Below are 71728 nucleotides of genomic sequence, written 5' to 3'. Positions count from 1 at the left end.
GACACCACAGACTTGAAATAAGTTGCAAGAAGTCACAGCTCAAGATTATCTTGTGAGACAAGAGTCACAGAAACTCACAGGACTTGAAGAATTGTCTGATAAAGAACATATTTTAGTGTGAAGCATGGCTCTGTTCATTTCCAGCCTGCGAACGATGGAGATGACAACAAAGTGGAATGAGAACATTTTACACCCACTTACAGATGTCAAACCTCCTGGTGCAGAGAAGCTGACTGTGCATTGACAAACCTTTGTTTATCGATGTTAACCTGCGTTATGTAGCATGAGATCAGGTTTCTGACGTGTCTTTGAAATTCATGGAAGTCTGGAGAAACACATTCATTCTACTCAGGAGGAGATGCACAGCATGAAATGTTGGTGCATTAATCACATAAAGATGTGATGATTCCATACCGACTGACAGAAAAGCAAATATAGTGGCAGCATGCAGCAGTCATTTCAGAACAGGTGAGGGTTGGTGTGGAAACTTTGAGCATTTCCTGTCCAATTTCTAAATTGGGAAGATTTTCTCACTGATTGCTTTGACTTGGAACTTGAACATGACAACTTGAAATCAAACTGAAATCAATTTTTGTTTCAGTATCAAGTCAGGAAGCTCACAGAACATGCAGCTGTTCAATGGACATCTGCAAACAAACATAAACAAAACAAACCAATGAAAAAATGTCTCATTTGTACTCATATAGAAAAGCCGATATGAGCACAAATGAGCAGAAATAACATTTATTCTACATCCTCCTCAAATTACGTCCTTTGAACCCAGTACCTTAAAGTCAGCTGTTCAGTCGACCCTCACAACAGGAATAATAGTTTTTATCAGCAGGATATATTTATAGCTCTGTGCTTGAAGTTAAGTTGTCTTTTGGTTTGTGTTACTTTGTGTTACTGTAGTCAGTATGGTAGCTCATACAACACTTAACAACCAAACTAAAGTTGCCAGGAACGACTTCAGGATTCTCTTATCCAGTACAAATCCTTATTTGCTCTAAAGCTGCTAAACGCACAAAGAAGCATTCATTATTCCCCAAAGACTTTCTGCATTTAAGTAATCCTTTAAATATTAATCCGGTACTGGTTTAGGTGACAGAGTGAGCTGTAAAACATTGGGCTGACCGGACAGACGACAACATTACACATCCCCTCTAATCTGTGGTGCGGTGAGTCTGCCTGAGGACAGGAGCTGTGTGATGTGTATCTGAACCAAATCTCCAGGCCACACCCCGCAGCTTTAACTCTGTGTGCCGTCTATTGTCATGCATCCACAGCTGTGGGTGGGGCAGCTCTTTACAATTACAGTCATCGACCTCGGTAAACATGAGGATCAAATCCACCGTTCAAGCAGACAGGGGAGCAGGGCAGGAACAGCAACCATTCCACTTCAGCGTCAGTTCAGTTCCCCGCATGAAAAGACATCAATGAGTTTCTTCTCAGCTGTATCAGTTCAGCTGCGCTGCACTTCAGATACAAGTTAAAAGAGTCGCAGAAGCAGATGGAAGTCTGGCTGTAGAACAACGAGCCTCACTCAGGCTGCAGGAGGCACCGAACCACCAGCATCTACCCTCAACTTAACTAAACTCCTGATCTTTGCAGTTCAGTTACTCATTATTTAAAATATACAGTAACGTAAATGTCCTGCAGAAATACTGAGACTGATGAACAGCCGTAATTTGCTGTTGTAAAAATAAGCTAGTGTAAATGTTCAGATGTTTGTAGTTGTTTTTTTTTTTTTTTTTTTTTCTAACAGTGTAGATTTATTTCTCGGTGCTCAGCAATGGGAAGGTCATTTTCGGCTCTGGAAAGGCCAGAGTCCAAAACAGCAGCTCTAACCCTGCAGCTCCTTGTTATGAACACAGAACATTGCCAAAGCAGACACACACAGACACGTCTGAGGTTGACTTCAGTTCCAAGAACACCACGTCAGGTAAGGTGTGTCGGTAATACCCACAGGTTTGATCGTTATCACTGCAGGCTGTGCTTTCAGTTTCAAGACTGATATTGTTTTTTGACACACTGCTGAGTCTGACTTAAAGAAAACAAATGAGAAGATTTGTAGTTTTCTATTTGTAAAGAACTACAAATAGTCTGAAGGACATCGATCCTCCTGGAACCTTGTAGCATCAGAGACCTTTTTGTTTCAATATTCAGATTTGTACACAAAGTAGGCCTAAAGACATACTGTTTGGTTCAACATTATTCATATGTCTGGTAGATTGAAGAAGAAAGCAATTTATACTTTTGCCAACATGTTTCCTCTGACTCAGAGTGATACCAGTGTTTTGGAGCCGTCCGACCAGAGTGACGAAAACGAAAGAAAGGATTATATGTGAATTACTGGAGGCAGTATCAAATTCAACCTGCAGCCAACTTAAGGAAGAAATGAGTGAAAAACTCCATCTACTCCAAACTTTAGCTTTAGCAGCAGAAACGTGCAGAAATCCTCGTCCCCATCAGTGTCTTTAATCGGTGTGAATTATACGGATGTGCTACTCAGGTTTGATCTGCTTGGAATCATTGTTTTGTTTCTGTCAACCATAACTCTTTTATCTTTGACCTCCAACAATCCCTAATCCTCAGTGCTGTGCAGCACAGACAGGCATCCGAAACTCACATGTCCTCAGTGAAAAAGGCAACTGTTGCAATGCGGCTTGTTTGATGTGTTTCTAATCAAGACATTAACCTGCCCAGGCCTGTAGAATATGAGACAGACTTCTCCAAAGTTTTTTACGTTTTTCGTTTTTTTTTTTTTTTTTTAGCATTTTATGGCTGATTTATTCATCAGACTCATGGCCCACATAGACATAAAAAGATCAGAGATAATGATACACAACAACAACACATGAAAACCCTTATGGTGTGGCCTTTAAGGTCCAACATTTGGACTGAAGTGCTTTGTGAAACTAAATTTCACAAAGCACATTATCTTAATGGATCACTTGAGGACTTGAAGACTGAATGTTTTGGTATTTGAACTTAAAGAAAAACGGTCAAGCTTGCTCATCATGACAGAGTCTGCATAATAGAAGAAAAATTAATCTGCGTTCAGCAAAAACTAACTAACTAATGAACAAACTAACTAATGAACACACATGATATGTTCATCATGTGCTTTACTCCAGGATTTTAGTGCTGTTGGTTTTTGTACAACAGTCAGTTTAAGAGTTGGTCCTGTAGATTCTTTGAGTCTGACTGCAGCGCTGCTGCAGGAGATTTAGCTTTGGATTTAACTCAAAGCAACAAAGCAGAACCCGGATAAACCAGGCAGGCAGGTCGCGACTCGCAGAAACACATTTTCGGGAAAACAACAGAGTCTGAGTCACCAGTTACTGGGTAACTTTGTGTGACCACGTGTGACTGGACATTCGCAAACCAGTAAAACCAGCTCCAACAAAAGGTCTGTTGAAGGTGTGTTGAAAACAGACTTTAGATCTGCAAATCAAGTACAGCAGGCTTCATCTCCATCTGCTGGACAAGCACAGATGTGACGATGTCAGGTCCTACGGTGAACCAGGTTCTTCCTCATGTGTGTCTTTGTCTGCCAACGACACCCAGAGGGTTTAGTAGACAAAAATAAAATTTTAGATGAATCTAATTAACCTTCGTGTGATCCTAACATCCTGTTTACTCCCCCAGTCCTATGGGTCAGAAATGGCCCGCCCTAACAAAAGCCCCAAAATAAAGCAAATTCAATAATAAGTTACAGTATTTTATTAGAATTACAATAAGTGAGTTTGACCTCATTTTATGAGTGTGCTAATATTTTTATTTTAAATTGTTTTTTTTCTATCCTATAGAGAGATAAGAGATTGCTAAAAATGTATTACTTCATCAAAAACATTTTTATATTAGTTAGATTTTTCCCCCCCAGGTGGACAGAGAAGTTCTCTAAATTTTCCATTGTGAGTTGTGGCTACAACAAACAATGAAACCATTTCAATCTTTACCCGACTTTCTAAGTGATATGCCCAGCAAGTTGTTTTAGCCCATTAACTCAAAATTTATTGCCGAATTTGATCAATCTTTTAAAACGTATTGAGACATGCGACACTTGTTCAGAATTAAGTTGAAACAAAACAGACCAAAATTTTATTTGCATTTAAAGACTCAAGTTTGAGTCATGAAACGGCCCCAGTAAACAATGACACATAGAAACAGCAAACAGACAGTTTATTTCCAAAGCAGGTTTTACAAAAGTATGAAGCATAAGATAAAACAAAAAAGAAAAACTTGCAAAGACAAACGACATATAGACATTTGAAAATACCTTTATCTCCCACAGCAATATTCAATAAATTAGAATATTGGTTCGTATGCGGCTTGTTTCTCAGATTAAAAGTGGATTTTAAAATTAACAACCGTTTTTTTTATACAACATTTTTATATTGAAAATATTTTTATTGGTCTGATGTTGGGTTATAATTTTAAATGTTATGTTTTCATCAGCTGGATGCAGAAAATGATCTAAATCAACAGAAATAAAGGCTTGAAAATGTCAGTCTGTGTGGAAATAATAATGTGTTTGACAAAATGAAATGCATAAACTTTTCAGTAATATTCTACTTTAGTGAACATGCCTGTGCTTATGTTGACCCCTCATGATGCTCAATGCTAATCACCAACACTTAAATCTGGAATATGGGAGAACATTAGAAATATTAGATGTCTAATAACAACATTCTAAATGTACATTTACAGAATGCTCCTTTAAAAGTTTTTGAAGAACAGTCAAAGGTTTATTAGAGACATAAATGGATCAGATTACATATCACACAGTATTATTCATGACAAATTAATGGAGGACCCTATAAGTCATACAGGTACATCACCATATGTTCCTCTATATAGACAATGTGGAGGAACAAATAGAAGCTATAAACCTTTACCTGATACCAACAGCTGCAGAAAAAAAATCACATTCTTGTTTCACTTTCAGGGAAATGAAAATCTGCAAAGATGCCTGAGAGATGGTTCAACTAAGAATAAATGGAGAGAAGCAAAGATTCCTCTTAAGCACACTTTTCACACAAACACACATTTTCATGTCAGGTCTCCTCCGCAGCAGAAAAGCTCCTCATATAGGAAGATCTCACTTCTGTTCAATGACTGAACTCAGAGCTGACTGGCAGCTGGAGCTTCATCTACAGAGACAAGAGAGACAAATTTACACAAGTGAAATGCAATGAAGTGAACAGAGGGCCCACATTACATCTCACAAGTCCTCCCACAGACCATCATCATAATGTAATCATCATAATGTATTCGCTGACAGACAGGGACTCTTGAACCTTTCAATGTATCCACGCCTTCATCCTCTGCGATGGTCAACCATGTCACAGGGACAGTGAGGATGTCGTAGCTGATCCAGCAATACAGAGATGGATCCAGGTTAAACTAATACAGCCATCAGGCCGTCAATGGCCTAATGCAAGTCCAACATATTCATGGATCCTTTTCTGATCCTTTTCTGTTGGTTGTTTGGACTCGACATATTCGATGTAGGTGTTCAAACCTACATCGAATATGTAGGTTTGAACATATGAAGTGTAAGGATATGAAATAGATCTTGACTCTGAAGCAGTCAACTCAATACAAGATGCTACAAAACAAGGACATGTCATCATGTCCTCCACCACCAGGCTTGACTTTCAGCTGCAGGTGTTTATGGGTCAGTATCAGGACCATTTCCCTCATCTCTATCTGGTCTCACTTGTCCAAAGAATATTGTTCCAGAAGTTCTGTGCTTAAATCAGACTCAGTTTTTGTCACGCTGCCGTTTTTTAGGAGAAGAGACTTTCTCAATCCAACACTGCATTTCAGCATCAAACTCTCAGACATGAAATACTGGACTTCCTTTTACCTGAGTGAGCTGTAATGGGTGAGCTCCTTTTCAGTTCTCCATGACAGAAAAACGCTTCTTCCTCCTCTTTGCTCCGCCAGCCTGAGTCATGGACGCCTATGGATTAGAAGGAGTGGATTGGATTGGATGATCCATTTGTGAATGTCATGTTTCCTGCTATCTGAGCTGCTCTTTCACAAAGCATGGGAATCAGGGAATATCTTCCCTGAATATCTTCCCTGATTCCCATGTCATCAGGGAAGATATTCTCAGGTTGTTGCTTTGGTAGTTTGATTTCATTCTAGTTTTGTTATTATTTTGTGTTACTTTCACATTTCAGTTAGATCTGTGTTGTTCTTGTTTCCCTTTACTTCAGTCCTTCTTAGTGTTTCTAGCTATGTTTATTCCTTATACTTTTTCTTTTCACTCTCATTTCTTCATGTCTCTTTAGTCAAGTTATCCTGTAGTGTTAGATTCATTTCCTATTTCCCTGTCTGCTCTCCCTCACCCCCAGTGTCACATCTCTCTCTCTCCCTCCTCAGCCTGCCTCCTTCTCCCTTCACTCACACCTGCAATCAACCTCGTGGTTCCTGTCTGAAATTTGCCTCTCAACCCAATTTAAGCCCATCACTGGTGATGGGCCATCTGAAGCCAGGCTTCAAGGAGTGTACCATGTCAGATGAAGCCCTGCTTCGACGCTTGTGTCAGGTAACGTGACTAGCAACAGGTGATGCCTCACATTGCATGGGTCACGTGACTGTTTCATTTTGTGTGTCGGTTTTCAAAAATAAAAGCGTGATGAGCCGTGATGGGCCAGAGGACTGAAATTGAGAAGCAGTGACGTAGCCAGAATAAAAAAAAGTCAGTCATGCAGTCAATAACTGGGTTGTACTCACAGAGTTTGCTGTCACGGTCAGAGTTACTTTAACTTGCGCAAATAAAGTGGCGCCAGCAGAGTTTTCCGCTTTGACCATCAGAGTGAACTGAGGGTGTTTCTGTTGGAGGAGACAGGAGTGAGGCCATCAGAGCAGCTGCAACACTGAGCACAGGCTGATCATTTCAGCTGGGAAGCTCGGTTTTTAAGGAGTACCTCTCTATTCAGTCCATCAGCACTCAGAGTGATGGCTCCAGAAACCGGGTTGATGGTAAACATGGAGGGTTCCGCTGGTTCCTGGCTCATGATGCTATAGCGAATCTCTGAGTTTTCAGTATTTGGCTCATCAGCATCTGTGGCCTCCACTTTAATCACCTCGAAACCTGAAGAAAGGAAACGAAGAGAAGGCATTGTGTTGCAGTGCTCAACGTTAGCAAATCAGAAATATATCTGCTCACAGTGCAGTGTCCATCAATCATAACATTTTCTTTTCTTTTGTGAGAATCATGACAAAGATGTTATGATGCATTGTGGGAGCAGAAATGCTTGAATTTTCTTCCAAAATAATAAATCCCAAAAAGGAATTATTCTTGCAATATTAGCATTGGTAGCTATAACCTGGTGCAGCACATCTCTCCTTCAGTGAGATGTGCTGTATTTTCCCATTTTAAATCAAAAATTAATTCAAAGTCACTGGCTATGATGTTGCTATCCCAACAGATAACAGCAGAAGACATTTCTCCTTTCCTACTTTCTCTTTGTTTCAGTCATTGAACCCTGCTGTCAGCGTACCTATGGGTGAGGCTTCAGGCACTTCTCCCTCGTAGGTGACTTTATTAAAAAACAGGTGAGTTGTCGTTCTGGTCGGCAACTTTGACCACAGCCTGCATCTGTCCGACTGTCGCCCCTCCATCCTCTGCCACAGCATTTACCTGCAACTGCACAAACCGACTGGAATGCAGTGTCTCATTTTCAGCGTCAAAGTAAACGCGATAAGAAACACTTCATGGCTGCACCAATCAAACTTTATTTAGAGAGCATTTTTCATACAGTCAGGCGTATTGCAGAGGTTGGAAAAACTAAATGAAAGGCATGGAAACACCAGAGATGCCATTTTTAATCACCTCATATTAAGGATTTTCATTTCACTCACATAGACTTGTGATGCAACATGCCTATTATCACAATCACAGAGGCCGGATCACGAACAGCCAATTGTTAAGCACTCTGTGCCTTTAAATGACTCTGAAACTGTTTGGATGCTTAAGATCGTACAGGGACGTCAAAGTCAAGTCAGTGATTTTGTTAAAAAAAAACAAAAAAAAAAAACATGCAGGGTAAAATCAGTCTGCATCATCCTGTTTTGAGACTTGGATGACATTTGCTGACTGATTACATTTTGTTTGTTAATTTAACATTTTAAAATAACTTTATAATTGTTCCTCCATATTAATATGTCCTCAGTTGTTTTATTGAAGAATTGACAGGGTTGAACACTGACCACCAAACACACACTGACCTACTGGTAGACAGCAGGGAGTTGAAAAATGTTACATGACAGCAGAATGAAGGTACAGAACATCTTACTGTGTACTTGTCCTGGTTCTCTCTGTCCAGTCCCTGTGTCACATACAGATTGCCAGTGTCTCTGTCCATGGTAAAGAGACCAACAGGAGGCTGATCTGCTCCCGGACCAGTGATGCTGTAAAGGATCTTCTGTGTTTCATCATCAATTAAAGCGTAGCTGGTGCAAATGATACAGGGACCAATAAGCTGACAGCAATGCTAGTTATTAGGCTATAATTATAAATATATTACAGAATATTAGTTTAAAACATCTAATGCGAGAACTGTGTGTTCACCTGACAACTGAGCTCTGTTCTTTATTGCAGGACGTTTTTCATCACAATGGTACAGACACGCATGCGCCTTTGCATGTTTTTCAAAACATATTTTCGATGACACAGATGCACAGTATAAAGGAGGTGTAGAGAAGTTACCTTAGCCACCCGTAAAGGGAAGGTCCGATTCTGTTTCTCAGGAACTGTAATGTCAGAAAACAGCCAGCCAGCCTGGAGCACAAAGCCTTCAGTGACAGCCACAGGTTCCATGTCCGTTCTTCAATGCTTGCTGCGTCGTACTCACAGGGAAGAAGAACCATCGGTTATAGTTAGGATGACTTTGGCTCTCCAGTCAGGCCAGGCCTCTCATGTCAGCACCCACTGTGAGTGTGTACTGCGGGTGTTTCTGTGACGACAGATGCAGCGACTTGTTTACAATCTCACTGGCACAAAAAGCTAACAGACTGCACAGAAATGCAGGATTGTGCAATTCTTACAATGAGCTTCCTAACAGATGCTTTCTAAACTGCATCAGAATGTAAAAAAACAATTACGGTTCTAATGGAAAAGTGCAACTAATCACAGAAGAAGTCACCGAGTGGGAAGAGTGGTTGGTGTGGGGGTCTATTTGATCAGTACCAATACGACAGATAAATGGAGCTAAACAGGAGAATCCTGTCAGAAAAAACCTGATGGATGCTGTGAAAGGCCTGAGCCAGCAGATTCCAGCCTGGTGTGATTCAGTCCACTAAGTATTGACTCAGCTGAAAATATGACACAGTTGTCAGTTTTGATGAAAACATGTGAAAACCATCTGATAAATGACGTCCACTTCCACTGTTGCCATGACTGTGTGCTGTGACTTCCACAGTGATGCACTGCGTTGTGTTAGTTCTGTCCCACAAAACCCAATTAAAAACACAAGTTTGAGGTTGTGATGCCACGAAATGTGAAAACATGAGTGCGAACATGGGGCATCTTATGGGTCTGATTGATTGACATTAATTCATACATCTATTTAATTCATACATTCATTCTTTACATTCATTGCATTCATTTTTTTTTTTTTTTTTTACAAATTCTTAGATTTATAAGCAGCAGGAATAAAGACAACAGCAGATGTATATGACATTGTGCATCTCCCTGTTGTACATTTTATATTCCTTAAAGTAGACTGCACAAGAGTTTTTATCAAGGAAAGCGATAGCTTGCTGGAGCTTTACATTACAAAAGTGGTTGTGTTGTTTTTGTTAGACGTCACCTCTCTGTCCAGACCCCGCAGCGTCGACTGTGATAAGCCCAGTAGTCGAGTTGATTGCGAACATGGAAGGATTTGGTTCTTCGGGTTCTTGTCTTATAATGCGATAGCAGACATCGGTTTGTCCGAATTGCCCTCATCAGCATCTGTGGCCTGAACCGTCATCACCTCAAAACCTGAAGGTAAGAGTCACAGAAAAGAAATGAAACACAAAACCCTCTGGAGGAGAAGAAAAAACACCAAATCTGAGATGAAGTGCAGAGACTTAAATATGTTGCAAATCTGGTTCACAGATTCAGATCCGTGAATCTGAACATTTCACAGATTCAGTACAACCTTCTGTGTCTGTTGTACCTGCTTTCCTGGTTATGAATGTGACAACAAATTGCCAGGAACACGGTGAGTTTGACTGTGACTTGCAGTCTATCAGACTCCATTTACCAGTTTCATCTGCAGCTGCAGTTACGACCAAATTGCTACTTGAGCCTGGCCATGCCACGTTACCAACAGGTTTGGTAGTTGTTCCAAACTTGGACTGGCGATCACCTCTCGCCTGAAACGTTTGCTGGAGACAGACACCAGCATGACCCACCAGGACAAGGGTGTTAGAAATGGATGGATGGATACTTTGATATATTTGCACAGGTGTATTTCTATGAAATTATTTGTGTATTCCAGCATCCAGGATTAGCTGAGATGTTGCTGCATTAGAGCCTCAGGTCACTGCAAACAACCTGCATGGAGATCAGGTCTGTCAGGGCATATACTGTCCCTGGTCAAATTTTGTTTGCAAGTTATTGCAATAAACAACAATATTGTTGTTTTGAGGCCAATTTTAAGTAACATAATGATAATGGAAGAACGCATTCTCAAAGATGAATAAACTTTCAATTGCAATGGACATTTAAACCCTGGAACTCAAAAACATTTTTGATATACAACATAAATAAAATAACAGAAACAACAATAAAATCAATTATATTTCCCTTCAAAATAAACGGCTAGTTTTAGACAAATTAGAAGATTTTTGTCGTCCAATTTTTGGTAGAAAAGAGAAAAACAGTAAATGATGCAAAAGGAAATTATTTATCTCTTTTAATTTATTATATGATTAATTGCTTATTGAGTATCGTGACAGGCTTAACAGAAAAGTGTCCAGTGTGCTTGTTCTTCAAGCTCACATCAGGTTGACAGGAGTACCTTTAGGTGAGGACTGAGGCACTTCTCCCTGGAAGGTGTCTCTGCTGAAAACTGGTTTGTTGTCATTCTGATCGATGACATTCACAATTATTTCAATGGTCTCAGATGCTTCAGCTTGTCCTTCTTCCACTGCAAGTGCTTCTAACTGCAGAGACACAATTACGTTTACAATATTTACCCCATTTCACCAGGAGACTGTTAGTAACTTTCATGCTGGGTGGTTTGAAATAATTGCATAAAACCTGTTCTGCAAAGAAATGTACAGTTAGTATTTTTTTCATCAACTTTTTGTCAAAATAGCTGGAAAGCTCCTGCTGGCTGGCAGCAGCGTTCCTGAGATTTATGTTGTGAAACTTTGATGAAACACTCAGAGATTTCTCTTGGAAGTGAGGTTGGACTGTGACGCTTCTTCGGCAGACAATGCAGCTCCAGACTCTAGAGCTGCTGCTGACAGCCACATGTTGTAGCGTTGCTTACACAGATGTGTTGGTGAGCAATTTGTACACTGTTTTCTCAAATAGTGTGACTCTTAATTCACTTCCTCCTTGTGGGGGTGGAACTAGCTCACCTCACGAGGGCCGTTGCTCAACATGGGAGTTTATGAAACGCTTCCATTTGCTTTTCCCTGCTTCATTTAACGCTTTCTATCCAAGGTATTTAATCAGTGTTCCTGCAAGACAATCATCTCCTTGGGCAAACCGAACATTTTTAATAACTTTATAATTGTTCCTCCATATTAATATGTCCTCAGATGTTTTATTGAAAAATTGACAGGGTTGAACACTGACCACTAAACACACACTGACCTCTGGTAGACAGCAGGGAGTTGAAAAATGTTACATGACAGCAGAATGAAGTATCAGAACATCTTACTCTGTACTTGTCCTGGTTCTCTCTGTCCAGTGCCTGTGTTACATACAGATTGCCAGTGTCTCTGTCCATGGTAAAGAGACCAACAGGAGGCTGATCTGCTCCCGGACCACGGAGGCTGTAAACGATTTTCGCCACTTTACTTTTGTCAGAGTAGACCTGCAAAGCACCATCAGTTAAAGCACTGTGTGTTTCTTGGCAAAGCTCTTTTAGTTCAGAAACATTTACGGTCATCTGCCTCTCACCTGGGCAAAGTACAGGGAAACGGCCTCTGCTATTCTCAGGAACACTGATGGGAGGAATAATCCAGCTTCTCTTCCGTCTCCTTTTTCCTTCTTCAGACTTTGAGAAAAACAGAACGGCATAGAAAGAAACAGAACTTAAAGAGCTGCCACATCTTTAGTCCGGTCTCCTCTGTTCCCACACTGTTGTCTCTCCATGTCAGTGTGTGTAAAGATGGAAAAGGTAAACACAGAGTTTTTATTTCTACTACTCAACCACCTCCATTTCTTCTCCAACGATGCAAATACTGTTTGCATGGCTGGAGTGTCTTTTTTGGTCAAACGTTCTTTTGAAACCTAAAACCATCTCCTGTCAATCTGTTTCCTTTCAATCTTGACTTTCAAATACTGTATTGATGGGACGTTCAGGACAAAACACACAAGTTGATGGTACAATCATAAAAGCACCACATAGACCTGAGTGCCACAAGCCACTTGTATGGGACTGTTATTATGCTAAGAAAATTACATTGTTGCAAGTTGTGAAAATTCAGAAAGTTGAACACAGCTACATGAAAACGAGACAGCTGGTCAGTAAAAAACCTTGTCCAACGACAAAGTTTTGATGAGCCACAGAAAAACAAGTTCAATTTAGTTCTTCTAGTTGAACTTACAGACAGAGGTAACAGATTTGGTACATTTTCTCTGAAGAAGAATGATGAATCTTTGGATCTGCATTCCTCCTGCTCCTCCCTCCTCCTTGGGCAGCCTAATAAAATACAAAGTGATGCTAATTACTGCTTTATCATATTTTGGTTATTTAAGCAGATTCCGCTTTTCTGTTTTTCTTTTTACAGCTTGCTGCAACTTTATCTCTCACTCGTAACGCCAACAATAAGACATTGACTGATATGTTTTGTCCTGTATGCATTTTGTAGAAGGTTTGCAGGTTGTACTTACAGGGAGCTCCGTGTCAGGAGTTACAGAGATCATTACTTTCATTAATGCAGAAAGTCCCTCCCCGTTCATGTCTGCTGCTTCCACCTCCAGGGTATACTCGGGGTATTTCTGTCGGGATATTCAGGCTCATATTTTAATTTATTTCAAATGAAATTACAGGAAAGAGCTCCTTTAAAAGAAATCCTAAAGATTTACGGCATCGTTTGATAAGTTTAAACCAAACTCAATTTTGTCAAATTTGAATTAGCTCTCAGCGATTACATGTAGGAGCTCAATAATAAAATGTCATGCTGTCATATATATCAAATATTATCTGTAGAAACCAATTTGTCACAATAAATTGGTCCATTACAAAGGCAAAAACAGTTTGTGTTTGTTCAATACATTAGCAGTTTATTTATCTCTCCTACTAAGCTACACAACTTATTTCAGAATTATGATAATATCAACATGTTTAACAGTTCACCTGTCTGTCCGGCCAGCAGCACTGACTGTGATGGCTCCAGTCTTTGGGTGTATGACAAACATGGATGGATTTGTTGCTGAGGTTCCTGGCTCACAATGCGATAACGGATGTCTGAGTTGGGACTGTGTGGCTCATCAGCATCTGTTGCCATAACCTTCACCACCTCAGAGCCTGAAGAGAAGCATCACATAGAAGGAAATGAAATGCATTCCTGGGAAGCTGGCTGCAATTTTTAACTTCTAGTAGGCCTGAAAGAACGACTCCCTCCATTTAATGAGGTCACAAACCTCTCATTCATTTAATCAGGGTTGGAGAGTAACTTCTAATGTTTCTTTACCCAGCGTCTCTCCAGCTCAATCTGGAGGAGCCGAGCTTTTTCTCAGATTAGACAGTCAGTCAAATGACATGTAATCACTACAGAGCAGATAAATCCTGAGTCTGTCTAGACTGAATATTTTATGAACAAGGAGACATGAACTATTTAAAGATCTAACTGCTGGTTGGGCAAATAGTAAAACTGGCAACTTTTGTTTATTGATTGCGACCAAATGGGCGCAAATGTTTGGGAAAATAATTCATCTTTTGGTCAAATTTGAAGCACAAAATAAGAACATTCTGAGAGACTATTTCTTATTTCCAATTTGATGTCTTCAGATTCGGAGTCGTGTCATCAAAGGGCCCACGTGAACCCTTTTTACTCTAGACAAAGTAAATAAAAAGCACATTTAATTTTTATTATACCCTTAATAGGAGGTGATCCATTTCATGTGAATGTTGGTTTATTTGCATCATGTTTAATGGGACTGAAGTTACATACAAAAGCAATACCTATTGATGAAGACTCGGCCACATTTCCCAAGAGGTTGAAAATAGGTTTGTTGTCATTCTGGTCAATTACTCTTATAATAATGTCCATAGGCTCCTCAGCAGAGGCTGAACCGTCCGCCGCAGCAGAAATACCTGTAACTGTAAACACGCCGATATTAATAAGTTGGTTCATTTGAATAAAAACACTAATTCTTCCATCGTTTGAAAAAGAGGAAAAAAGGGTCAAGTCCTACATCCCAATATTGCTCCTAAGATTCAGTAACATGAACTTATATATATATATATATATTTACAACATTAAAGGCTGTGAAAGTGCAGCAAAAAGACCTTTCTTCATATAACATGCTTACCAATGTCTGTCTTTTTTCTCTCTGTCCAGTGCCTGTGTTACATACAGATTGCCAGTGTCTCTGTCCATGGTAAAGAGACCAACAGGAGGCTGATCTGCTCCCGGACCACGGAGGCTGTAAATGGTTTTCGCCACTTTACTTTTGTCAGAGTAGACCTGCAAAGCACCATCAGTTAAAGCACTGTGTTTTCTTGGCAAAGCTCTTTTAGTTCAGAAACATTTACGGTACATCTGCCTCTCACCTGGCAAAGTACAGAGGAAACGGGCCTCTGCTATTCTCAGGAACACTGATGGGAGGAATAATCCAGCTTCTCTTCCGTCTCCTTTTTCCTTCTTCAAACTTTGAGGAAAACAGAACGGCATAGAAAGAAAACAGACTTAAAGAGCTGCCACATTTTTAGTCCGGTCTCCTCTGTTCCCACACTGTTATCTCTCCATGTCAGTGTGTTGTAAAGATGGAAAAGGTAAACACAGAGTTTTATTTCTACTACTCACCACCTCCATTTCTTCTCCAACGATGCAAATACTGTTTGCATGGCTGGAGTGTCTTTTTTGGTCAAACGTTCTTTTGAAACCTAAAACCATCTCCTGTCAATCTGTTTCCTTTCAATCTTGACTTTCAAATACTGTATTGATGGGACGTTCAGGACAAAACACACAAGTTGATGGTACAATCATAAAGCACCACATAGACCTGAGTGCCACAAGCCACTTGTATGGGACTGTTATTATGCTAAGAAAATTACATTGTTGCAAGTTGTGAAAATTCAGAAAGTTGAACACAGCTACATGAAAACGAGACAGCTGGTCAGTAAAAAACCTTATCCAACGACAAAGTTTTGATGAGCCACAGAAAAACAAGTTCAATTTAGTTCTTCTAGTTGAACTTACAGACAGAGGTAACAGATTTGGTAACATTTTCTCTGAAGAGAATGATGAATCTTTGGATCTGCATTCCTCCTGCTCCTCCCTCCTCCTTGGGCAGCCTAATAAAATACAAAGTGATGCTAATTACTGCTTTATCACATTTAGGTTATTTAAGCAGATTCCGCTTTTCTGTTTTTCTTTTTACAGCTTGCTGCAACTTTATCTCTCCACTCGTAACGCCAACAATAAGACATTGACTGATATGTTTTGTCCTGTATGCATTTTGTAGAAGGTTTGCAGGTTGTACTTACAGGGAGCTCCGTGTCAGGAGTTACAGAGATCATTACTTTCATTAATGCAGAAAGTCCCTCCCCGTTCATGTCTGCTGCTTCCACCTCCAGGGTATACTCGGGGTATTTCTGTCGGGATTCAGGCTCATATTTTAATTTATTTCAAATGAAATTACAGGAAAGAGCTCCTTTAAAAGAAATCCTAAAGATTTACGGCATCGTTTTGATAAGTTTAAACCAAACTCAATTTTGTCAAATTTGAATTAGAAAGCTCTCAGCGATTACATGTAGGAGCTCAATAATAATAATGTCATGCTGTCATATATATCAAATATTATCTGTAGAAACCAATTTGTCACAATAAATTGGTCCATTACAAAAGGCAAAAACAGTTTGTGTTTGTTCAATACATTAGCAGTTATTTATCTCTCCTACTAAGCTACACAACTTATTTCAGAATTATGATAATATCAACATGTTTAAAAGTTCACCTGTCTGTCCAGGCCAGCAGCACTGACTGTGATGGCTCCAGTCTTTGGGTGTATGACAAACATGGATGGATTTGGTTGCTGAGGTTCCTGGCTCACAATGCGATAACGGATGTCTGAGTTGGGACTGTGTGGCTCATCAGCATCTGTTGCCATAACCTTCACCACCTCAGAGCCTGAAGAGAAGCATCACATAGAAGGAAATGAAATGCATTCCTGGGAAGCTGGCTGCAATTTTTAACTTCTAGTAGGCCTGAAAGAACGACTCCCTCCATTTAATGAGGTCACAAACCTCTCATTCATTTAATCAGGGTTGGAGAGGTAACTTCTAATGTTTCTTTACCCAGCGTCTCTCTCCAGCTCAATCTGGAGGAGCCGAGCTTTTTCTCAGATTAGACAGTCAGTCAAATGACATGTAATCACTACAGAGCAGATAAATCCTGAGTCTGTCTAGTCTGAATATTTTATGAACAAGGAGACATGAACTATTTAAAGATCTAACTGCTGGTTGGGCAAATAGTAAAACTGGCAACTTTTGTTTATTGATTTGCGACCAAAATGGGCCTTTAGTCTGTTTGGGAAAATAATTCATCTATTGGTCAAATTTGAAGCACAAAATAAGAACATTCTGAGAGACTATTTCTTATTTCCCATTTGATGTCTTCAGATTCGGAGTCCTGTCATCAAAGGGCCCACATGGACCCTTTTTACTCTAGACAAAGTAAATAAAAAGCACATTTAATTTCTATTTCACCCTTAATAGGAAGTGATCCATTTGATGTGAATGTTGGTTTATTTGCATCATGTTTAATGGGACTGAAGTTACATACAAAAGCAATACCTATTGATGAAGACTCGGCCACATTTCCCAAGAGGTTGAAAATAGGTTTGTTGTCATTCTGGTCAATTACTCTTATAATAATGTCCATAGGCTCCTCAGCAGAGGCTGAACCGTCCGCCGCAGCAGAATATACCTGTAACTGTAAACACGCCGATATTAATAAGTTGGTTCATTTGAATAAAAACACAAATTCTTCCATCGTTTGAAAAAGAGAAAAAAAGGGTCAAGTCCTACATCCAATATTGCATCCTAAGATTCAGTACAACATGAACTTATATATAATATATATATATATATATATATATATATATATATAATATATATATATATATATATATATATATATGACTGGATAGCTCAATACATAAGGCATCAGTATATCACCCGAGAGGGCAGGGTTCGAATCCAGTCTGGGTCCTTAGGCAAGACCCTTCAAGCTACTGCCTACCTCATACCATGAGAGATACTAAGTTGCATAACATGCCGGCTCAGACGTCGCCCGGCCAAACAAGGTCTGCGTCAGGTGTTGGGGAACCAGAGCACCTTGATGACAAATGGCTACTGGAACAAGACGGAAATGGGCGAGAGATGAAAATGTGGATCTGTTGGAATGCTACTACTCAAGTAACCCTAGTGAGAGAGGTTACATGCAAAGACTAGGGAAGGAATGGTTACTTCGACATCCCCAGTCAACACTAAGCGCTAAACAACTAGTAGCTCAGTGTTCCAACATCCGCAAACGGCAACTGCTATCACAACTTGAGATTGACGAGATACAACACAAATGCTACGGCAAAAGGAGGAACCCGGATGTCAGGACTGTGGAGACTTAACTAAAAGTCCCCACCCAGTGAGGGGATACACGGCCCCAATGAGCGAAACAGAGCTGAACGAGACAGCTGCTGACCTGAGAGAGAGAATCATGACCCGAATGACAACCAGGCCTCCTCGGCGCCAATTACAACGGCTGAGTGAAGTACCATCTGAAAGTCTCATTGAGAATGTGAATGCAGCATTGAGAACGATCCCTACCAACACCATAACAGAAACCAATGAGCTGATCTACAACACAGCATCAGTGATCCTTGAGATACTTGGCTATAAGAGCAACCATGAGACCCAATACCCACCATGGAAAAGACGGTTAGAGGCTAAAATCAAGGTAACAAGGAGGGAAGTGAGCCAACTGTCAGAGCTCCACAAGGGTGCAATGAAAAGACCAGTACCCAGAAAGTACAGGCAGATGCCCATACCTGAAGCACTCGAGACTGCCAAACAGAGGCTCCAAGCCTTGTCCAGCCGCCTAAAGAGATACACAAGGGAGAATGAATCCAGAAGGATTAACCGGCTCTTCTCCACTCAACCAGCTAAGGTGTACTCTCAATGGCAGGGTAATAACAGAGCAGACCCACCAAGGCTGGAAACGGAACAATACTGGAAAGGCATATGGGAAAGGGAGGCGTCCCACAACAGCAATGCACAGTGGCTGATCTCTCTACGAGAGGACCACAGCAACCTCCCTGAGCAAGCCCCGGTAACCATCACTGTGACAGATGTCCAAGAAAGAGTCTCAGGTATGAAAAACTGGACAGCACCAGGGCCTGACATGATCCATGCCTACTGGCTAAAGAAACTCACTGCTCTCCATGAGCGAATGGCAGCCCAAATGAACCAGCTGCTACAAAGTGGGACTCACCCTGAATGGTTAACTGAAGGGCAGACAATCCTAATCCAGAAGGATCCATCAAAGGGTCCAGTCCCACCCAACTACTGACCAATAACCTGCCTCTCCACAACCTGGAAGCTCATGTCAGGCATCATAGCGGCCAGATAAGCAAACACATGGATAAACACATGAGCACGGCACAGAAGGGTATCGGTGTAAATAACAGAGGAGCCAAACACCAACTCCTCGTAGACCGCACAGTTGCCCGAGACTGCAAAACCCGACACACCAACCTGTGCATGGCTTGGATTGATTACAAGAAAGCCTATGACTCAATGCCGCATACTTGGATCATTGAATGCTTAGAGATGTATAACATCAACAGGACTCTGAGAGCCTTCATTGCAAACTCGATGAGGCTGTGGAAAACCACCCTTGAAGCCAACTGCAAACCACTTGCACAAGTGTCCATCAAATGTGGCATATACCAAGGAGATGCTCTGTCCCCGCTACTGTTCTGCATAGGCCTGAACCCCCTCAGCCAAGTTATCAACAAGACTGGCTACGGATACAGACTCAAAAATGGGGCCAATATCAGTCACCTACTCTACATGGATGACATCAAGCTGTACGCCAAGTGTGAGCGAGACATCGACTCACTGATCCACACCACCAGGATCTACAGCACTGACATTGGGATGTCATTGGGACTAGAGAAATGTGGTCGGCTGGTCACAAAGAGGGGGAAGGTGATCCACACAGAAGGGGTCTCACTCCCAGAAGGAACAATAGCAGACATAGAGGACAGTTACAAGTACCTAGGTATACCACAAGCAAATGGCAACCTCGATGAGGTCACAAGGAAAGGAGCCACAGCTAAATACCTCCAACGAATAAGGCAAGTCCTGAGAAGCCAGCTCAATGGCAAGAACAAAATCCGTGCGATAAACAGCTATGCCTTGCCAGTAATCAGATACCCTGCTGGAATAATTAGCTGGCCAAAGGAGGAGATAAAAGCCACAGATATTAAGACCAGAAAGCTACTAACCATGCATGGAGGGTTCCATCCCAAATCCAGCACCCTGAGACTGTACACGAGCCGCAAGGAAGGAGGCAGAGGACTAGTGAGTGTGAGAACCACTGTCCAGGACGAAACAACTAAGATCCATAAATACATCAGGGACAAAGCCTCAACAGACAATGTGCTCAGTGAATGTCTCAGACAACAGGGAACGGAGGTTGAGGTGCCAGAGATACCATCATGGGAGGACAAAACCCCTACATGGGATGTACCACCAGCAAATAACCCAAGTGGCTGATATCAGTAAATCCTACCAATGGCTGGAAAAAGCTGGACTCAAGGACAGCACAGAGGCCCTCATCCTGGCCGCCCAGGAACAGGCCCTAAACACCAGAGCAATAGAGGCCCAGATCTACCACACCAGACAAGACCCAAGGTGTAGGTTGTGCAAGGAGGCCCCTGAGACAGTCCAGCACATCACAGCAGGGTGCAAGATACTGGCAGGGAAAGCGTACATGGAGCGACATAACCAAGTGGCAGGCATAGTGTACAGAAACATCTGTGCAGAATATGGACTGGAAACCCCGAGATCAAAGTGGGAAACAACCCCAAAGGTGGTGGAGAACGCCAGAGCTAAGATCCTGTGGGACTTCCAGATCCAGACAGACAAAATGGTAATGGCGAACCAACCAGACATTGTCGTAGTGGATAAACATCAGAGGAAAGCCGTTGTGGTAGATGTTGCAATACCAAGTGATTGCAACATCAGAAAAAGGAGCACGAGAAACTAGAGAAATACCAGGGCCTCAGGGAAGAACTGGAGAGGGCCTGGAAGGTGAAGACCACAGTGGTGCCTGTGGTCATCGGGGCCCTCGGGGCAGTAACCCCCAAACTGGAGCAGTGGCTACAACAGATCCCAGGAACAACATCAGACATCTCAGTCCAGAAATGTGCAGTCCTTGGCACAGCCAAGATACTGCGCAGAACCCTCAAGCTCCCAGGCCTCTGGTAGAGGACCCGAGCTCAGAGGATAAGAACCACCCGCGGTGGGTGAGAAGGGAATTTTTATATATATATATATATATATATATATATATATATGTATATATGTATATATATATATATATATATATATATATATATATATATATATATATATATATACAGTTAGGGCCAGAAATATTTGGACAGTGACACAGGTTTTGTTATTTTAGCTGTTGACAAAAATATGTTCAGAAATACAATTTATATATAGTATGGGCTGAAAGTGCACACTCCCAGCTGCAATATGAGAGTTTCCACATCCAAATCAGAGAAAGGATTTAGGAATCATAGCTCTGTAATGCAGAGCCTCCTCTTTTTCAAGGGACCAAAAGTAATTGGACAATGGACTCTAAAGGCTGCAAGTAACTCAAAAGGCCTTTCCCTCGTTAACCTGTAATCAAGTAAGTAGTTAAAAGGTCTGGGGTTGTTTCCAGGTGTGTGGTTTTGCATTTGGAAGCTGTTGCTGTGACCAGACAACAAGCGGTCAAGGAGCTCTCAATTGACGTGAAGCAGAACATCCTGAGACTGAAAAAAAGAAAAAATCCATCACAGAGATAGCAGACATGCTTGGAGTAGCAAAATCAACAGTCGGGTACATTCTGAGGAAAAAGGAATTGACTGGTGAGCTTGGGAACTCAAAAAGGCCTGGGCGTCCACGGAAGACAACGTGGTGATGATCACTGCATACTTCCTTTGGTGAAGAAGAACCCGTTCACAACATCAACTGAGGTCCAGAACACTCTCGGGAAGTAGGTGTATCTGTCTCTAAGTCAACAGTAAAGAGAAGACTCCATGAAAGCAAATACAAAGGGTTCACATGTAGATGCAAACCATTCATCAATTCCAAAAATAGACAGGCCAGAGTTAAATTTGCCCAAAAACACCTCAAGAAGCCAGCCCAGTTCTGGAAAAGTATTCTATGGACAGATGAGACAAAGATCAACCTGTACCAGAATGATGGGAAGAAAAAAGTTTGGAGAAGAAAGGGAACGGCACATGATCCAAGGCACACCACATCCTCTGTAAAACATGGTGGAGGCAACGTGATGGCATGGGCATGCATGGCTTTCAATGGCACTGGGTCACTTGTGTTTATTGATGACATAACAGCAGACAAGAGTAGCCGGATGAATTCTGAAGTGTACCGGGATATACTGTCAGCCCAGATTCAGCCAAATGCTGCAAAGTTGATCGGACGGCGCTTCACAGTACAGATGGATAATGACCCCAAGCATACAGCCAAAGCTACCCAGGAGTTCATGAGAGCAAAAAGGTGTAATATTCTGCAATGGCCAAGTCAATCACCAGATCTTAACCCAATTGAGCATGCATTTCACTTGCTCAAATCCAGACTTCAGACGGAAAGACCCACTAACAAGCAAGACCTGAAGGCTGCGGCTGTAAAGGCCTGGGAAAGCATTAAGAAGGAGGAAACCCAGCGTTTGGTGATGTCCATGGTTCCAGACTTAAGGCAGTGATTGCCTCCAAAGGATTCGCAACAAAATATTGAGAAAAACTTTTTTGTTTGGGTTATGTTTATATGTCCAATTACTTTTGAGCTCCTAAAATGTGAGTGTTTGTAAACAAATGTGTACAATTCCTACATTTTCTATCAGATATTTTTGTTCAACCCTTTAAATTAAACGTTACAATCTGCACTTGAATTCTGTTGTAGAGGTTTCATTTCAAATCCAATGCGGTGGCATGCAGAGCCCAACTCACGAAAATTGTGTTACTGTCCAAATATTTCTGGCCCTAACTGTATATATATATATATATATATATATATATATATATATATATATATATATATATATATATATATATATATATATATAGATATATATATATATATACATATATATATTATGTATATATACATATATATATATATATGTATATATACATATATATATATATACATATATATATATGTATAATATATATATATATATATATATATATATATATATATATATATATATATATATATATATATATATATAATATATATATATATATATATATATATTTACAACATTAAAGGCTGTGAAAGTGCAGCAAAAAGACCTTTCTTCATATAACATGCTTACCAAATGTCTGTCTTTTTCTCTCTGTCCAGTGCCTGTGTTACATACAGATTGCCAGTGTCTCTGTCCATGGTAAAGAGACCAACAGGAGGCTGATCTGCTCCCGGACCACGGAGGCTGTAAATGGTTTTCGCCACTTTACTTTTGTCAGAGTAGACCTGCAAAGCACCATCAGTTAAAGCACTGTGTGTTTCTTGGCAAAGCTCTTTTAGTTCAGAAACATTTACGGTACATCTGCCTCTCACCTGGGCAAAGTACAGAGGAAACGGGCCTCTGCTATTCTCAGGAACACGGATGGGAGGAATAATCCAGCTTCTCTTCCGTCTCCTTTTTCCTTCTTCAAACTTTGAGGAAAACAGAACGGCATAGAAAGAAAACAGACTTAAAGAGCTGCCACATCTTTAGTCCGGTCTCCTCTGTTCCCACACTGTTGTCTCTCCATGTCAGTGTGTTGTAAAGATGGAAAAGGTAAACACAGAGTTTTATTTCTACTACTCAACCACCTCCATTTCTTCTCCAACGATGCAAATACTGTTTGCATGGCTGAGTGTCTTTTTGGTCAAACGTTCTTTTGAAACCTAAAACCATCTCCTGTCAATCTGTTTCCTTTCAATCTTGACTTTCAAATACTGTATTGATGGGACGTTCAGACAAAACACACAAGTTGATGGTACAATCATAAAAGCACCACATAGACCTGAGTGCCACAAGCCACTTGTATGGGACTGTTATTATGCTAAGAAAATTACATTGTTGCAAGTTGTGAAAATTCAGAAAGTTGAACACAGCTACATGAAAACGAGACAGCTGGTCAGTGAAACACCTCATCCAACGACAAAGTTTTGATGAGCCACAGAAAACAAGTTCAATTTAGTTCTTCTAGTTGAACTTACAGACAGAGGTAACAGATTTGGTAACATTTTCTCTGAAGGAGAATGATGAATCTTTGGATCTGCATTCCTCCTGCTCCTCCCTCCTCCTTGGGCAGCCTAATAAAATACAAAGTGATGCTAATTACTGCTTATCATATTTTGGTTATTTAAGCAGATTCCGCTTTTCTGTTTTCTTTTTACAGCTTGCTGCAACTTTATCTCTCCACTCGTAACGCCAACAATAAGACATTGACTGATATGTTTTGTCCTGTATGCATTTTGTAGAAGGTTTGCAGGTTGTACTTACAGGGAGCTCCGTGTCAGGAGTTACAGAGATCATTACTTTCATTAATGCAGAAAGTCCCTCCCCGTTCATGTCTGCTGCTTCCACCTCCAGGGTATACTCGGGTATTTCTGTCGGGATATTCAGGCTCATATTTAATTTATTTCAAATGAAATTACAGGAAAGAGCTCCTTTAAAAGAAATCCTAAAGATTTATGGCATCGTTTGATAAGTTTAAACCAAACTCAATTTTGTCAAATTTGAATTAGAAAGCTCTCAGCGATTACATGTAGGAGCTCAATAATAATAATGTCATGCTGTCATATATATCAAATATTATCTGTAGAAACCAATTTGTCACAATAAATTGGTCCATTACAAAAGGCAAAAACAGTTTGTGTTTGTTCAATACATTAGCAGTTATTTATCTCTCCTACTAAGCTACACAACTTATTTCAGAATTATGATAATATCAACATGTTTAAAAGTTCACCTGTCTGTCCAGGCCAGCAGCACTGACTGTGATGGCTCCAGTCTTTGGGTGTATGACAAACATGGATGGATTTGGTTGCTGAGGTTCCTGGCTCACAATGCGATAACGGATGTCTGAGTTGGGACTGTGTGGCTCATCAGCATCTGTTGCCATAACCTTCACCACCTCAGAGCCTGAAGAGAAGCATCACATAGAAGGAAATGAAATGCATTCCTGGGAAGCTGGCTGCAATTTTTAACTTCTAGTAGGCCTGAAAGAACGACTCCCTCCATTTAATGAGGTCACAAACCTCTCATTCATTTAATCAGGGTTGGAGAGGTAACTTCTAATGTTTCTTTACCCAGCGTCTCTCTCCAGCTCAATCTGGAGGAGCCGAGTTTTTTCTCAGATTAGACAGTCAGTCAAATGACATGTAATCACTACAGAGCAGATAAATCCTGAGTCTGTCTAGTCTGAATATTTTATGAACAAGGAGACATGAACTATTTAAAGATCTAACTGCTGGTTGGGCAAATAGTAAAACTGGCAACTTTTGTTTATTGATTTGCGACCAAAATGGGCCTTTAGTCTGTTTGGGAAAATAATTCATCTTTTGGTCAAATTTGAAGCACAAAATAAGAACATTCTGAGAGACTATTTCTTATTTCCCATTTGATGTCTTCAGATTCGGAGTCGTGTCATCAAAGGGCCCACATGAACCCTTTTTACTCTAGACAAAGTAAATAAAAAGCACATTTAATTTCTATTACACCCTTAATAGGAGGTGATCCATTTGATGTGAATGTTGGTTTGTTGGCATCATGTTTAATGGGACTGAAGTTACATACAAAAGCAATACCTATTGATGAAGACTCGGCCACATTTCCCAAGAGGTTGAAAATAGGTTTGTTGTCATTCTGGTCAATTACTCTTATAATAATGTCCATAAGCTCCTCAGCAGAGGCTGAACCGTCCGCCGCAGCAGAATATACCTGTAACTGTAAACACGCCAATATTAATAAGATGGTTCATTTGAATAAAAACACAAATTCTTCCATCGTTTGAAAAAGAGGAAAAAAGTGTCAAGTCCTACATCCCAATATTGCATCCTAAGATTCAGTACAACATGAACTTACATTTCATATACACATATATATATATATTTTCAACATTAAAGTCTGTGAAAGTGCAGCAAAAAGACCTTTCTTCATATAACATGCTTACCAAATATCTGTCTTTTTTCTCTCTGTCCACTGCCTGTGTTACATACAGATGACCAGTGTCTCTGTCGATGGTAAAGAGACCAACAGGAGGCTGATCAGCTCCCGGACCACGGAGGCTGTAAATGATCTTCTTCACTTTGTCTTCATCAGAGCGAATCTGCACAAAGCAAAGCCAGAATGTTAAAACCACAGGCGGAATATATTTACAATATTTAAGGACAGCCTCCATATGCGTCCAAACCATTACAGCCTACCTCGTCTCTAGCCTGAGCTGATGGAGATTTCTCATCCTCTCCATTTATTTCTCTAGAAATAAAAATCTCATACTGAGCTCTTCCACCTTTAGCTCCACGTTTCTTTTTGTTAATGCCACCATCTCCAAATTATGTTCCAGTTTTCATCTCCATTTTGTACACACACTGTTTTGCTCTTACACAAATCGCACCAACACTGTCCCTCTGCCCTTTTCTTCCCTTCCTGTCCTGTCTTCTCCTCTCTTCAGCCTGAGGTCAGTTATCCTTCTGCTTTGGATAACTGACCTCAGGCAGGAACTCAAATTCATTCATCTTCTCCTCACAGGCTTACTGTTCCATCTGCTTCCTTTTCTTTTATTCTCATACTTCCTGCCTCCATGCCTCTGGTGTTTATTCCTCTCTTACAAGGAGAACCTAATAAGACGGCCGTGAACATTTACTTCCTCTCACCTGGGCAATATATGAATGGAAAGGTCCTCTGGAATTCTCTGCAATATTAAGAGGAGGAATGGAAAATCTCTTTTTCCTCCTCAGTCCTTCAGTGGATGATGGGAAATGCAGGACTGGAACCTGTAAGTGAATCACACAGATATTGTATCTGTTGCAGACTAAACTGTACAGTATTGTTCCAACCCTTGTATGTTCGGGATTTGCCTTTCATTTACGACTGTGTGTTTATTATTTTCCTGTTGCTCCTTGTTTTTCGTTTATATTATATTAACGTCTTGAGTTCATTTCTCTGTGTTTACTATTAACAGAAAGGTCTTGTCATATTAGTTAATTTTTTTGTGTTTAGTTTCTTAGTCTGTCCTCATGTTGTGTTTTATTTTCGTGCAATTGGATTTATTTCTCTGCGATGGCTGTTCATCTTTCCCCCTTTGTAGTTTGTGGTTCCACTGAGTTCAGCTCCCCCTTGTGGTGGTTCGTCTGTTTGCCTGCGTGCCTCTTGCCACAGCTGTTCTAATCTGGTCTAATTAGTTCATCTGCTTCCTATCACACCCAGCAATCTGAGTGGAAAAAGAAATCCCAGTCAGATTTTTCAGACTTATTGCACTGAGCTGGTAGTGAGCATCCGATACCAGCTCAGTGCAATACTGTTAACACATTTCTTCTCCTCAACCAGTATCTGGTCTCTGCAGTCTGACCGTCACACCGACGTTACAATGAAATCATTTACAATTACAAAACACAATTTTGCTTTTTAACAATTTGGTAAAGAATAATAGAATGAAAAGGGAGTATAATATTATTATTAATAATAATAATAATAATAATAATAATAATATATTTTATATCAATAGGTGCTAGTGCATGTTCAATTTTTAGCAGTTTTTATTTAATCTTCATTTTACCAGGATAAAAATGCATTGAGTGTGAAAACCTCTTTTTCCAGGGAGTCCTGGCCAATAAACAGCAACACACAACTCAAGAGATCTGACAGTGAAAAGAAAGTGTCAAGCTATTTTTAACAGCTCAATGACTGAGACTGTGAGTCATTTAGTTTTATATACCTGCTGCGCCCCCCAGAGGGCTGGAGAGGAAGCAGGTGGCTGTAGGAACGTAAACTGACAGCTTAGTTCCTTTAAACTTGCCTCTAACTTATTTGTGACGTCACTGAGGGGAAAATCACTCTGGAGGCCGGGGGCTGCGTCCAGATCCCCTTGGTGCTGAACCACAGCAGAGATGGTCCACTTCCTGCCTTTTGAATCCCAGGAGTGGATGAAGAAACGTCGTCGTCCCTCCTGAAGAAACAACCATCTCGAAACCTGAAGAGCAAAAGAAATCATTGCCATAAATTAGTTTTTATAATTTGTCATTTGTTTTAACAAATAATTATTAAGACTCCTGACTGTTGAAACTCTGATTACCGTTACTGTCCCATCAGTCTCAAGATTGAAATGGGAATCGGAGGCGACGAAAATCGACCCCTTGACGTCTGTGCAGTCGGTGAAGTTCACTGAGGAAGGAAAATATTTGCTCTTCACTTCAAAGGCTTGGAGTTTCAGGATAAAATGGGCTTCATGGGCTTCCATAGAAGCTGAGTGAGCAAAATGGACTGAAACCATTTGCTTGTCATCTCATTTCAACCACTCGAAACATTGTGCATTAGAGACAGCCATGTTTTTGTGACCTTCGCTGTCATACACTGTGTCAGTGGTTAGAGTCAGATTTGAAAACACAGAAAGTCCAAACTGGGACCCATCTGTGAGCCCCTTGCTCTGTGAGATGTGTTAGGGGTTTTTTTGTCATATAAAGCACCTTGAACTGCCTTATTGCTGAAGTGTGCTGTATAAATAAACTTAACTTGACCAGAAAAGGACAAAAAAACACAATAACATGGAACTTGGATAACAGAAACAAAAGAATCCATTAATGAACAATGAAGCCAGGCTGAGTCAAATTTTGATGTAGGTTAGAAAACAGGTTAGTCCCAAAATCCTTAGGACTGTCCGTGGAACAGATTTAGGAAGGAACTGGCAGTATCAAAATATGCAGAGGGAAATCAGTAGGACACATAACATCTTACAAAACAAAAACTAAACAATAACACAAACAAAACAGTTTAGAAACTGCAAAGAAAACAGAAAGAATTAGAAAATTAAGAAACACATTGGCATCCCCAAAGTATCCCATCAAAACAAAACACCTATGCATCATGACATAACAGTATCTGTCCAAAAGGAGGCATGAACAAATAATGCAGGATCTCAAATGAATTTCAAATCTTTCCAATCAGAACGAAACTGCTATTCTCTGCGAATCAAAGCCGACCCACAGTGAGAGAACACAGCTGATCTCACCTTTTCCCAGGACGGTGGTCGGCCTCAGATGCTTCTTAGTCACCTTAAAAATGACTGATTCTGAGTCAAATCCTGGTTCACATATTTGGTCTTCTGTGTGCCCTGCTGGTGAAGCCTGGGAAAGAAAAAAATGCATCTCTAGCAAATGGGAGACAATCTGTTAATCTCGCAGGAACATGTCCACTGGCAGCCTAAACATAGTTCATGTTTAGTCTGTCAAGACTTTGCACTCTGTGCTTTTTTTTAATTTTATTTTTTTCCCAAAAAGCCTGTACTAATAGACCAGACAACCACAATTTGTTCAGAAGAGCAAATGTCACCTGATGTTTTGAAAAACCATGTTAAAATATTGGTAAATATCTTCTATAGGACATGTATTTTAATTTTAAAAAAACTATTAATTTTCTGTGGGTTTAAATGAAAGAAAAAAAATCTTTTGCCAAAAGAAGATGGATGTATATTTTGCGATGGGATTTTGATATGTGTGGAGAAACATGTTTTAAAATGTCCAGTTTCTGCCTGATGACAAAAAAATTTATTTAAGCACAAAGTTATTGTATGTATATTTAATGAAATTATTCCAAACTGAAAAACTAAAACTGCAATTTTTAATATTTTTTTAACTATATTTGAAAAGATTACTATTTCTGCTAACATTAGTGATCCAAGATCCAAAAGAATGGAGACAGCAGGCTGCTGGTTTAGACAAACACGTCTGAATGGACTCAAAACTAAGTGAGAGGAACACATGAGCTAACTTCATTTACTTATGAGTTATGTTTTTCCAGAAATATTTGTGAGCCAGAAGCAAAAAAAAAAAAAACCCACACACAATTTACAGTTTTAGGTATTACGTTTGAGGAAACAGATCCTGGATGATCCAGATCATGTTTGTAATAGAAAACACAAAAGCAGGTTGCAGAAGAAAATCTCACCTGAACATTAAAGAATAAAGCACACCAAACTGTGAACCAAACAGTTCCCATCTCTCCTCTGTTGGTGCCTTCCTTCTTATCTCTGAGTGAAAACAATCTGGGGGGCTGCTGCAGGAATATTAAGTGTGTGACATCAGCATGCATGTGTGCAGGATCCAGGTTCCTGATTTGGTCACACAGACTGAAGACAGGCGGAGACAGAAACTCAGAGCTTCTTTACTTGCCGTTAAATAAATTGCAAATCATCTCAGGCTGGTTTCTTGAACATGGCAATAAGTTCCCTGAACTTTCAGTCCAATAGAGAATCTTTGGGATGTGGCGGAACGGGAGGTCCGCATCATTGATGTGCAGCCGACAAATCTGCAGCAACAGCTGCAGTGATGCTGTCATGTCAATATGGAAACATGTCAATAAGATTCCAGTACCTTGTTGAATTTCTCCCATGAAGAATTAAGGCAGTTCTGTAAGCAAAAGGGGGTCCAACCCGGTACTCACAAGGTGTACCTAATAAGGTGGCCAGTGAGTGTATATTTCATATCAGAAGTTGTTAAACTGAACATGTTAAGTAGAACAGAATAAACTGCACAGCTCTGCGCTCTGTGAACACACACCTTCACAGCTGAAGGTGTGTGTTCTTGAGGAATGCTCCTGAAGACTTTCACTATGTGACCTGGTTTGTACAGAGTGCCGAGTCACAGACCCCAATCACTGGAGACATGGAAAAAGAGACAAGCAGCTGGATCACAGCCAAAATGTTACAGCTCTGTGTCAGCAAGGCCTAAATGATCAACAACTTCAAGCTGTTTCCAAAGAGATTGCACAAGTTAAACCATCTCAAACCAAAGCAGAGCTGATCTGAAATAATTCTTCCGAGTGTTTTTGATGTTGAACGAGTCTCGTCATGACTGACATGTCACGGAATGTGTTTTTCTCTGTGGTTTTATTTCAATCAGGACAAATGTTAGGATAACAACAAAAACACCATTACATTAATGAAGGCTGGAGTTTACGTGGACTGGTGGATCACATTCTTCCACGTCAAAACTCCAAAACTGCAAAATATGCAATGAAAAAAAAGCTTAAGGATGAAACAAACCACCAGTTTTCCATTTGCTTTGCGTTCTTACTGTAAGTACATTTTTGTGGCTGAAATGTTTGGATGTGAGTTAAATAGAAATCAATTATTCTGTAGCAATGCTGTAATCAAGCCACCATAGGCATAAATATTCTATATACAGAAGTATATGGATGCAAGGACTGAGGCCTTTCAGCATGGACAAGCATACAGAGGTACATTCCACATACACGTGTGCGTGGGTGTGTGTGTGTGTGGGTGTGTGTGTGTGTGTGTGTGTGTGTGTGTGTGTGTGTGTGTGTGGTGTGTGTGTGTGTGTGTGTGTGGTGTGTGTGTGTGTGTGTGTGTGTGTGTGTGTGTGTGTGTGGTGTGTGTGTGTGTGTGTATGTTTGAGCTTGTATAAAGAAATGACTTTGCAAAGATAAGAGAAAATGTATCAATTGTCAAAACATGCTTAACCTTGCAGGGTTGTGGGAGCTGGTCCAAGTCTCTGCTCTTTACTGGAAAAGAACCTGGCAACACCCACGACAGATCCCCAGTGTGTGTGCGTTTGATTGTATATATTATTGCAAATAGGACCACTTACCACTCTATCTTTCAAAAATGTCATTTGTGAAATGTGTGTGTGTGTGTGTGTGTGTGTGTGTGTGTGTGTGTGTGTGTGTGTGTGTGTGTGTGTGTGTGTGTGTGTGTGTGTGTGTAAAGAACTTTAGCATTTCCTTAGAAAGATCTATGTTGGGCTCCACAGAATCCTTGGTACATAAGAGTCAAGGATTCACACTTATAGTCTCTGACCAGAACATACAACAGGAAGCTAGAATCCACTGAATACACACACACACACACACACACACACACACACAGATCCAGAGTTTTCATGGACCAAAAGTTCTTGGTCCATGAAAAGTCCAAGAGCTTTTCATGGACCTCCATGAAAAGCTTGACACTTACCATTACTAGAGTATTCCTTCACTTAAACCTTAACCAAAATTTAATCCATACTTCTAAATCTAGGCGATGGAGCTCAGTGCAACTGCAAATGATGAGGATCAGAAATATGTCCCCGCTTTTCACAAATGACATTTTTGAAAAGAATAGAGTGTAAGTGGTCCTATTTGCAATAATACATCAATCAAACGCCACACACTGGGATCTGTCGTGGTGTTGCCAGGTTCTTTTCCAGTAAAGAGCAGAGACTTGGACCAGCTCCCACAACCCTGCAAGGTTAAGCATGTTTTGACAATTGATACATTTTCTCTTATCTTTGCAAAGTCATTTCTTTATACAAGCTCAAACATGCATGCACCCCTCATGATTTGATCATTATTACACACTTTTATATTTTCATTGTATATGTTTTACTTCTTATATCATCTTCCAATGTTTTCTCTTGACGGAAAGCATCACTCAGGCCAGTAGGGACATATTACTGGTGGAAGAGCTTCTGCTGTTTTGCAGATTGTCTTATATAACAGCTCCAAACATGATTGATGTTCACTCACTGTCAGTTCAGTTTGTGCTGTCAGGTTATTATGCATCCAAAGAACATGTCTGTTAGACCTTCAGGCGTTTGATTTCGGGATGAGCTCCAAAATGCTCATCATGCTCAACCAAATAAATTCATTCACCAACCACTTCATTAGGCAAACTGCTTGAAAAGAGTCAAGTAGAGTCCCAGCCAAACAGACGGTGCGTTTAGATGTAAATGCATTGAGGCATCTTAATGTGATGAAGCGGACATGCCTATGTGTGGAGCCCATCACATCATCTCCACATCACACAAGCTCACACACTGGTCGTCCAGTTCCCGGCGGCCAAACGTGGAATTCTGTCAGCGACGGCCAAATTGTTGTGGAAAAAATAACTTTAACAGAGTCTGGATGAGAGCAATAAGAAATTTATTGAGACCTTGCAAGGTGAGAACAGAAATACGGTCAACAGTGGATTCTAGCTTCCTGTTGTATGTTCTGGTCAGATATAAGTGTGAATCCTTGACTCTTATGTACCAAGGATTCTGTGGAGCCCAACATAGATGGTCTTGCTAAGGAAATGCTAAAGTTCTTTAATGCTAAAGAAGTCATTTGGTTTTGGGTTGGGTAATTAACAGTCTCCAGGATGAAGGACGTCTCCCTTGACACTGCAGAGGTCTGTGTGAGAGCGTCTTGACCAATCGCACTTTCATTTTGTGGATGACATGAAATACAGGAGAAAATTCACCTCCTTTCTCTGTCCAACAAGTTCAAACGAGTTGCAGGATAAAAAACAAAGTTTCCACACATTTTCCTCATCAGCCATCTGTTTATCTGACGGATACCGTTGGCTGTGGGGCGTATTGCAGAACACTGACTTGTTCGATCTTGCTGTTGAAAACATTCAGGTTTATCTTCGGTTGTCAATCCTAATCAGAAGAACAGGCTCAGTGAGAGGACAACTTTAAAGCTCCTACACCTTTTAACAATAAAGGCAGATTTGTTACATATTAGTGTTTGATCGTTTGTTGGTCAGGGTTGTTGTTTGTTGTCCACCCTGAGAAATCCATGTCCAAGTTGCTCTGCGATTCCCAAGACTTCTTCAGATTTCAAACAAATCATTCGGCCAATATTTTTGAATCACAGATCAATAAGTAAATCTTTCTCACTATAACAATAACCATGATCTTATCTTTTAGGTATGAATTTGGTCCTCCAGTGAAATGCCCAGAACAAAGAAGCTTCTGATCTGGAATTAATTAAGAAAAATGAAAATCCAGATGAGATCAAATGGAGTAGTTTTCTTGAAAGAGATCTTTCAGTTCCTTTCAGCGCTAAATGAGTTTGATCAAATACTAAAAGGAACAGAAACATAAATTAAGAAGGGAGAAAGATTTAGAAGTTATGGAAAGAAATGGAAAATGTTGGAAGTTTTGGGTAAATGAATGAAACAAATAGGACAAGACTGGTGGCAGAAGAGAAAACGCTTTTTGGCTTTCTGCACCTTCTCCTCTGTCCTGGTTCCTGCTACTGTCACCTGTTAAAGACCCAACTGACCGTCTTCTGTCCCCTGGACCATTGATTATAAATTAATAAAAAGATTTCCAGCTCTTTGAAGCAGATCACAGAGCTAGCCACCAGCTCTTAAAACCAGTTTGTCACCTTTTTTATATTTACATCTAAGCGTGAAACTGCAACACTTACATCAAAGTATGACTCAAAAACGACGATCTAATATGAAAGCAAAAAAATAAATCACATTTTTAGCCAATAAAAATTGTGCATGAATCCCTACATAAGCTTGGACTCACCTTTCTTTATGTAAGCGAGTGTTGATAACAGCTCACATTTTATAGATTTCGGCCCAAATGTTTTACAGTGTAAATTTATTGCTTTCTGATCACATTCCAATTTTTTCTAGTAAATGAAACGTGACATTTATGTTGAACCACATTTTAAAATCTACAGTCTAATTTGTATTGGTTAACTGTCAGTATACTTTCATTATTATTATTATTATTATTATTGCATTTGTCGATTTCAAATTATTACAAAGGTCTTTTCTACTCCTTTGTAGAGAGGCACCAACAAGTGTGTGTAAATAATTCAAGTGGTTCACAGGAGAAAAAACAACATTCTGATTGATGCAATATGTGTTGAAGTTTGTAAAGTTTATATTCGATTCAAAATTCAAATTCAAAAATACTGTATTGATCCCAAAGAGAAATTCCAGATAAAACAAAAATGCTTTCTATTTGTTCTCTATAAACATCCAGTACATCGGTTCAGTCGCTGTGCATGAAAATGTGTCTCCATCTAGTGGAAAGCCTTCGATGGAAACATGTTTATTACATACCGAACAGAGAAATGGAAACGTGAAACACAACATCATGGTCTGAAAATTAAAACATGTCTAGTTGTTTCTAACATAAACAGAAAATTAATAATTGTGCTGCTGTTGCTAAGCTAACATGATTTGATTAATCCAAATCCAAACATTAGGACAATGTTCATGATGACATTTACTGATACATCAGCTATGTGTGAGGATGGAGCTGACATTCACTGAATGATAGTCAGCAGATCAATATTCTCATGCCAATGATTTATCAATCAGGCTCTTTAAGCTCAAAATACAAACACAAGATAAATTCTACTTTAGTGGTCGGTCAGGCAGGTCTTTTCTCAAATACATCACTTTTGGTCAGTAATGCAGTCGTTTTTAAAGGATAACCTTGAACTTTTCTGTTTCATGAAGCTCTTTGTCCAAGCTTGTCCTCTTGCTGTCTGTCTCACCAGCTGACAGACAGAATGCACTTTTAACATTTAAGGTTGACTGATATTAATGTTTACTGCTGTCACTGCTTTTGTGCTTTTGCTTCCTCCTGGTGGGTATTCCTTGTTGGCACCATCAGCGTTCATCTGGATCTTCTTCCTGTCCTCTCAGATTTCAGCCAATTGAGACATATGGTTCATTTCATCGTAATTGCTGCTTTTCGTTTGAATTGTTGCAGTTTGTTCTTTTGTGTATCACAGTTTGGCTGGTGAACGTTGCCCTTAGAGCCATCCGTTAAGACCCCTGCAGGGTCACAGAGGTGCTTTTGTCTGTGTCCGGCGGTCAACAGGCGAGAGACGAGGTTCATCCTGAGCAGTCTACCCGGATATCGTAGGACAAGCAACCACTCAGGGACACACTCATAAGGATCATTTATAGAGTACCTGGAGAGAACCCACATTCACAGAGAGAACATGTATATTGTGTGAAGTAAGACCCCAGGCCAGGACTTGAACCCATGACTTTCTCGCAACGCCAGGTAACAGTGCTACTAACTTTTTCTTAAATGTGCTGTATAAATATGTTTGATTCGATTCAGAGCCTGGTTCCACTGGAAGATCTTCCTGTTGAAGGCAGCTTTTGTCTCCACTGTCACCCTGTGCTTATTCCAGTCACAACATCTCAGTGACTGATGTGACTGGAATGAAGTTGACAGGATGTAACTAGTGTAGAATTGGCTATGATACTACATTAAAAAAAAAAAAACTGAAAACATCTGTATGATAAATCCTTGTTTCCTACTAATGTGAGTTCTAGTGCTAGTTCATAAAACCTTTCCAGTTTTTGCACAAACTGTAACGTCCATTTAAATAATACATTCTAATGTTTAAAGCAACAGGACAAACCAAAAGACAAAACTTTTAATTGTTTTACATAGTTTATTTTGAAAGTTTTCAAACAATGTTAAATTTTTCTTCCCTTTTTCTCACTCAGCTTCTTCATGAGAACATTCAGGTTGCAGAAGGCATTAAAAAATGGCCTCTCCGAAGGGAGTCAGTAAACCAGAGAACCAGTGAAGTTCTGGAACAAAGAATGTCCATCCTTCACCCACGTTGGGTGTTAAATGTGTTCTTGATGCAAATGTTTGAGTTTCTCCTGCTTGTGTTATGGGAGATGTTTATTGTGTTACTGAATGGGATTCAGTCTTGAACACCAACTCTCCCAAAAACTCATCAGCTCAGAAATCATGAAAAGACAAAATACATTTGTGCTGCAAATGTTTCGCTGTGTTTGTCCTTTTGGATGAAGAAACGGGTCAGAAAATAATATATTGAAAGTAGAAAAAAAAAACATCTTTATTTCTGCTTTATCTTCCATAAGTCTTTGCTTCATGATGAGAGCAAAACATCAAGTCACTGCAGGAACACTCACCTTTTCAGAGAAAACTTTCTCCAGCTCACCGTGTCGAAAACTGTATCTGACTTCTACCTACAAATGTAGAAAATATTAGTAAACTGTCATTTTCATCTCAAAAATGATCATGTAGTATCTTGAAAAAAATACATTTGCAGATTAACAAAAATACAACATATGAGCGCAGAACAAAGTGAAGGGTTAGGGGTTCATATATAACTAAATGGGCACTATGTGGCTCAGGGGCCACAGTCCTCAACATGGTCATCTCTGGTTCAATTCTTAAGGTGACAAACAGCCATGCATGCACACACACACACACACACACGTCCTTCTCTGTAAAATACCTACCAAGAGACACCAATTCACGTAACTGTCATGTTTTGTGTTTTGGACTGTAGGATGAAGCCTCACATGCACAAGAACATACGAACTCCGGGCCGGGATTCAAATGCAGGACTTTCTTCCTGCAACGCAGTTGGACAACCAACTGTGGCGCTGCGCAGTCCAATTTGGTTTCAACAATCTTTATATTCATAGCCAAATTCAGTAAATAAAACAATTCCTCAGGCTGCACATGCCGTCATGACAATTGGGGAGAAAATGGGTTTTGTTTCAATAAATGATCAGTGTAAAGGTGTATAAATGTAGGTAACTGCTCTATGTATTTCACATTTATGCCCCAAGCAGATTCTCAAAAAAACTTTAATTATTGTGAGGAAGACAACAAAAGTATTGATCACCCTTGGTGACGTACTCATGCTTTACGCTCTATTTAGAGCTAGGTTTTCAAATGACTGATCTTGTCTGGTTTCATATCAAAACACTTGACATTCTCCATATGCGACAGTGGGAGTTACAGTGAGGAATGTTTATGTCCATCATACAAATGTGACAAGATTGAATCATCACTTTTCAGATTCAGTGAGTGTTTTGCGCTCTTCTGGGCCAGCGGTGCAGGTTGATTCGCAGAACCAGGCCCTAATACCAAAGATTACAAATCTGCAACTGTGCCTGTTACACCGACACGTCACGACGATCCAGGTTTCAGACAGGATAGAAATATGGTCTTTTTCCATTATTATGAAAAACCACTTCAACAATTACATCTGACTTTTCACACATTTTATTACAAAGGTTTGGGTTTTTTATTTACAATATCACAAGACAGACACGTGTCAGGTTGGGAGTTCTGATAAAAAATAGGAAAATAAACAAGAACTGAAAAATACTCTAATAAATGTGACGACAATTAGCCATTTGTGATGTAAATAAATGGAACCAGTAAAGATCGATGTGTTTACAAGGTGGACTCAGAACGCAAGGACAGTATGACATTTTGGAGACATTCCCACCGTCAGCCAACATCAGGTTCCATGTTAAAACTACAGACTGAGGAATAAAGATAAAAAGATGAACGTCTGAAAAGAAAGGGATTAAATGCATTTGCCTCAAAACTCCAATCCGGGTTGTGACTCCTACCACCATCCCTCTCTGTGACACACACAGACACTTCTATGTTTTTTCTCTGTGCAGGAGAACTTACCAATGCAGCAAAGTCAGTGTTGGATTTTTAGGGTGAACTTTCTTCGCAGGTCAGAACCAAAGAACAACAATACAGAAAGTGGCTTCTTAATGAAATTTAAGACCTGAAAGTTTTAACGTTGAGCTGCAGCGATGCGTCAGCATTTCCAGAAAGCCATACTCTACAAACACTAATCCTTACTCTTCTTCTTCTTCTTCTTTTTCTCCTTCTTCTTTTTCTTTTTAGGTTGTCTGACTTTAGGTGATTTCTCTTCTTCACTGCTGTCACAGCTCTCAGAAGTTTCCGTCTTGTGCTTCTCTCTGCTGGTTTTGGACGATTTCTCGCTGCCGACCGGTTTCTCTTTGCCTTTCCCGTGCTCCTTGTTCTCTTGTTTCAAGGTGACACTTTGAGGTGAAGGCGTTAGCCCTCTGTTGACGGTTATGAGCATCCTCTCCTTCTTCATCTCTTCCTGAAAGCAGATGTTTGCCTGCTCAGACCTGCTGTCTCGTTGGCTGCTCCGGAGCTCCTTCTCATCCTTCCAGTTCCGCTGCAGCTCTCTGTCACTCCAGGAGGCTGAATGGGAGGGCTGGCTGCTGGTGCTGCTGCTGCTGTGACCTTTGCTGTCTCTAGCATGCTTGTCCAACCGCTATAAAGTATAAAACAAATAAATAAATAAAAAAGTCAGCCCGAATTTAATAAAACAGGAGTGTCAAGATACCAACTTGTTGACATTCGGAACACATTAAAAGCGTAAAGCACCTTCCAATAGGACGACTCTTTACTGTAGCAACTAAATATTGTTTGTAAAACGCAGCCAGCAGGTGCCCCACAGCACTGTGGCAGAAAGATCAAGATCTCTGGAGAGATCTGAAAATGGCTGACAGAGCTGGAGAACTGCAGAGAGGAGAATGGACCATACTGTCTAAATACAGGTTCTGTTAAGCTGGTAGCATCATGTTGGAAACACGGGAGGCTGAAAAGTGGGTCAACAAAGTATTAAGCATAAACTGTGATTACTTGGTTTTCTATTTATTTGTAAATATTTTTTAAATCAATATTGTGATAATGGGATATTTGTGTGTTGAATCTTTAGGAAAGAGTTAATAGAATTTGGAATAGAATTATGTTAAGCACATTTTATGCGCTTCACATAAAATGTGAAGCGCAGTAAACACTTTCCAGATGAACTGTACTGACATTCCCTAGGCAGGCCAAACTGTCCACATTTTTGTCCTTTTATAGCAATTGTTTACATACAGGTTCAATATTTTTCTATGATTTCAGACATTTATACAGCAGACAGGTGACTGACAAGTAGACTGGATGGATAAAAGTCATTTACTACCTAATAAATCGGGCACAACATTCAGCACAGATACTCACACTTTGGTGGAAAGTTGCATGGTTTTCAGCAGAATTCAAATCTCCAATGAATTCCTGACATTTCTGGCAGTAGAACCCAACTACTGGAGAAATAAAACCCAGCCCTGGAAACAGAAAATAAATGCTGCAAAGTGTGGTGGAGACAGGTTTTACAAAAGGAAGAAAGCCTACAGGGAAAACTTGTTACCTTCATGTCTAAGCAACTCCTCCATTTCTGCCGCCAATAATTCAATTTGCTTCATTTTGACTCTTTTCTTGTCACTGTGGTCATCTGACTGTAAAACATGAGGTATGTTTTCAAGTACAAGTGTGAAAAGATGCGGATGTTTAATTTTATAATCACGGTTGCTTGAAAATCTCTTACCTTGTGTTTATCAGATGAGGTCAGGGACTGCTCAGTACTTTTAGTCCGTTTCTCCTTTGTTGCTTAAGGAAATCCGACAAAACAGATTTCAGTGTATTGAAGACGACAACAAAGAAGCTAACGCATGGGACAATTTTAATTATCATTATGAGCATTTCACTTTTTTATGTCCACTCTTTGCTTTGTCAGCAAAACTAGATAAATAACTGGAAGATGAGCTCAGAGGCTTCAGGGTCAAATATGCAGCTGTATGATAAGAAACAAACTCAAAAATCAGGATCTCCTCAAGATTCAACTCCAAATCAAGAGACAAACAGTGAGGAGCCACATGACAAAAGCTCTTGAGTTACTATCAGCAAGTGACATATTATGGTCCATTGGAAAATATTTTAAAGGGGCCAAAGGCAAATTAAATGTACATCAAATTCTCCAAGTTTTATCAATGAGGAGCTATAGGTAACAGTGGCTGTGAGCAGGAAGGACCTCCTGCAGTGATTTGTTCCAGCAGATCTGAGGAAGCCTCTGAGTGAAGACCCTCTGTTGTAGAAATGGTCACATGAAGAATCATTTTATTCTACATGCAATAACACTGATTTAAATTCACAAAGATAACCTCGTCTTTGACATTGGGCGACACGTTCAGCTGCATACTGGAGAAAAAAATGGCCCTGTTGTAACAAACAAAGACGAGAGAGAAGGCGCTAACCTTTAATCAGAGACTGCAGAGACTCCAGAGCTTTCCGAACATTTGGGTTACTCAGCGTCTCTGCTGTTGTGTCAGAACTGAACAGTGTACCAGGCATGTCACTGCCCTCCTTTTGGCCTTGAGTCTTCATCAGCATTTTGCCAATATCTGATTTTCCACCCAGGCTGTTTAATATATTCTTGATTTTCTCACATTCTATGCTATCAAGACTGACGGAGGAAAAAGTCGATACGGATATCTGTTGGGGGGATTTTGGATCAACCAATTTATTGAGCCCACTGAACAGGGACGTGTTCTGGTGACCTCCAACACCAGGAAAACTGTTTTTGTCCACTTTGACATGGCCTCCATTCTGAGGTGGTTCAGTCCCGTACAAGAAAGACTCCTCATCTTCCAGCTCACCGGCCTTCTGACCGGACAGGTTCTCCTGACCGTTATCATTGAGCCAAGAAAAGTCACTGCCAACTCTCTCATGAGGAAGCAACATGCTGTCGCTTTCCATCGATGTCATCATGTCCAGACTGTTCCGCTTCTCAATCCTGTACTTAGCAGCAGCACTTTCTAGCTTTTTGGTTTCATCAGAGACCTGTGCAGAACGAAAACAAAATTACTTATAGCGAATAACGAGAAATATTAAATTGGTCTGGTAATAAATGCATTCTCCATGGTCAAATTTTGATTCATTTCTGTCATATCTAGAGTGTAATACATACCCTTCAAACACATAAAATTTCATATTTTATGGCTTTACCATTACATTCTTTTTACAATACATCTATTTTTGCACTTGAAATCAAGATTGTATTTTGTAAAGTTGGGTTCTGTGAGACTTTATGACCAGATGGCATTTAAGATGAAGAGCATTATATAAACTCATTTTGCTCCACTGGCTTCACAAACATATGAAGTTGAGTGACAGTAATACATACCCATTGATGCTGGTAGCGCTTTGCATGAATGTGATCAAATTAATTTGTTCATGAGCGAAGCTTGAAACGGAACAATGCCACTTTTTCAGTGGAGAGAACTGAGCGCGTCTTGACACTCGCCATGTTTCCATAAAGGTTTAAGTATTGTGTTGGAAAAAGTTGATTGGAACAGTAAAATTTGAAGAAACATCCTGAATTTTGCATAAAAGTTTTCACACTCGCTTTAAGAGGCTTTTGCTAAAAAAGACTAAATGTGAAAGAAGTGAAATGGAAACACATTTTCTGAGCAAATTTGTAGCAAATGTTCCCATCCATTATAGTAATAATAATTTTAAAAAATCCCATCAGGGTATCATCTCTGACCTGAATTCTGAACTCTCGCTATCCAGGACCTGACTGATCGCTGAAGAGCTATAACGTCTTTGGATTGAGTCTGATGCAAAATGAGCCCATCCTCTCAAGATCAGAGAATTTTGCCAATTTCTGATCACTTCAATTTGAGAAATGTTTCCCCGATTTCAAAACTTGCACTGCTGTAATTCCAGTCTCCAGTGCAGCTGCAGAGTATGAATTCAGCTTCCAGATTAATATGAAAACTCTGAGACATTTGATTGCACAAATCAATTTCTGTGTTCATAATTTAAATGCAAGTTACATGCATCTGTTTGACGTGTGGTTGCACGATGTGGATTTTCTGTTTGACTCATTGAATATTAACCAAACTGAATGAAAGTGAAATGCAGATGAATTGCATTATTTTCATTTTTTAAAAGTCATGGGTGACAATATTTCAAGATGACTCAGTGAAATCCTAATGGCTGAAGACTTACCTGAATACCAAGGATTGCATCTTTGAGTGCTGGTAACCGTTCTTCCAAATCTTTGCTCTTCATGACCATCTTCAGTCCTTCTAACAAACTATTTCCTGTCAAATTGTTACTGCTGCTGTTGCTGCTATGCACAGGGCTCCTCTTCCTCTTTTTTTCAATACTGGCACTACGGGACTTAGACCTGACTTTGCTCTTACTTCGTTTGTGACTCTTTTTGCTCTGACTTCGGCTCCGACTGCGAGCCCTACTTTTGCTTCTAGCTCGACTCTTTCCACGCACACAGCTTTTGCTTCTTCCTTTACTTCTGCTTCTTCCTCTGCTTTTGCTTCTTGGTCGGCTTTTGGCCCGAGACCTCCCTCGACTTCTGCCCCGACTTCTGCTTCTGCTTCGACTCTTGTTCCTGCCAACATGCTTCTGGAACTGTGGATCTGCTTTGACTGCTTCTTTCAGGTCTTTCGCAGACTTCAATGCATCAAACAAATTGTATGTCATATTCCCTTTGAGATAGTCAGGTAGAGGTTTGTTGGCCGCAAGGCATCTCAGAAATTCCTCTCCAGCCCGATCACTAAAAACGAATAAGAATGCATTTCACATTTTTAAAGAAATAAAAGTACAACAGAGTTCCAGTGGCAGCTTCAAAAAAATATTCACACATATACCTGTTGTCTTGAGGGTGGCGTTTCACAATTAAAGGATTCCACGGTGGGGCCTGATGACGTTGCAGTTCTGCCGAAGGAACAAGCTGCTGGTTGCCTCCCACTATACTATGGTCTATAGGGAAGTTGCTACAATGGGGCTGAGAGTATTCAGAATTCATGTTTTAGTGACATACAAAATAAAACTTTAACAACCATCAGTATAGGTGAAAGTGGTGGGGTCGGAAGGGGGTCTCATTGTTTGCTGGTTTTCCCCATTTCTTTGTAAATAGTTATGATTACATAAACTTGTAAAAATGGTCATCTTAAATATTCAAAATATTTGAATACTTTAAACTTTACCCATAAACGAAAACGTATTTTAGTCTTATTCTTAGAATGCTCACACAAGAAGCTAAAGAAAATATAAATGTATTTTCCATACATGTGTAGCATCTTTCTGTATTGATTATTATAATTATTTATAACCAAACTTGTCTCCAATAAAAGCATGTCTTCCAACATATAAAAGGTAAAAAATTTTCCATTTAATTGATTTTAAATGAATACAGTCTGACTTGGCTCTCACTGATGCAAGCTTTCAGATGTGTGTGGTGGTGAACTAGCTAGGATGTTTGGCAATAAAGACATGGTCAAGACAAAACCGTAGACTTAGCTTGAAAAGTTAACATTCAGGCCTCTGCTATCTCTACTGCACCACAGCCCTCCTCCCTCCAAAGCGGAGCCTGCCAACTACTCGAGAAATGGAGGAGAAGCAATGACAGATTGCTTCTCTGTCATTGCTTTAAACGGGAGAAGGGCGTGAGCAACACCTACACATGCAAAACTGACATTGCTAAGACCTTCCTCCCGGCTTTAATTGGTTGTTTCTGACCATCTGTGTATTTCTGTAAATGGCTGTAGGGTGACGAGGAGGAGCCTGGGTTTTTTTCCACATATTATTATCTGTCTCATATTTATGTCAGACCAGTAACAGTTTTGAACAAATATGTCAAAAATAATTATTTTTATAAAACTTGCCAGCCGCAACTTTAAAGTTGTTACAAAAGCTCACCCCAAAACAAAGTGAATTACAAAAGCAAGTTTATAAAATAACTACAAAAGGTCACAACAAAGAATGAAACCATTGGCATTATTACATTAAACAAATGTAGCATCAATTGTTTGAAATGAAATAAAACTTAATGAAGTAGATTAAACAAAAACATTGCGATTCAAATTTATAGTTTAGGAAAATGATTTTTGGAAATTGAAGAAAGTTTTAAAATAACTCAAATGGTATCCTACTGAACATCAAAACTGCAAAAGAGTGGTAAATACATATTCAAAATTGCTGAAACCACAGATAAACACAATTAAATCAAACATTTCAGCTTTTAGTAGAACCACCTGCTTTACTCCTCCATGTGCAGATTGACAACACTGAAGTGTCGGAGATTGATCCGGGTCCTGATCTCCACATTTGATTGTGCTTTTGCTCAACGACAAAGTTCTAAACAAGCTTGAAATAAAAGGGTAAACTTAACAAACGATCACTTCCAAAGTTAGAATCAACGTTTGCTACAGAATTTTATCTTAAACTGCTTAGCTGTTAAATAAAGTTTACAATGTCACACAAATGCACAGAATGCAGTCATAAACTGTACAAAAATTATTATAGAACAATATGCATGACATAGCCTTCATATCAGTAAATTGATTTTTTTTTTTTTTTTTTTTTTTTTAGCAGTACAACAACAAAACGTGAACCGGAGATACTTAAAAAACATCTAGAAACACATGAATAATACTAATATTGACCAAATGAAAGACAAAATTAGAATGCAAATTTTATCCAAGTTAGAACTATGCAATGTTAGGTAAGTTTACAAATTTCTCAACAGTTCAGATTTTTACACATCTCCAGTTAAATGCATTAGTTTCTCTGAGCCTGTCAGCCGGTGCTGAATAAGCCACAGCAGAAACAGCTGAGAGCAAAAGTCATCGACAGAACCGAAGCATCTCTTCAGGGGTTCTGTTCACTTTTAATTTTACCCTGCAAAATATGAGAAACACGCATCATGTCATTTAACACTTCACTTTGGCATAATAAAAGAAGAATGTAAAAAGAATAATACAAAAACTTAAGAGAACAAAAGTGTGGAATAAGCTAATCTTGCAAAGTAGGCAGCTAAAGTTTACCACTGAAAACATGTGAACTGAATATCAATGAGTATACAAGATATGTGGTGGAGAACAGTATTTAAACAACTAATGTTCATGTCAACTTACTCTTTCTGGCACAAGTTGTCCATCTTCAGGAAAAAAATAACCGTTTGTCGCAACGGAAGAAAAACCAAAATACGTAAATGGACTGCAGAAAATCTTGCTGTCGGCTGAGAAAGGTACAAAACAACAATATGCCATAGATTTTAAGAAAACGTGTCATTTTAATTGGCTTTTTTATACATCTTTAATAATTTTATGACTCCTACAGGTTGGTATGAAAACCAAAAGAGTTCTTCGACAACATTTATAGGCACCTCGAAATGTGTGAAATTTATTCGCCTCACTTTGCATCGACTGGCTGGATTCAACGAATTTTACTGTTATTATACAAAGAACAACACTAACCACGCTTTTCTACCCTGCTCATGGCCTGGCACTCTGCCATTTCCAAAAGGGTTGGATATACTTCATTAGTGTGCATTTCATCTTTTAATTAGGTGTAGTTCTAATTGGCAAAACAAACCAAATTTGTTTCTCATCAGCATTCTGCTCTTACAGTCATTTCAGTTACTTAAACGTCACATTTAGCTCTGGATGAAGGATTTTCCACAACCAGAGACGACTGCAGGTGTCTTAATATTGCCAGCCACGGCCATGTAAGCTGCATTTTGCCATTTTAATAAAGTTCACATAAAATGAACATTAGAAAACTAAAGATGTTTAATCATGTTTCAAAGCTGTTGGTTATAAAATATCATAAAAGCATCTGTGTGTGTAACGATATCACCCAAGTGTGTGGAATCATTTTATTCCATGAGCTCAGATTGCACAGATTTAAAATTCTGTCTCAGTGAAGTTTCACTTTATAAGATGCTCACCCCATCAGAGCTGACGGTGCCCATGGGGGTTAACATCCCAGAGTTTTTGAGGCAGAGAAGAAAAGAAAATATGGATTCTTTGCTTAAATGCTATATTACCATCCCATGATTTTCTAACATTTTCTAACTACTGCACTACCATAGTGTAGCAAAGTGCATCCAATCTTTGGGACATACGTTTACTGTCAATATTGTGTGAATTATGTTTTGTGCCTATTATTAACTAGATAAGATCAAAGAAGCTGGTTGCAAAAACACACCATGGTTTTGAGGATCAACATAAGCTGTGATTTCATGCAGAATCCATGGCTATTCAGTCCAATTCATCTTATAAAGCACACTTGAACACAACAAATGTTTGATCAAAGTATTGTACACTCAGGGGATAAGTAAAGATATAACAATATCAAGTTAAATAAAAGACAGAACATGAAAGAACAAACAATATATGCTGCGTCGATTGCTGGGAAAATAGATGGATTTCAGAGGAGCCAGTGAAGGAGCTGCTTAGCATGTAGAGGCCACCTGGTTCATAACCGAGGGGCCGCTACAGCAAGAGCCCCATCATCTCTGAGCTTCTGCTCTCACATAAACTAGTGATTTACCTTTCAAAGACTGTTTTCGTTCACTTGAAAATCTTGTTTCACTGAAAACATTTATGCATTTGCAGTTTTATCTCTTTTTTTCCTCCTTTTTTTAACATATTGTAAATACTCTTTTGATCCAAAAATACATATGCACATTTTTATACATTAAAAGCTGTACTCAGGTAAGCATTTCTTGAGTAGGCGTATGCTCTTTATGATATCCACTACACAATTACTGTGCAAAAGATTTTAAAAAAGAAAAAACACTAAATGACAGTCAATTTCCTTCAAACTCTCAGGCTATGGCTCTAGTTTACATGTCCTCCATTATGGAGGATACCAGGAACATTTAAAAACTGTCATAATATACAAGCACTGCAAACAGCTCATGGTTGGTATATTTAGCAAACAGCTATAGTTTAAATAAATCTGATCAAAGTAAACAACAGGGGTGTTGACTGATTTCATATTCTGATATATACTCCAGTAATAGAAGCTGTAGCACAACAAAGACTGAATCAACCTGCTGCCTGTGTGAAGCTAACAGCGCTATTAGCCATAGAGCTATTAGCCATAGAGCTAGCTCTGGAACAAGTCGGTACGTACACTGAGGAAGTGGCTTGCTGGCGGCCTGCTGAACAGAAAACGGTTATCCGAAAACGGTCCACCGTGTCCAGGATGAGGCGGGGGACAGGCCACCGGGGGTCTGACATGCAGACCGAGGGGCGGTGGAGAACCAAACGGCACCCGTGGCCTCTGAGCGGGTTGGTCCGGCCGGTACATGCAAAAGCGCAGAACCTCCCAGAGGTCACTCTGGGCTCACGTTTAAAGGAAACGATAAATGTCAAGTCTCCGTAGAAATTGGCCAGGTGTGATACCTTCTACAGTACAAACAGGCTGCAGAAGCCACCGGAACTACAAGTGACGAAACTTCTTATTTTTTATGGCGGTTGGCAAGCGACATTCTGATGTGCATTACCGCCATCTACTGGAATGGAGTGTAGAGGATGCTACTACATATTCTTCCAAATAAATAAATACATAAATAAACAAAAACTTGTGTCCTTTCCATCAATTTAATTCTCTTAAGACAATTCATAAAAGAACAAAAATATTCAGAAGTAAAATTTTTGTCATAAATATATATATTTAACTGTAATTTATTTTTCTTGTAATCTACATACTAATTCCCTTCTATCAACAGAATATTTAGAACAAAACAACAAAACATGTTTCACTGTTTCTTCTTGAAAACAGAAATCAGTTTCCTGTTGGATGTTTTCCCATTTTAAATAATGTACTATTTAACAATGTGTGACCAAAACGCAATCTGGATATAAGTTTCCTCTTTTCTACTTCGTCCTGTTCTCCTCATTGCATAAACTTTCCTTTGGATACTATACAGACACCTAACAGTTCCATCTTCTTCCCACTGCTTCTGCCATCTTTTCTTAAAGATGGCAGAAGCCATCTTATTTACTGAATGGTACCAATTAATAAATTTTTTGTCAATTATTTTGCATATTTATCTGCCAACTCATTTCCTTTTATTCCTCCAGGTGATGGTATCCATATAAAAATAACTCATAAACCCATTGCCTGAATTCTATAAATTAATAACTGAATCTCTAATAAAAGGCCTGGTCTACGAATAGAATTTTTTTTTTTTAATGAATATGATGATTAACTCGAATCACAACATATTATACTTCTTAATGGACAAACTTCCTCAATCCGTTAGTTTGCATGAATACATGTTAATTCTGATTTACGAATGATTTTCCAATTGATCCGTAACAAGGCATCAAATGGATGCATCTTTTCCCAGGATTTTGTTTTTATTTTGGTTGATGTTCCCTGTTGGGCCATCAGTGGGAACCAACACTAAATACTGCAAACTGTGCAGATGAAATCATCACACTGCTCGATGCAAAAAAGGGATTTTTATTCCTTTTATTCCTCATTCACACATCCATACAAACCTTCCAACATTTAGAACTGTATCCACACAGCTGTGCAAGTTGGCATCTTTTAAATAAGTAACTCAGAAATTTCCAGTCAAATATACTGAAATGAAATGTGGACTGGAAAATTGACACCGCTTTCAAGTAATGTTTGATTTCAGTGACCCTCCTGTGTGTGGTACACATGTGCACTGCACACAAAAGGTGCACAAACACTGACGCGTGAGGAACACTTTCTGCGTTAAGGAAGAACGTTCAGTAAGGCCGATTGAACTACCAGGATGAAATCAGCACAGCAGAGTCCAGCTACTCAAGCTATTTCAAATAGAGCTGGAGGGCAGCTTCAAAAACGTATTAATAAGGCAAAACTGAAAACATACCAGGACGCAAAAGATTATATCTTCAATTACTTAACAGTCGACAGAGAACGTGACCCAAATAAAAATATGTAGAGGACATATTTCTTGCTTCCGTTTGCTGAACCTGCTCAGATAAGGCTTTTCTCTGAAGTTCCTGAATTCAGTGTTCTGATCTTCAGCTGGTGTAGTGTCTGCCTTGATTGAAGCCAGCCTGGTTGTACTGCTGCCCTCCATGTTGGAAAAACTGTTCAAACTGTCCTCCTTGGTTGAAGTTCTGACCGCCTCTACCCCCCCAGCCTCCACCTTGACCTCCTCTGCTGCCTCTGCCCCTGCCCCCTCGACCTCCACGGCCACCGCCTCTTTCCTGGTGCCAGCCCCCGTCCTGGCTGTAACTGTTGTTGTAGTTCCCACCTCCCCCATGAAAGCCCTGATCCTGGAATCCTCCTTGGTTGGCTCCCCCTCCCATATAACCTCCTCTCCCTCCTCCTCCATGATAATTTCCTGCGTCTTGGTAGTGACCCTGGCTGTACCCACCTCTCCCCCCTCCAGCTCCCTCTCCCCAGTTTCCCTGCACCTTCCCTCCTCTCCCACCGGCTCCTCTGCCCCCCCTGTCTTCATGTCCGCCTCCACCACCTCTTTCATAGCCTCCACGGCCACCGTATGAAAAGTTATCATAGCCCCCTCTGCTGCCCCCATGGGACCCACTGTAGTGCCCTCCACCTTGAGGGGCATCCTGACGTTTCTGCCAGGACGGCATCTCTGGAGGCGGAGGCTCGATCTCGCATGGTCTTCCACCTCTGTCCGGCACTCGGCCCATCAGAACCTGAGGAGCAGAGTCAGATGTTGTTGAAGTTGTTGAAAGCTAAAGGGTTTTTAAGTCAGTGAGATAACAAAAGGAAAAACAAAACAGTCAGCGTTAGATGTCTGCAGACTGTAATTTGTGTTATTTATAAATGCGTGTTGCGCAAATCCAACTTCTATTAGTTTTATATCGTATTATAATGTTATATCCTCAGAAACATATCTGGAGTGTTCCTGTGATGCATTCACGCATTTTTTACGAAATTGCCCTCTCGTGGCGACCGATCAGGAGGGCCTGCTCATTCACCAAAGGCTCTGCCTCGGATCTGCAGTCCTGCCCCACAGAGCGCCTCTCCTTCAGAGAATTTGACTGTGACCAACTTCTTGCTGGCAGTTACATCTGTGCTGTTGTTCTCATTTTAAAGAGTAGCTGATGCACATACATTTGCCTGTGTTCAACAACTGGTAACAGAAAAATTGTTTTCCGAGATAATCCTTAATTAGACGCTGAAAAAAATTTTTGGCCTCATTACTGGAAATTTTTTGTCCATTTTTACTTGTCCATCAAACATTTAGCTCTACTCATTTTCCCTGGTTTGATATGCAAGTCTGCATATGGTTGGAAAAACAGAAGAGCATTAGCTGTTGCTGCTCTTCCTGCTGTGAAGACGTGTGTGATTAGTAATTAGAGATGTGATTGGGTCAGCTCAACATAAAGTGATCCAATGAGACATTTTTGGGTTTGTAGGTGATCATAAAAAAAAGGCCCAAAAATATCTAATTACCTGTCCAGCCCAATGAGTTTCACATATATATTTAAATATGAATTGGTTGTTATATTTATAGTGAAAATATGATCCACAAAATGTTTTGTTTGTAGTTTGTGGGTCAGAGGTTGTGCTGGCATTAAAAATATTCTGTTATAATCTATTTTATCAGATAATTTTTATGATGCTAATTACATAAGCTATTCAGTCGAATGTCATTTTCATTCTATCTATTTAATATTCAACAAGTTGAGCAGATTATCGAGATTCTATTACACAGAGTAAGCAAACTCATTTTTTCCTCTGAATTAATCTAACATGCCATTTTAATTCAGATTTTACTGCTTTTACTTTGAGACCAAACGTAAGCAAATCTCCAGGATGAGTGATTGAGTGGAGCAGGGTGGGGTTGCATATGTATTTATTGTCCACTGTGCTGTGGTTATTGAGGCCTAATTAACTTTTACACTTTAGTTTCTTTCCTCCAAAGGGAAAACTGCCTTCTCTTTTACCTAGACTATAAATAGACCAACAGAGCACAGCATTCTCATTTAGTTTTCTGTTCTGCATGTATTGTTCACTTGTTCAATGTGTCTCTTCCGCCAAAGTTTGGAATGTGGTTCTGAACCAGACGAGCTGCAAAGTTTCCATAGCTCTCAGCGATGTCAGCATCTGATCAGCAAGATTAATTTAGTTTAGTATACAGGTAGTACACAAAATGAAGATGGGAGTTTTAACATTTTTATTGGTTGATTTAGTTCCCTCCACCATGTACTCTATGCATAAAGTTGAAAGTGTCTCTCACGTTTGCACCAAGTACTCGGAAGTGTGAAGTGTAAATGTACAAGACAACTTCTGGTGTGGTTATTTTCCACATGGCAGAAATGATGATTACAATCAAGGAAATAATGAATCCCTGATTTAATAGGAGGAAAACAGTGTGACGCTGTTGGAACACACCCACCTTATTAATGGCACAGGCTGTCTTCTCTCTTATCTTGCCACTGCTTGTACGAAGGATCTTGGAGAAGTCTTGTCGTGCAGCAAGAAGGTGAGCGACAGAAATGTTGCTTTTGGTGAGGAGGGCAGAACGCAGTGGCTGGTACACTTTACTCAACTTCTCAGCTTTGATCTTTAATAAAACATGGGAAAAAGGGGGAAAAAAAAGTCTTCATGCAGGCCTGATTTTGAGGTGTTCCCTTTTATTGCTGCTGAGATTTTGTGCGTCTAAACTGAGATGTTTGACCATTAATCTTTTGTGTTGAGGTTGAAAGCCCTCATCTCTGGATAGCTTCACAGATTTTCTATCAGATTCAACCCAGTGCTTCTTCAACACAGTGAGATTTGGAGAAATCAGCAGAACTTTGTTTAAAAAAAAAAAAAAACCTTCAAAGACCTTCAGGATGACGTATTAAAATCATATTCATACTTTCAATCCAAAATTCACACAGAAAATTAGAAGACTAGTTCTGACCATTATAGTCCATAATGAGTTCACTGCATCCCGTCTCATACATTACACACTTATCTTCATATAATCTACAATTGAAAGAGGAAGTAGAAAGTGGGATATTTTGAACTCACAAAATGTGACAATTCCAGAATGTATGCAGCTAGTTTTTTTACAGTGTTCATTTCCATTTTGTTATTAAGTTAGACAAAATGTATCCTTAGAAGTCATAAATAGTAAAAACTACAGCAAAATGATATTACTTAAAAATATGTATTTTTTTTCATACAAAATTTGATTTTAATCCATTTTTATATCATTCACATTTCCTTTCTTAAAACAAAATTACAAATGACAGGAAATATTTGTCAAGAAGTTCCTCCTATGAAACATTCTTGTAAAACAAGGTGGTCAGCTCTGAATTGGCTTCCAAAACCCTGAGAGAGCATTGAGTTACATTTTCCAAAAATGTGTAACTCTTTAATAACAGCACAGTCAAAATCAATTCATCAGTCAGCACTATTAAAAAGAACCAAATACATTTTGTGCATGTTGATGCCTGGATAAGCAACGTACCTTGGCTCTTTCAGACCAGCCGAAGGACTGCACGGTTACATCAAGACGTTTCAACAACATCTTTCTTCTCACTTCATACTCATTTACAAGAGCTTGGTTTATGGCCTCAATCTTTTCCTGGATTGAAAAAGGGAGCAAGGAGACATCCACTCACTTTCTGCCAACTGAGAATTATTTGTTTCATTCAGCAGAATTTACCATATGGACAGGTCCAAGGGGCTTGTTCAGCAGAGGTTCTCCGACATGATTTGGTGGAACTCGACTTATGGCTTCTTTTAACTGAGATGGAGAAAAATAAGAATTTTTAAAAAGCAAAATAATGTATGCTTGCATAAAAATGATCAACAGGTAAAATCTCCTTCTTGGAGCATATTCACAGGCTGATCCTGCTGACAGAACAGAGTAAAATCCACTAAACTGATATTTATTTATTGTGAACTTGTACATACCATTTTATTCCATCTTATGTAAAGATTTACAGTTAGTAATAATTAAAAAGTGGAGCTGCCAGGTAGACGGACCTTCTTCTCGATTCCAGAAAAGAACTGGAACATGGTGATGTTGGATGGAGGTTTGGACATGCCCAGCGCCATGCAGATCCCCTTCAGCTCCTGGAAGACAGGGCTGCCGGATTCCTGGGCTTTCTTCTGAGGCCTGTTGACCAGGATCATTCTTGATGCCTCCAACTCGGACACTAAAAAGGCTGAAGAAAAAATAGAAACAGCCTTTGTCGTCCAGCAAATAAGAAATTCAGGTGTTACACGGTTGGAAGCCCTCGCAGCTCAGCGGTGCTCCGGCCACACCACCAATTTACCTACCAATTTGCGTATTTGTGTATAAATGTGTGCATGCTTGTGAGTGGGTGGAAAAAGTGCTTCGAAAATGACTGGAAATATTTGAATTCCTAACATGTACGTCAACGTAGCACAACGAAGTTAAGTTTGAACAAAAACATGTTAGTGTCGTGTAATAAACATACTGATTAGGAGCAGACAGTCAGTTCTGCTCAGAAACCTCTGGTTGATGTCTCCAGTGGTCAGAGTGCTGTAAGGGCAGGCGAGCTCTGACAGAAGACCACTCATCTCCAGCTGGAACCCCTCTGCCTCACTGGGACCTGAGATTTGGAGCAGAAACACACACCCGTCACAGGTTTGGTCTCGTATATGAGCAAAAAAATAAGTGACTGTTGCTTTGTCTGGAGATGATAGGATATGACTAACATCGTGGAGGTAAGAGAGCCATTAAAACGCTATGGCAGCGCATGGCTTCGTGAAAAAGTCAGGAACACCGGTGCAAGCAGTGCCAAAGGTTAGAGTGCGGCTGCTAAACTTACAGTTAGTAGCATGGACATTTTCCTCCAGCTTGTGATACAGTCTGAGCTCGGAGATGATCCAAGCACAGAGCTTGGTGAACTCCGGGGAAGCTGCTCCTTTCATGACAGCAGACTCCAGAGCGCCATCCTCCAGCAGAGGGCCCTGGTAGCTGGAAGAACAGGACACATAAGCAGCTAAACCACAAGAAGCCCTGATCAGTTCAAAATCACAACTCTTATTCCCTCACAGCAGTGTCCCTACACATGTGTGTAAGATAATTCCATACAAGCATCACAAGAACTCCCAGTCCTTCACAGCCCATTTCACTGGATGAGTGGTTGATAATCAAATAGATGGATAGGGATGGAGAACAGGTGAAGATTGATGAATGATACGACGAGTCGATGACAGATAAAATGATAGATGGACAGATGGAGAAGAGACACAGAGGACAAGAACATGGATGACTGATAACATATTTAATAACAGATCGAGAGTTAAGAAATAAAAGAAAAGATTGATACTACTAAATCAAAAACATGAAAGGCTTGATAGATCAAAAATTTAACCAGACATAGAAAAAAATGCTGATTTCTCTGCGCTGTAGAGGATCACTGTCCAGTGGTTCTCAATGTGGTAACAGTGATTCTGGACAGGCACCAGCAGAAATAACCCACCTGAACCTTTCATTGGACATTCTGCCATGTTGCCAAGCAATCAGGACTTGAACCAACTTCTAAACTCTGATGACTTCCAGAAATATATCACATATTTCTATGCACACATTATATTTATAATGTTAGCATAAATCCTGCTTTCTAGAAATCTGAGCCCTTAACATAAAGAGCAGGCAGTCAGCGGGGCAGCCCATTCTCGCCAAGTTCTGCTGACGCAGCTTCATGCGAAACACCTATACCAATTTGGAGCTCAGCTTACACCGCAATGGAAACGTTGACTTCTCACTTGAAGCAACAGAATAGCAACATCGCTTCTCAGCGGATGTTTTTGTCTTCTCAGATTAGCATTCAGAGCTACACACTGCAGCGGCTAGCAACCACAGGACAGAGAGCAGAAGCTCTTTATGGGTTTATGCGCTCAGCTCTACGCCCACCGCGGGACTGAAGCTTTGTTCACTTACCCTAAATCTTCCAGCGAGACGAGAATATCATTCTCCATCTCAAAGTTCTGTGATGGAAGCCGAGGTACCACAGGGAAGGTTTCTCACAGGCACTCAGCTGTTACACGTTGAAGTCCGCCTTCTTCGTTTTTGTTTAATAACAGTTGGAAAGCGCCCTAATTACCGCCCCCTTGTGCTTTATCTTAGGCACTGCATGTTTCCCAAGACAATCTCCTTCTATAAGGTGTTTCCAGAGTATCATGAATCATAACATCTATAAAATTTGGAAGGCAAACGTTATAGACTTAAGAAAAGTCACTAGAAGTCAAAGTTATGAGTATAAGCACTGGAAGAGTTTGGTTCTGTTGGCAGAAAATGTAATGTCCACAATGACACAAGAGATGTATGACGACTGCCCACTAAATGTGAGGCAGTCAGATACACATATGGACAAAACAGGTACAGTTTGTTCATGAGTAGAGGGCCAAAATACCTGCTGAAGGCTGCAGTAGTCTCACTGACAGTTATAGAAATTGTTTGATTGCAGCGATTGCCTCAAAAGGTTGTGCAACAAAATATTAAGTTAAGGGAATCATTTTTGTCCACGTCTGTTTCATGAGTTTACTTTTTTGAATAAGTCTATTGAAGCATGTTTGAAAAGCAATGTCTAACTTTCACTTGTTCAGTTTTATAGAATTTTTATTCATGGCACCCTTTGTCAGATTCAAGTTGTTTCTGTGACCATTGTGGGTTTTTCTGTCATTGAACGAGGCATACCAACAATCCTGTCCAAGTGTGTAAATAGGCGAGATTTTTCAGTACTGCTTTCTTGCAGCAACTTCATGCTCTTTGAATAAAGCTACACTAAAATTCAATCCCAGTATAGGACTATTGGCTGACTAAAGATATACAAATCATAATTTCCTTTTAAAATAATGCAAATAATTTTAATACATGACAAAAAAAAGGTTTGAACAAGTTTCTTACTGAATTTTGATTTTGTAGGTTTATGTCAATAGATATGGATGAGTATATAATGAAAAGCCAATTAAAACGAAATTGTCCATTCGTTATCTAGGACACTGTTCTTTGCAGGGTCAGATGAGGAACTCATGCTCATCTCAAGCATTCAAAAGTAGGGAGGTAGGATACATGTAACACAAAAATGGGCAAACAGTACAAACAAGAATTCAAAAACATATTCGTAACTAAAGATCATTTAGATTAAAAAGTGCTTCTCTTTTGGGTTAACTTAATTTGTAACTTTCTCATCATCTAAAAACAATTCGAAACATTCATTAGAAGACCTTTAGGAAATGTTTTTCTACACAATTACAGCTATGTAATTACATTCACCAGAAATCACTAAGCCATCTATCTCCCAAGTCTTGTTTGTGCCAACATGTGGTACTTGTGCATTCAAATCATTCTTTTTAAAAAGATCCACCTTTAAAACAAATGCATAATTCTGTACTTGCTACATGAAATAGTGATTGCCATACTGTTGATAATTATTATGCACATTTAACCTGGTACAGTCAAAAGACTGGCTTTTAAAAATATATTTTAAATCCTGTATATTTTTTCTCTTTTAGAAAAGAAGATGCAGTTGCAGAAACAACTTCCACCAAGTATTCACATTAAAGTTGATTAACCATTCAACGATCCTTAATGGCCCGCATTGATAGCATCAGGGCTGATCCTGTCTCCTGACTGAAGAGTCCTTGGAAGAGCATTGTCTACTCCTCTGAAAAAAAGGTGGAGTTTCAGTCAAATGGCTGCATTCAGGATATAAGATGCAACAATCCCAGCAGATGCTCATACATGCAGGTCACCTGGAATGGAATCACTGATGCCATTGCAGGCATCAGTCCAACACCAGGTCATTTCCACAGCACATTGAAAGATGAACTTGTGCTTCACTTTAGGAAGTTTTCTTCTTCAGTTTGCAGACCTTATACCAAGGACCAAGTTTATCTGAGGAATGACACTGACAAGATTTCTGCAAAGAGTAAGTACCATTTTCTTGTTTCATTTCACTCCACTTGAGGAATCCTTGCTCAATGTTTTCCTGAGTTGGAAGACACATTAAGATGTCAGTTGTAACTTGAGCATAATCTTGACTTTCTTGCTGAAAGTGATATGTACTGTGAAACCCACTTTGTGAAATATGACAAAATCTGCTCTGTCTAAGGAAGTGCTGCATTTGACCAAGTCACTCTTAGACCACATCAAAGAAGACACTCCTGGTTTGTGCATTACCAAGTGCTCCTCTTTGATGTAGTTTTGGTTGTGAGTTTATCTTCAACAAGAAGAAACTGCAAACAAACACTGGAAGGCAAAAAGATTACCTTAATACAGGCACTGACTTGATTTATGAATACAGTAAGTGCTAATTGTTAAGGTGATCTTGTTGTTTCTTACTGCAAATATCATTTCCTGTCAGCCATGTTTCCAGACTTGAAGAAGCCATTGCATTATCACTTCTATTACCCTGACTTGAGCACAGTCTTGAATGTAATCAGAAAGTGCTACATGTTGAGGTAGTACAAATGTGACAAATTCATCTGTGGCTATGAAAAAATGTTATTTTGAAAGTTCTTCATTGGGGCAATTTCAATATTTGAACAAATCTGCTGTGAACATTCAAGTTGTGTTTTTGATCCAGTCACTTTTTGGTGAACCTCAAATGATGCATTCATGGCTTCTTGATGTCCAAGTGCTTCTTTTGGGGTTATCTTAATCTGTGACTTTAACGTCATCAAGAAACAACAGAAAACATCCATTCTGTACTTGCTACATGAAATAGTGATTGCCATGCTGTTGATGATTATTATGCACATTTAACCTGGTACAGTCCAAATACTGGCTTTTAAAAATATATTTTAAATCCTGTATATTTTTTTCTCTTTTAGAAAAGAAGATGCAGTTGCAGACACAACTTTCACCAAGTATTCGCATTTAAATTTGATTAACCACTCAACGATCCTTAATGGCCCGCATTGATAGCATCAGGGCTGATCCTGTCTCCTGACTGAAGAGTCCTTGGAAGAGCATTGTCTACTCCTCTGAAAAAAAGGTGGAGTTTCAGTCAAATGGCTGCATTCAGGATATAAGATGCAACAATCCCAGCAGATGCTCATACATGCAGGTCACCTGGAATGGAATCACTGATGCCATTGCAGGCATCAGTCCAACACCAGGTCATTTCCACAGCACATTGAAAGATGAACTTGTGCTTCACTTTAGGAAGTTTTCTTCTTCAGTTTGCAGACCTTATACCAAGGACCAAGTTTATCTGAGGAATGACACTGACAAGATTTCTGCAAAGAGTAAGTACCATTTTCTTGTTTCATTTCACTCCACTTGAGGAATCCTTGCTCAATGTTTTCCCGAGTTGGAAGACACATTAAGATGTCAGTTGTAACTTCAGCATAATCTTGACTTTCTTGCTGAAAGTGATATGTACTGTGAAAAACACTTTGTGAAAAATGACAAAATCTGCTCTTTCTATGGAAGTGCTGCATTTGACCAAGTCACTCTTAGACCACATCAAAGAAGACACTCCTGGTTTGTGCATTACCAAGTGCTCCTCTTTGATGTAGTTTTGGTTGTGAGTTTATCTTCAACAAGAAGAAACTACAAACAAACACTGGAAGGCAAAAAGATTACCTTAACACAGACACTGACTTGATTTATGAATACAGTAAGTGCTAATTGTTAAGGTGATCTTGTTGTTTCTTACTGCAAATATCATTTCCTGTCAGCCATGTTTCCAAACCTGAAGAAGCCATTGCATTATCACTTCTATTACCTTGACATGAGCACAGTCTTGAATATAATCAGAAAGTGCTACATGTTGAGGTAGTACAAATGTGACAAATTCATCTGTGGCTATGAACATGGTGACCTTGATACATGGTCATGTTTCTGGGAGTCTTCACGTCTGTTCAAAACTTTGACAAAGCCACTTTGTCAAAGTATATATGACAAAATCTGCTCTTTCTATGGAAGTGCTGCATTTTGACCGAGTCACTCTTAGACCACATCAAAGAAGACACTCCTGGTTTGTGCATTACCAAGTGCTCCTCTTTGATGTAGTTTTGGTTGTGAGTTTATCTTCAACAGCAAACGACTGAACACAGCCAACAGAAGCAAGAAAGATTGCCCTAAATGCCACTGACTTGGTTTCTCCACATAGCAAGTGTATTTTGTTCTGCTCCTCTTGCTTCACATTAGAAGACGTCTTTGAGATGCTCAAACAAGGCACCACAAGTCCACATCAGGGTTACCTTAATACAGGCACTTACTTGATTTATCAATACAGTAAGTGCTAACTGTTAAGGTGATCTTGTTGTTTCTTACTGCAAATATCATTTCCTGTCAGCCATGTTTCCAGACTTGAAGAAGCCATTGCATTATCACTTCTATTACCCTGACTTGAGCACAGTCTTTAATGTAATCAGAAAGTGCTACATGTTGAGGTAGTACAAATTTGACAAATTCATCTGTGGCTATGAAAAAATGTTATTTTGAATGTTCTTCATTGGGGCAATTTCAATATTTGAACAAATCTGCTGTGAACATTCAAGTTGTGTTTTTGATCCAGTCACTTTTTGGTGAACCTCAAATGATGCATTCATGGCTTCTTGATGTCCAAGTGCTTCTTTTGGGGTTATCTTAATCTGTGACTTTAATGTCATCAAGAAACAACAGAAAACATCCATTCTGTACTTGCTACATAAAATAGTGATTGCCATACTGTTGATGATTATTATGCACATTTAACCTGGTACAGTCCAAATACTGGCTTTTAAAAATATATTTTAAATCCTGTATATTTTTTCTTATTCAGAAAAGAAGATGCAGTTGCAGAAACAACTTCAACCAAGTATTTGCATTTAAATTTGATTAACCATTCAACGATCCTTAATGGCCCGCATTGATAGCATCAGGGCTGATCCTGTCTCCTGACTGAAGAGTCCTTGGAAGAGCATTGTCTACTCTGAAAAAAAGGTGGAGTTTCAGTCAAATGGCTGCATTCAGGAAATGAGATGCAGCAATCCCTGAATATTCTAACACATGCAGGTCACCTGGAATGGAGTCACTGATGTTAGTTTATGCCATAAGTGCTTCTCTTTTGGGTTGTCTTGGTTGTGAGTTTATCTTCAACAAGAAGAAACTGCAAACAAACACTGGAAGGCAAAAAGATTACCTTAACACAGGCACTGACTTGATTTATGAATACAGTAAGTGCTAATTGTTAAGGTGATCTTGTTGTTTCTTACTGCAAATATCATTTCCTGTCTGCCATGTTTCCAGACTTGAAGAAGCCATTGCATTATCACTTCTATTACCCTGACTTGAGCACAGTCTTGAATGTAATCAGAAAGTGCTACATGTTGAGGTAGTACAAATGTGACAAATTCATCTGTGGCTATGAACATGGTGACCTTGATACATGGTCATGTTTCTGGGAGTCTTCACGTCTGTTCAAAACTTTGACAAAGACACTTTGTCAAAGTATATATGACAAAATCTGCTCTTTCTATGGAAGTGCTGCATTTGACCGAGTCACTCTTAGACCACATCAAAGAAGACACTCCTGGTTTGTGCATTACCAAGTGCTCCTCTTTGATGTAGTTTTGGTTGTGAGTTTATCTTCAACAGCAAACGACTGAACACACCCAACAGAAGCAAGAAAGATTGCCCTAAATGCCACTGACTTGGTTTCTCCACATAGCAAGTGTTGTTTGTTCTGCTCCTCTTGCTTCACATTAGAAGACGTCTTTGAGATGCTCAAACAAGGCACCACAAGTCCACATCAGGGTTACCTTAATACAGGCACTTACTTGATTTATCAATACAGTAAGTGCTAACTGTTAAGGTGATCTTGTTGTTTCTTACTGCAAATATCATTTCCTGTCAGCCATGTTTCCAGACTTGAAGAAGCCATTGCATTATCACTTCTATTACCTTGACATGAGCACAGTCTTGAATATAATCAGAAAGTGCTACATGTTGAGGTAGTACAAATGTGACAAATTCATCTGTGGCTATGAACATGGTGACCTTGATACATGGTCATGTTTCTGGGAGTCTTCACGTCTGTTCAAAACTTTGACAAAGACACTTTGTCAAAGTATATATGACAAAATCTGCTCTTTCTATGGAAGTGCTGCATTTGACCGAGTCACTCTTAGACCACATCAAAGAAGACACTCCTGGTTTGTGCATTACCAAGTGCTCCTCTTTGATGTAGTTTTGGTTGTGAGTTTATCTTCAACAGCAAACGACTGAACACAGCCAACAGAAGCAAGAAAGATTGCCCTAAATGCCACTGACTTGGTTTCTCCACATAGCAAGTGTTGTTTGTTCTGCTCCTCTTGCTTCACATTAGAAGACGTCTTTGAGATGCTCAAACAAGGCACCACAATTCCACATCAGGGTTACCTTAATACAGGCACTTACTTGATTTATCAATACAGTAAGTGCTAACTGTTAAGGTGATCTTGTTGTTTCTTACTGCAAATATCATTTCCTGTCAGCCATGTTTCCAGACTTGAAGAAGCCATTGCATTATCACTTCTATTACCCTGACTTGAGCACAGTCTTGAATATAATCAGAAAGTGCTACATGTTGAGGTAGTACAAATTTGACAAATTCATCTGTGGCTATGAAAAATGTTATTTTGAAAGTTCTTCATTGGGGCAATTTCAATATTTGAACCAATCTGCTGTGAAACTTCAAGTTGTCTTTTTGATCAAGTCACTTTTTGGCGAACCTCAAATGCTGCATTCATGGCTTCTTCATGTCCAAGTCCTTCTTTTGAGGTGATCTTAATCTGTGACTTTAATGTCATCAAGAAACAACAGAAAACATCCATTCTGTACTTGCTACATGAAATAGTGATTGCCATACTGTTGATTATTATGCACATTTAACCTGGTACAGTCCAAATACTGGCTTTTAAAAATATATTTTAAATCCTGTATATTTTTTCTTATTCAGAAAAGAAGATGCAGTTGCAGAAACAACTTCAACCAAGTATTTGCATTTAAATTTGATTAACCACTCAACGATCCTTAATGGCCCGCATTGATAGCATCAGGGCTGATCCTGTCTCCTGACTGAAGAGTCCTTGGAAGAGCATTGTCTACTCTGAAAAAAAGGTGGAGTTTCAGTCAAATGGCTGCATTCAGGAAATGAGATGCAGCAATCCCTGAATATTCTAACACATGCAGGTCACCTGGAATGGAGTCACTGATGTTAGTTTATGCCATAAGTGCTTCTCTTTTGGGTTGTCTTGGTTGTGAGTTTATCTTCAACAAGAAGAAACTGCAAACAAACACTGGAAGGCAAAAAGATTACCTTAACACAGGCACTGACTTGATTTATGAATACAGTAAGTGCTAATTGTTAAGGTGATCTTGTTGTTTCTTACTGCAAATATCATTTCCTGTCTGCCATGTTTCCAGACTTGAAGAAGCCATTGCATTATCACTTCTATTACCCTGACTTGAGCACAGTCTTGAATGTAATCAGAAAGTGCTACATGTTGAGGTAGTACAAATGTGACAAATTCATCTGTGGCTATGAACATGGTGACCTTGATACATGGTCATGTTTCTGGGAGTCTTCACGTCTGTTCAAAACTTTGACAAAGCCACTTTGTCAAAGTATAGATGACAAAATCTGCTCTTTCTATGGAAGTGCTGCATTTGACCAAGTCACTCTTAGAACACATCAAAGAAGACACTCCTGGTTTGTGCATTACCAAGTGCTCCTCTTTGATGTAGTTTTGGTTGTGAGTTTATCTTCAACAGCAAACGACTGAACACAGCCAACAAAAGCAAGAAAGATTGCCCTAAATAACACTGACTTTGTTTATCCACATAGCAAGTGTTGTTTGTTCTGCTCCTCTTGCTTCACATTAGAAGACGTCTTTGAGATGCTCAAACAAGGCACCACAAGTCCACATCAGGTTTACCTTAATACAGGCACTGACTTGATTTCTGAAAACAGTAAGTGCTAATTGTTATGGTAATCTTGTTGTATCTTACTGCAAATATTCTTTCCTGACAACCATGTTTCAAAACCTGAAGAAGCCACTGCATTATCACTTCTATTACCTTGACATGAGCACAGTCTTGAATAAACTCAGAAAGTGCTTCATGTTTAGGTAGTACAAATGTGACAAAATCATCTGTGGCTATGAACATGGTGACCTTGATACATGATCATGTTTCTGGGAGTCGTCGCGTCTGTTCAAAACTTTGACAAAGTCACTTTGTCAAAGTATATATGACAAAATCTGCTCTTTCTATGGAAGTGCTGCATTTGACCGAGTCACTCTTAGACCACATCAAAGAAGACACTCCTGGTTTGTGCATTACCAAGTGCTCCTCTTTGATGTAGTTTTGGTTGTGAGTTTATCTTCAACAGCAAACGACTGAACACAGCCAACAGAAGCAAGAAAGATTGCCCTAAATGCCACTGACTTGGTTTCTCCACATAGCAAGTGTTGTTTGTTCTGCTCCTCTTGCTTCACATTAGAAGACGTCTTTGAGATGCTCAAACAAGGCACCACAAGTCCACATCAGGGTTACCTTAATACAGGCACTGACTTGATTTATCAATACAGTAAGTGCTAATTGTTAAGGTGATCTTGTTGTTTCTTACTGCAAATATCATTTCCTGTCAGCCATGTTTCCAGACTTGAAGAAGCCATTGCATTATCACTTCTATTACCCTGACTTGAGCACAGTCTTGAATATAATAAGAAAGTGCTACATGTTGAGGTAGTACAAATGTGACAAATTCATCTGTCGCTATGAACATGGTGACCTTGATACATGGTCATGTTTCTGGGAGTCTTCACGTCTGTTCAAAACTTTGACAAAGACACTTTGTCAAAGTATATATGACAAAATCTGCTCTTGCTATGGAAGCGCTGCTTTTGACCAAGTCACTCTTAGACCACCTCAAAGAAGACACTCCTGGTTTTTGCATTTCCAAGTGCTTCTCTTTGGGGTAGTTTTGGTTGTGAGTTTATCTTCAACAGTACATGACTGAACACAGCCAACAGAAGCAAGAAAGGTTGCCCTAAAATGCCACTGACTTGGTTTCTCCAAATAGCAAGTGTTGTTTTTTCTGCTTCTCTTCCTTCACATTAGTAGATGTCTTTGAGATGCTCAAACAAGGCACCACAAGTCCACATCAGGTTTACCTTAATAAAGGCACTGACTTGATTTATGAATACAGTAAGTGCTAATTGTTAAGGTGATCTTGTTGTTTCTTACTGCAAATATCATTTCCTGTCAGCCATGTTTCCACACTTGAAGAAGCCATTGCATTATCACTTCTATTACCTTGACATGAGCACAGTCTTGAATATACTCAGAAAGTGCTCCATGTTTAGGTAGTACAAATGTGACAAATTCATCTGTGGCTATGAAAAAATGTTATTTTGAAAGTTCTTCATTGGGGCAATTTCAATATTTGAACAAATCTGCTGTGAACATTCAAGTTGTGTTTTTGATCCAGTCACTTTTTGGTGAACCTCAAATGATGCATTCATGGCTTCTTGATGTCCAAGTGCTTCTTTTGGGGTTATCTTAATCTGTGACTTTAACGTCATCAAGAAACAACAGAAAAAATCCATTCTGTACTTGCTACATGAAATAGTGATTGCCATGCTTTTGATGATTATTGTGCACATTTAACCTGGTACTGTCCAAATACTGGCTTTTAAAAATATATTTTAAATCCTGTATATTTTTTCTCTTTTAGAAAAGAAGATGCAGTTGCAGACACAACTTTCACCAAGTATTCGCATTTAAATTTGATTAACCACTCAACGATCCTTAATGGCCCGCATTGATAGCATCAGGGCTGATCCTGTCTCCTGACTGAAGAGTCCTTGGAAGAGCATTGTCTACTCTGAAAAAAGGTGGAGTTTCAGTCAAATGGCTGCATTCAGGAAATGAGATGCAGCAATCCCTGAATATTCTAACACATGCAGGTCACCTGGAATGGAGTCACTGATGTTAGTTTATGCCATAAGTGCTTCTCTTTTGGGTTGTCTTGTTGTGAGTTTATCTTTAACAAGAAGAAACTGCAAACAAACACTGGAAGGCAAAAAGATTACCTTAACACAGGCACTGAATTGATTTATGAATACAGTAAGTGCTAATTGTTAAGGTGATCTTGTTGTTTCTTACTGCAAATATCATTTCCTGTCAGCCATGTTTCCAGACTTGAAGAAGCCATTGCATTATCACTTCTATTACCTTGACTTGAGCACAGTCGAATGTAATCAGAAAGTGCTACATGTTGAGGTAGTACAAATGTGACAAATTCATCTGTGGCTATGAACATGGTGACCTTGATACATGGTCATGTTTCTGGGAGTCTTCACGTCTGTTCAAAACTTTGACAAAGACACTTTGTCAAAGTATATATGACAAAATCTGCTCTTTCTATGGAAGTGCTGCATTTGACCGAGTCACTCTTAGACCACATCAAAGAAGACACTCCTGGTTTGTGCATTACCAAGTGCTCCTCTTTGATGTAGTTTTGGTTGTGAGTTTATCTTCAACAGCAAACGACTGAACACAGCCAACAGAAGCAAGAAAGATTGCCCTAAATGCCACTGACTTGGTTTATCCACATAGCAAGTGTTGTTTGTTCTGCTCCTCTTGCTTCACATTAGAAGACGTCTTTGAGAAGCTCAAACAAGTCCACATCAGGGTCACCTTAACATAGGCACTGACTTGATTTCTGGAAACAGTAAGTGCTAATTGTTATGGTGATCTTGTTGTTTCTTACTGCAAATATCATTTCCTGTCAGCCATGTTTCCAGACTTGAAGAAGCCATTGCATTATCACTTCTATTACCTTGACATGAGCACAGTCTTGAATATACTCAGAAAGTGCTCCATGTTTAGGTAGTACAAATGTGACAAATTCATCTGTGGCTATGAAAAAATGTTATTTTGAAAGTTCTTCATTGGGGCAATTTCAATATTTGAACAAATCTGCTGTGAACATTCAAGTTGTGTTTTTGATCCAGTCACTTTTTGGTGAACCTCAAATGATGCATTCATGGCTTCTTGATGTCCAAGTGCTTCTTTTGGGGTTATCTTAATCTGTGACTTTAACGTCATCAAGAAACAACAGAAAAAATCCATTCTGTACTTGCTACATAAATAGTGATTGCCATGCTTTTGATGATTATTATGCACATTTAACCTGGTACTGTCCAAATACTGGCTTTTAAAATATATCTTAAATCCTGTATATTTTTTCTCTTTTAGAAAAGAAGATGCAGTTGCAGACACAACTTTCACCAAGTATTCGCATTTAAATTTGATTAACCATTCAACGATCCTTAATGGCCCGCATTGATAGCATCAGGGCTGATCCTGTCTCCTGACTGAAGAGTCCTTGGAAGAGCATTGTCTACTCCTCTGAAAAAAAGGTGGAGTTTCAGTCAAATGGCTGCATTCAGGATATAAGATGCAACAATCCCAGCAGATGCTCATACATGCAGGTCACCTGGAATGGAATCACTGATGCCATTGCAGGCATCAGTCCAACACCAGGTCATTTCCACAGCACATTGAAAGATGAACTTGTGCTTCACTTTAGGAAGTTTTCTTCTTCAGTTTGCAGACCTTATACCAAGGACCAAGTTTATCTGAGGAATGACACTGACAAGATTTCTGCAAAGAGTAAGTACCATTTTCTTGTTTCATTTCACTCCACTTGAGGAATCCTTGCTCAATGTTTTCCCGAGTTGGAAGACACATTAAGATGTCAGTTGTAACTTCAGCATAATCTTGACTTTCTTGCTGAAAGTGATATGTACTATGAAAAACACTTTGTGAAATATGACAAAATCTGCTTTTTCTATGGAAGTGCTGCATTTGACCAAGTCACTCTTAGACCACATCAAAGAAGACACTCCTGGTTTGTGCATTACCAAGTGCTCCTCTTTGATGTAGTTTTGGTTGTGAGTTTATCTTCAACAAGAAGAAACTGCAAACAAACACTGGAATGCAAAAAGATTACCTTAACACAGGCACTGACTTGATTTATGAATACAGTAAGTGCTAATTGTTAAGGTGATCTTGTTGTTTCTTACTGCAAATATCATTTCCTGTCAGCCATGTTTCCAGACTTGAAGAAGCCATTGCATTATCACTTCTATTACCTTGACTTGAGCACAGTCTTGAATGTAATCAGAAAGTGCTACATGTTGAGGTAGTACAAATGTGACAAATTCATCTGTGGCTATGAACATGGTGACCTTGATACATGGTCATGTTTCTGGGAGTCTTCACGTCTGTTCAAAACTTTGACAAAGCCACTTTGTCAAAGTATATATCACAAAAACTGCTCTTTCTATGGAAGTGCTGCATTGACCAAGTCACTCTTAGACCACATCAAAGAAGACACTCCTGGTTTGTGCATTACCAAGTGCTCCTCTTTGATGTAGTTTTGGTTGTGAGTTTATCTTCAACAAGAAGAAACTACAAACAAACACTGGAAGGCAAAAAGATTACCTTAACACAGGCACTGACTTGATTTATGAATACAGTAAGTGCTAATTGTTAAGGTGATCTTGTTGTTTCTTACTGCAAATATCATTTCCTGTCAGCCATGTTTCCAGACTTGAAGAAGCCATTGCATTATCACTTCTATTACCCTGACTTGAGCACAGTCTTGAATGTAATCAGAAAGTGCTACTTGTTGAGGTAGTACAAATGTGACAAATTCATCTGTGGCTATGAAAAAATGTTATTTTTAAAGTTCTTCATTTGGGCAATTTCAATATTTGAACAAATCTGCTGTGAACATTCAAGTTGTGTTTTTGATCCAGTCACTTTTTGGTGAACCTCAAATGATGCATTCATGGCTTCTTGATGTCCAAGTGCTTCTTTTGGGGTTATCTTAATCTGTGACTTTAACGTCATCAAGAAACAACAGAAAACATCCATTCTGTACTTGCTACATAAAATAGTGATTGCCATGCTTTTGATGATTATTATGCACATTTAACCTGGTACAGTCCAAATACTGGCTTTTAAAAATATATTTTAAATCCTGTATATTTTTTCTCTTTTAGAAAAGAAGATGCAGTTGCAGACACAACTTTCACCAAGTATTCGCATTTAAATTTGATTAACCACTCAACGATCCTTAATGGCCCGCATTGATAGCATCAGGGCTGATCCTGTCTCCTGACTGAAGAGTCCTTGGAAGAGCATTGTCTACTCCTCTGAAAAAAAGGTGGAGTTTCAGTCAAATGGCTGCATTCAGGATATAAGATGCAACAATCCCAGCAGATGCTCATACATGCAGGTCACCTGGAATGGAGTCACTTATTTTAGTTTATGCCATAAGTGCTTCTCTTTTGGGTTGTCTTGGTTGTGAGTTTATCTTCAACAAGAAGAAACTGCAAACAAACACTGGAATGCAAAAAGATTACCTTAACACAGGCACTGAATTGATTTATGAATACAGTAAGTGCTAATTGTTAAGGTGATCTTGTTGTTTCTTACTGCAAATATCATTTCCTGTCAGCCATGTTTCCAGACTTGAAGAAGCCATTGCATTATCACTTCTATTTCCTGACTTGAGCACAGTCTTGAATATAATCAGAAAGTGCTACATGTTGAGGTAGTACAAATGTGACAAATTCATCTGTGGCTATGAACATGGTGACCTTGATACATGGTCATGTTTCTGGGAGTCTTCACGTCTGTTCAAAACTTTGACAAAGACACTTTGTCAAAGTATAATGACAAAATCTGCTCTTTCTATGGAAGTGCTGCATTTGACCGAGTCACTCTTAGACCACATCAAAGACACTCCCTGGTTTGTGCATTACCAAGTGCTCCTCTTTGATGTAGTTTTGGTTGTGAGTTTATCTTCAACAGCAAACGACTGAACACAGCCAACAGAAGCAAGAAAGGTTGCCCTAAATGCCACTGACTTGGTTTCTCCACATAGCAAGTGTCGTTTGTTCTGCTCCTCTTGCTTCACATTAGAAGACGTCTTTGAGATGCTCAAACAAGGCACCACAAGTCCACATCAGGTTTACCTTAATACAGGCACTGACTTGATTATCAATACAGTAAGTGCTAATTGTTAAGGTGATCTTGTTGTTTCTTACTGCAAATATCATTTCCTGTCAGCCATGTTTCCAGACTTGAAGAAGCCATTGCATTATCACTTCTATTACCTTGACTTGAGCACAGTCTTGAATGTAATCAGAAAGTGCTACATGTTGAGGTAGTACAAATGTGACAAATTCATCTGTGGCTATGAAAAAAATGTTATTTTGAAAGTTCTTCATTGGGGCAATTTCAATATTTGAACAAATCTGCTGTGAACATTCAAGTTGTGTTTTTGATCCAGTCACTTTTTGGTGAACCTCAAATGATGCATTCATGGCTTCTTGATGTCCAAGTGCTTCTTTTGGGGTTATCTTAATCTGTGACTTTAACGTCATCAAGAAACAACAGAAAACAATCCATTCTGTACTTGCTACATAAAATAGTGATTGCCATACTGTTGATGATTATTATGCACATTTAACCTGGTACAGTCCAAATACTGGCTTTTAAAAATATATTTTAAATCCTGTATATTTTTTCTCTTTTAGAAAAGAAGATGCAGTTGCAGACACAACTTTCACCAAGTATTCGCATTTAAATTTGATTAACCATTCAACGATCCTTAATGGCCCGCATTGATAGCATCAGGGCTGATCCTGTCTCCTGACTGAAGAGTCCTTGGAAGAGCATTGTCTACTCCTCTGAAAAAAAGGTGGAGTTTCAGTCAAATGGCTGCATTCAGGATATAAGATGCAACAATCCCAGCAGATGCTCATACATGCAGGTCACCTGGAATGGAATCACTGATGCCATTGCAGGCATCAGTCCAACACCAGGTCATTTCCACAGCACATTGAAAGATGAACTTGTGCTTCACTTTAGGAAGTTTTCTTCTTCAGTTTGCAGACCTTATACCAAGGACCAAGTTTATCTGAGGAATGACACTGACAAGATTCTGCAAAGAGTAAGTACCATTTTCTTGTTTCATTTCACTCCACTTGAGGAATCCTTGCTCAATGTTTTCCCGAGTTGGAAGACACATTAAGATGTCAGTTGTAACTTGAGCATAATCTTGACTTTCTTGCTGAAAGTGATATGTACTATGAAAAACACTTTGTGAATATGACAAAATCTGCTTTTTCTATGGAAGTGCTGCATTTGACCAAGTCACTCTTAGACCACATCAAAGAAGACACTCCTGGTTTGTGCATTACCAAGTGCTCCTCTTTGATGTAGTTTTGGTTGTGAGTTTATCTTCAACAAGAAGAAACTGCAAACAAACACTGGAATGCAAAAAGATTACCTTAACACAGGCACTGACTTGATTTATGAATACAGTAAGTGCTAATTGTTAAGGTGATCTGTTGTTTCTTACTGCAAATATCATTTCCTGTCAGCCATGTTTCCAGACTTGAAGAAGCCATTGCATTATCACTTCTATTACCTTGACTTGAGCACAGTCTTGAATGTAATCAGAAAGTGCTACATGTTGAGGTAGTACAAATGTGACAAATTCATCTGTGGCTATGAACATGGTGACCTGATACATGGTCATGTTTCTGGGAGTCTTCACGTCTGTTCAAACTTTGACAAAGGCACTTTGTCAAATACCACAAAACCTGCTCTGGCTATGGAAGCGCTGCTTTTGACCAAGTCACTCTTAGACCACCTCAAAGAAGACACTCCTGGTTTTTGCATTTCCAAGTGCTTCTCTTTGGGGTAGTTTTGGTTGTGAGTTTATCTTCAACAAGAAGAAACTACAAACAAACACTGGAAGGCAAAAAGATTACCTTAACACAGGCACTGACTTGATTTATGAATACAGTAAGTGCTAATTGTTAAGGGATCTTGTTGTTTCTTACTGCAATATCATTTCCTGTCAGCCATGTTTCCAGACTTGAAGAAGCCATTGCATATCACTTCTATTACCTTGACTTGAGCACAGTCTTGAATGTAATCAGAAAGTGCTACTTGTTGAGGTAGTACAAATGTGACAAATTCATCTGTGGCTATGAAAAAATGTTATTTTTAAAGTTCTTCATTTGGGCAATTTCAATATTTGAACAAATCTGCTGTGAACATTCAAGTTGTGTTTTTGATCCAGTCATTTTTTGGTGAACCTCAAATGATGCATTCATGGCTTCTGATGTCCAAGTGCTTCTTTGGGGTTATCTAATCTGTGACTTTAACGTCATCAAGAAACAACAGAAAACATCCATTCTGTACTTGCTACATAAAATAGTGATTGCCATGCTTTGATGATTATTATGCACATTTAACCTGGTACAGTCCAAATACTGGCTTTTAAAAATATATTTTAAATCCTGTATATTTTTTCTCTTTTAGAAAAGAAGATGCAGTTGCAGACACAACTTTCACCAAGTATTCGCATTTAAATTTGATTAACCACTCAACGATCCTTAATGGCCCATTGATAGCATCAGGGCTGATCTGTCTCCTGATGAAGAGTCCTTGGAAGAGCATTGTCTACTCCTCTGAAAAAAAGGTGGAGTTCAGTCAAATGGCTGCATTCAGGACATAAGATGCAACAATCCCAGCAGATGCTCATACATGCAGGTCACCTGGA

General features: G+C 39.4%; 4 protein-coding genes and 1 long non-coding RNA gene across 5 annotated transcripts; all 5 read right to left on the bottom strand.

The window, feature by feature from the left end:
• Positions 1-4168: 4168 nt before the first annotated feature.
• On the bottom strand, positions 4169-8462 carry LOC129356870 (cadherin-2-like). The gene is made up of 6 exons (XM_055026410.1): positions 8316-8462; positions 7521-7666; positions 6945-7111; positions 6751-6849; positions 5876-5971; positions 4169-5156 (listed from the first exon to the last, which is right to left on the bottom strand). The coding sequence occupies exons 2-5, from the start codon at positions 7654-7656 to the stop codon at positions 5906-5908; spliced, it is 468 nt and encodes a 155-aa protein (XP_054882385.1). The 5' UTR covers positions 7657-7666; positions 8316-8462; the 3' UTR covers positions 4169-5156; positions 5876-5905.
• Positions 8463-9916: 1454 nt separating this feature from the next.
• LOC129356872 (B-cadherin-like) lies at positions 9917-12155 on the bottom strand. The gene is made up of 4 exons (XM_055026411.1): positions 12143-12155; positions 11901-12056; positions 11028-11172; positions 9917-10003 (listed from the first exon to the last, which is right to left on the bottom strand). Exons 2-4 carry the CDS (start codon positions 11967-11969, stop codon positions 9924-9926), a joined length of 294 nt encoding a protein of 97 aa, XP_054882386.1. The 5' UTR covers positions 11970-12056; positions 12143-12155; the 3' UTR covers positions 9917-9923.
• An 8-nt stretch (positions 12156-12163) lies between these two features.
• LOC129356876 (uncharacterized) lies at positions 12164-13213 on the bottom strand. The gene is made up of 3 exons (XR_008605465.1): positions 13079-13213; positions 12793-12887; positions 12164-12239 (listed from the first exon to the last, which is right to left on the bottom strand). It is a non-coding gene; the product is annotated as an uncharacterized LOC129356876 (long non-coding RNA).
• Positions 13214-37949: 24736 nt separating this feature from the next.
• Positions 37950-47582, bottom strand: LOC129356877 (uncharacterized). The gene is made up of 8 exons (XM_055026415.1): positions 47274-47582; positions 42998-43134; positions 42339-42903; positions 40580-41165; positions 39874-39935; positions 39697-39784; positions 39510-39613; positions 37950-38772 (listed from the first exon to the last, which is right to left on the bottom strand). Exons 1-8 carry the CDS (start codon positions 47448-47450, stop codon positions 38317-38319), a joined length of 2175 nt encoding a protein of 724 aa, XP_054882390.1. The 5' UTR covers positions 47451-47582; the 3' UTR covers positions 37950-38316.
• Positions 47583-48594: 1012 nt separating this feature from the next.
• On the bottom strand, positions 48595-55161 carry LOC129356869 (protein FAM98A-like). Its single transcript, XM_055026409.1, has 8 exons — positions 55036-55161; positions 53918-54066; positions 53564-53698; positions 53106-53287; positions 52783-52863; positions 52585-52701; positions 51523-51690; positions 48595-49813 (listed from the first exon to the last, which is right to left on the bottom strand). The coding sequence occupies exons 1-8, from the start codon at positions 55071-55073 to the stop codon at positions 49166-49168; spliced, it is 1518 nt and encodes a 505-aa protein (XP_054882384.1). The 5' UTR covers positions 55074-55161; the 3' UTR covers positions 48595-49165.
• Between the last annotated feature and the right edge of the window lie 16567 nt (positions 55162-71728).

Source organism: Poeciliopsis prolifica, unplaced genomic scaffold (genome assembly GCF_027474105.1).
Source record: "Poeciliopsis prolifica strain line A6 unplaced genomic scaffold, Auburn_PproV2 SCAFFOLD203, whole genome shotgun sequence".
Taxonomy (NCBI): Eukaryota; Metazoa; Chordata; class Actinopteri; order Cyprinodontiformes; family Poeciliidae; genus Poeciliopsis; species Poeciliopsis prolifica.
The sequence above is the reverse complement of the archived record's forward strand: the minus strand, read 5'-3'. Positions and strand labels throughout refer to the sequence as shown.

Excerpts from the sequence above, each read along its gene's own strand:
- LOC129356870 (XM_055026410.1), bottom strand. The coding sequence starts at position 7,656 with ATGCTGTGGCAGAGGATGGAGGGGCGACAGTCGGACAGATGCAGGCTG. Across the intron at positions 6,850-6,944 it reads CTGATGGACTGAATAGAGAG|AAACACCCTCAGTTCACTCT; the intron begins GTACTCCTTAAA and ends CTCCTCCAACAG. Across the intron at positions 5,972-6,750 it reads TGACCGTGACAGCAAACTCT|GCGTCCATGACTCAGGCTGG; the intron begins GTGAGTACAACC and ends TCTAATCCATAG.
- LOC129356872 (XM_055026411.1), bottom strand. The coding sequence starts at position 11,969 with ATGGACAGAGACACTGGCAATCTGTATGTAACACAGGCACTGGACAGA. Across the intron at positions 11,173-11,900 it reads AGAACCAGGACAAGTACAGA|TTAGAAGCACTTGCAGTGGA; the intron begins GTAAGATGTTCT and ends GTGTCTCTGCAG. Across the intron at positions 10,004-11,027 it reads GCCTCAGTCCTCACCTAAAG|GTTTTGAGGTGATGACGGTT; the intron begins GTACTCCTGTCA and ends TCTTACCTTCAG.
- LOC129356877 (XM_055026415.1), bottom strand. The coding sequence starts at position 47,450 with ATGTACCGGCCGGACCAACCCGCTCAGAGGCCACGGGTGCCGTTTGGT. Across the intron at positions 39,785-39,873 it reads CCTCATCTGATAAACACAAG|TCAGATGACCACAGTGACAA; the intron begins GTAAGAGATTTT and ends CATGTTTTACAG. Across the intron at positions 38,773-39,509 it reads ATGCAACTTTCCACCAAAGT|CGGTTGGACAAGCATGCTAG; the intron begins GTGAGTATCTGT and ends TATACTTTATAG.
- LOC129356869 (XM_055026409.1), bottom strand. The coding sequence starts at position 55,073 with ATGGAGAATGATATTCTCGTCTCGCTGGAAGATTTAGG. Across the intron at positions 54,067-55,035 it reads GTCTCGCTGGAAGATTTAGG|CTACCAGGGCCCTCTGCTGG; the intron begins GTAAGTGAACAA and ends CTGTTCTTCCAG. Across the intron at positions 53,288-53,563 it reads TGACTGTCTGCTCCTAATCA|CCTTTTTAGTGTCCGAGTTG; the intron begins GTATGTTTATTA and ends TTTTTTCTTCAG.